The following is a 63,245-nucleotide window of genomic DNA, read 5'->3' on the forward strand; positions in this document are numbered from 1 at the left end:
CAGTGCCCTGTACCCGGGTTCTTGTGTAGAATAGGTCCCAGTACCTTGTACCCGGGTTCTTGTGTAGAATAGGTCCCAGTGCCCTGTACCCGGGTTCTTGTGTAGAATAGGTCCCAGTGCCCTGTACCCGGGTTCTTGTGTAGAATAGGTCCCAGTACCTTGTACCCGGGTTCTTGTGTAGAATAGGTCCCAGTGCCCTGTACCCGGGTTCTTGTGTAGAATAGGTCCCAGTGCCCTGTACCCGGGTTCTTGTGTAGAATAGGTCCCAGTTCCCTGTACCCGGGTTCTTGTGTAGAATAGGTCCCAGTACCTTGTACCCGGGTTCTTGTGTAGAATAGGTTCCAGTGCCCTGTACCCGGGTTCTTGTGTAGAATAGGTCCCAGTGCCCTGTACCTGGGTTCTTGTGTAGAATAGGTCCTACTGCGCCGTGCACGATAAGCACGTTGTATTTGTATTTACATGCTACCATACACACCCAGTATGACATTTAATATAAATTACCTTATCTTCAGTCAGTACGCCTTGCTCTAATCATGTCAGGCTTACGTGACAATGGCGGCCCGTTAATATCAAGTGTACGAACTCTTGGGAAGGTGAGTAAATATGTTAGTGTCGCTTTAGCAGTAGTTGATTTCTTGTAGGATGTGTTGTTCATGTGGAAGGAAAGATCGAAGTGACCAAGGTCGTTCACGTATACCACTTCGGTGAATCCTACTAGCACATGTATGGTGTTAACAAACAAACGACCATAGTCGGGGTAAATATGGGATTCGATCCAACGATCAGCGGTTCCTGGCACAACTAAGGGAGGCAACTCTATACAGCAACGTGTAGGCTTTTGACCGCAGGATAGCAGTTTCATCGCTGTTAGGAAGGTTGCCTGGTGTCACATGTATGGTTTCCGGTCAAGAATAGGTGCCAGTGACCCTATGTGCCGGTTCCGTTCTAGGGTAGGTCCCCGTGCCCTGTGCATGGGGTTCCCCGGAGAAACAAGTGTTTGACCTAGGTGCACCGATTGTTTGATCCAGGTCACCCGAGTGTTTGATCTAGGTGCACCGAGTGTTTGATCCAGGTGCACCAAGTGCTTGATCCAGTAGTACCGAGTGTTTGATCCAGGTGCACCGATTGTTTGATCCAGGTCCACCGAGTGTTTGATCTAGGTGCATCAAGTGTTTGATCCAGGTGCACCGAGTGTTTGATCCAGGTTCACCGAGTGTTTGATCTAGGTGCATCAAGTGTTTGATCCAGGTGCACCGAGTGTTTGATCCAGGTTCACCGATTGTTTGATCTAGGTGCATCAAGTGTTTGATCCAGGTGCACCGAGTGTTTGATCCAGGTTCACCGATTGTTTGAACCAGGTGCACCGATTGTTTGATCTAGGTGCACCAAGTATTTGATCCAGGTGCACCGAGTGTTTGATCCAGGTGCACCGAGTGTTTGAACCAGGTGCACCGGTTGTTTGATCCAGGTTCACCGCGTGTTTGATCCAGGTACACCGGTTGTTTGATCCAGGTGCACCCAGTGTTTGATCCAGGTGCATCAAGTGTTTGATCCAGGTGGAGAGTTGCGTCGCCTGGACTCGCCACAGATCGTTGGCTCGAATTCCGGCTATCCCGACTATATACCTAGGTTCGTCATAACAATATCCGTGCTCGTGTATTTCACAAAAGTAGTAAACGTGTAAGACATGTGTGACAGTGCACAATGATAAAATAAATAAAATGATAAAAATGATAAAATATTTCACATTTTTATATTAATTTGTATGTTTATATTTTGCACATATTTGCAATGATATATTTCATCATGTCAAGGCCAAGCTGACCTAGCAAAACTAATTAACATCAACCATATGCTATCGCCAGTGTCTACTTGAAAATCCAATCAATAGATCAATCAATAGATTGGAGTTTTAGGGAGACACTGGCGATAGCATATGGTTGATGTTAATTAGTTTTGCTTGGTCAGCTTGGCCTTGTTATGATGGGTAATGAAAGTGACATTTCAATGTTACATGAAATATATGGCATATATGTGCAAAATATATACATACAAATAAAGTATAGAAATAATTACATGAAATATATGGCAAATATGTGCAAAATATATACATACAAATAAAGTATAGAAATAATTACATGAAATATATGGCAAATATGTGCAAAATGTAAACATTCAAACAAAGTATAGAAATAATTACATGAAATATATGGCAAATATGTGCAAAATATAAACACACAAATTAATATAAAAATGTGAAATATTTTATCATAAATTGTGCACTGTCACAATAAGTGACAGTGCACACATGTATCGCTTCAGGCTTTCCTTCAACACTGAGCTGTCACGCTTTGATATAACTTATTTACTGTTCGAACCCGCGTTAAATCCAACTCACTCGCTCACTCACTCAATGCTCTCGGTGTGTAAAGGAAGCCTTAAATAATAAGCAATCATTATTGTTCACTGTCATTGCTCAATAACATGGGTTAATTATATGGAATTTGTGCTTCTCTTATCAATACGATGAACTGTATCGTATACTGACTGATGACCTAAAACAGAACAAAACGTGATTCATTTGATTTAACCTGTTTACACACACATATCTACTATGTACATATTTATCGGCGAGGTCAATGTAGACTTTGATATTGCAATAGATCTTCAGTCCAATCGATAATTTTACCCGTGTGCATAGCAATACCACCCGTGTTAGAGATTGCAAGCCGTCAACTTCCTAGTAGGTTGTCTGGCTGCATTGTAACGTACATATCGAGGTTTGACATGGCTGCCTGTGCGGTAAGTTTTAAGTTCGTAATGTTTAGTGAAACATTCTTAAAACTGAATACAAGTGTTACTTTGGTTATATCAATTGCTGACAACTATAACTTATACACACATTTATCCTGAATAGGGAGTGTGAGTCAGTATGGTTTTACGCCGCTTTTAACAATATTCTAGCAATATCACGGCGGGGGACACCAGAAATGGGCTCCACACATTGTACCCATGTCGGGAATCGAACCCGGGTCTTCGGAGTGGCGTGCGAACGCTTTATCCAACAGGCAACCCGACCGCCCCCCTGAATAATTAGTGCTTGTATGTGTATTGTTTTACGCCGATGCCGATAATATTCAAGCTGTATCATGGTGACCTTCAAATAATCTACCTGTTGTTGATCTATGAGCTATTTCCTACGCCGTCAGGTACGACACGTTATCATATAAAATCGTAGAGGCCTTTGGTGATGTCACATTATTGTTCGTGAAGTTTCATCAGAATGTTGGAAAACAAAACCAACGCATGGTGTTGATCAAGGAAAGCCGTAAGAACATGCAAACAATCTTATATGAAACACGCACCCAATGAAATGTGTTTCTGTACATCCATGTCAATCACTTTACTGTTATTGATTGACGTTGATAATAACGACCAGCAGCTGCTGAAACATCTGGCTGGATTCAGCAGTGGACTACTCGGGGTTATCAGCGTAGTTGCCCCCGAAGTAGTCATGCTGTGCCTTCTTAAGCATTATAAACTCGCTATTCAAGTGATCCCAAGTTTCTATTGAAACATTAGATTGCTTTATTGTGTCCATACGTACTGTAAAATGACATTGTCCTTTCCTTCTAGCCAATTCTAGTTATTTTGTATTTGACTCCTTACATATTCCGTTTTAATGTCCTTTATAGATGAGGGAGGATACATTGCAAAAATACAACGTTTTAGGTAAGTATGTATTAACTGGCCAGTCACTTCAGATAGCAACCTACTTAAGCCTCGTACAGTCTTGTTGCTGCGGTGGCCTTGGGGGAATGATTGGTCTTCGTACCGTCAACTCTGCCCGGAAAGTGGAAGGTAGGTGGTTCGATCTCCGGCCGCCTCATGCCAAGAGACGTTAAAATGTGGTAACTGTTGTTACCCTGAATGGCGTGCGGTATTTAATGGATACAAACAAGGACTGGTGGCTTGGAGACAGTATGTTGTGTCTGGGAGGGATATCCATGTTAAACTGCGGCATGGTGTCTCAATGGTCTCGCACTTAGACACCGACAATACCCTGGACTGGTACGAGTGCGTCGCTGTGTAAATGCAAGGATCTTGAAGCGACGTCAAACTAATTCACCTTACCTTACCGTCAACCCCCTACCCCTATATGTGTGTGTGTGTGTGTGTGTGTGTGTGTGTGTGTGTGTGTGTGTGTGTGTGTGTGTGTGTGTGTGTGTGTGTGTTACTCTCTCCTATTTCTGTTTCTGTTTACGCTTCTTTAAAAAATCAGACAACAGAGAGCATTACGATTTGCATCTTCAAATGATAGTGAGTGAGTGAGTATGGTTTTACGCCGCTTTTAGCACTACCCCAGAAATATCACGACAGGGTACACCAGATATGGGCGTCACATATTGTGTCCATCTGAGAAATCGAACCCGGACCCAAGGCGTTACGAGCGAACGCTTTAACAACAAAGCTACCCCACCGCTCCCTCCAAAAGTTAATGACAAGGGAAACGAGACTTGTATTCAAAATTAACTTATTTTAAACTTACTTGCAAATTAGCTTCTTAATCCTAAGCAGGCTACGTAGCCTTCCTTACTAATCAGTACATAAAATTACTGATAAAATACTGATTAAAAATTTCATTTCCAAGAGAGACTGGACTTCTTGCTCTGGCATCCAATTCCAGCCTTTGTCTAGAATAAGTACATTGTGTAAAACTGAAACCAGGGTACCATTAACCACTAGACTGATATTACCATTGGAAGGGGCACCGGGAACTGTACTTCTCAAACAATTGCACAAAGTATCTCTTTTAGTTCTTCGTATTCTCATACGCCCTAACTTGCTTTGTGGCGATCTTTCCTTGTTTCATTCTACCAAAGTTCGCCTTCCACACGTGTTCTATGAAGACAGATAAGTTCCACCATTGTGAGGGTCTGTTATCTAGGGCCTGAGCACTCAGAGTTTTCTGTGTATAATAGATATCGTCTACTAGTGTGAGGGTCTCTTATCTGGAGCCCGGGCGCTGTTTGTTTCTGTGTACATTGTGTAACATGTATTTTAATTAAAAGTGTGAGGGTCTGTTATCTGGAGGTTGAGTGCTGGGTGTTTTCTGTGTATAACACATATTTTCTACCAGAGTGAAGGTCTGCCTTCTGTGTATAACAGATATTGTCTGCCAGTGTGAGGGTCTGTTAGCCTGAGTGTTCGGTGTTTTCTGTGTATAACACATATTTTCTACCAGAGTGAAGGTCTGCCTTCTGTGTATAACAGATATTGTCTACCAGTGTGAGGGTCGTTTATCTGTAGCCAGTGTTTCTCAGTGTTTTCTGCTTTTTCGAAATGCGAAAAGGGGGCATAATAAACAGACATCACAGTTAGTTGCTTGCTTTAAAACAAAAGTGACGGGTGTAGGGGGCCAGGAGAAAACAAGCATCATATTTATGCCTTTGTGGTGCATTGAAAGATAAAAGCACAGCCTGCAACTGGCGAACCGAGCTGGACACTGCACAGACACCGAGTGTACCCTTGCACGCTGAACTAGGGCATAGCCGACTGTAAAGCCGGTTCCAGTCCTGCCCGGACGGGATTCAAACCAGGAACCTTTGCGCCGCTAGGTACAAACTGTTTTTTGTAATTAAGTAAGTAAGTACGTAAGTAAGTTTTTAAGTTAGTAAGTGAGGTGAAGAGGGGTTTGACGCCGCCTTTAAGAAGATTCACTTATATAGCGACGAGCATGCACATGTCTGTGTGTTGCTGCCGGTTTTTGTGCCAAGGCACCGAGATACCATGCCGAAGTTTACCATGGATACCCCGCTCAGACAGAGTGTACTGACTCCGAGCCGAATGTTTTTACCTGGGCAGAGTTAAACATTCCATCCTTTAACGTATTTTGGCATGACGTGACTGGGGAACTAACCACCGACCTTCCGCTCTCCGGGTAGACTCTTTATTAACCTTATTCCAAAGAGAGTTCCACAACTGTTTTACCTCCTCGCACCCTGTCACCTTCCCTCCGTGAAGAGACGTCTAGTCTCTTTTCTGAATGTAAACACATCCTGCCTTCCTCGATCTTTTCATCTTGAAACAGGTTAATTTTCGAACCTTCAAGCCTCAAAAACAAGTAAAATGATATGCTATCATGGTTTCCCTTCTTTATCTTCCAAATACGCGTTGTGAACAATGCAAACAAACACTCACAACATTTAATTCTGACGTGTTGAATTTGTGTGCGCGCTATTTCAAATGTACTGACAGTAAAGCTTATTTCCCTATATTTTTCACTATTCCCATATTCGTTACCATCAGTATCAAGCCTAATGCATACCTCCACCAGAAGAGCAAGACATGTCTACCCTTTTCGCGAATACTTGCTTTCATCACTGATTTGCCACTTGTCCATTAATATAATGTTCATCAAAAGTTTGTTTTTTACGCCCAATGGTTTCGTCAGATAATCGAAATGATTATTCTCTGGAGTTGACGTTTTGAATTTCAGTTTCTTCAATTTGCACGTTGGCTTTGGTCGTGTAGGGGCGCGTTGCAAGCCACGAATCGCTTAGAGAAAGCGAATTAATCGCTCATCCCGGAGTCTGCAACAGATCGAAGCGCTTGCGCACTCTTCCAAAATGGCGGCGCAACTACCGCTTGGTTGCCTTGATGTAATAAAGAACGTAATAGAAGGTACTACTTTGAAGATGTGGAGCAGACTGAGGATGATGGGGTGTTAACTGCCTTTGTTCATTTCCTCGTTGATCCAGTCAAGAATTTCTTTATCCGGTGTCAAAGTCAGCCGCATTTTTGGTTTGAGAACGAAGCTACCTCAGCCAGCGATTGTTTCGCTTGCAAGCGGCTGAAAGGTAGCGCACCGTTGTTAGGCAAATCGCTGTACATCGCCTGCAAGCGATTGGGGCTTTGCAACGCACCCTCGGTTTCCAAGTAGGTCTTGCAATGATTGAATGGTTTCTGATGGTGTTCATTTCAGTAGCATAATATTGAGAATTTTATGTAACCATTGTATTGTCAAAATGAACGTGTTTGATGATAAGTCTAATTGTACAGGATCGCATTTAGGCGTGTTGTCATCAAGCTTAGATCAAGAAGCACAATGTTTTTTTCTGATTATGTATGCGTGTACATTCAAACGATTGTTAGTGGCTGTAAACCTGAGATGTGGATTGAAATGAATGAATATTGTGTCGGTGCAGATGAAACTGTCAGGGTGCAAAGATTATCAGAGTTGTAGTAATGTATGGATACTGATCTATAATCGCAACATGCAAACTCTCAAACAGACCTGAAACATTTCGCCGTGGCGACATCGTATTTTTCACTTCACTTCAGCAGTTCAATATTCTGGTGAAATTCACGGAAAGCACAGAGTACATAGACATGGATTACAGAGACTGGAAACGACAGTTTAGAAATATTTAATATAGTGTTAGCCCACTGAGATACCATGCCGCAGTTTAACATGAATACCCCACTCAGACACAGTATACTGACTCCGAGCGCCAGGCAGGGTAACAACAAGTACCATGTTTTAACGTCTTTTGCTATGACGCGACCGGGGATCGAACCCCGGACCTTCCGCTCTCCGTGCGGACGCTCTACCACTAGACCACGGAGGCGGTCCTCTCACATAGTTTTACTGCCTACAACCTAGTACAGGGGTCCTGACCCCCTGGTCCTCCATCTGGATCTGCCTATGAGCTGCAATACTGTTTAAAATGCCCATCTCATTCACTCGCTCTCAGGGATTGCTTCTTCAACATGCTCGGTCCCGCTTGTCCCCTGTTTTTAGAATCCGTAGGTGCAGACGCAAGCATTTATGAAGAACGTTATCATAATATAGCATACACTTTCCAGGTTGAATTAAGCTGGTATAGCCCATGTTCTGATGAACTGAGGAATCATAGAGACAATCTGGTAATAACGCCCTGAACTGGAATGTTACCTCAGTGTATGTAGGGGGCACAGGTAGCCCAGTCGTCTAAGGCGCCGCTATTGTCTGTGCAGAGTTGCGTCCCTTGGGCACATCAGAAACCTGTGATTGTGGGTTCGAATCCTGGTTCACCCTGATTATGTTTCTAGGTTCGTGCTCGTGGGTTTCTCCTAAGTGGTAAACGTCTGAGACCTGCATCACTTCGGGCTTTCCTCCCACATTAAGCTGATACGCCGCGATATAACTGAAATATTGTTAAAAGCGGCGTTAAACCCAACTCACTCACTCACTGTGTCTGTTAACCTAATCAGGAAGTCAGAACAGGTGAAAGTCTTTACCGACCATTACTTTACTAACCATTATCAGTTCCTTCTTCATTTTGTTCCTGATACATATCCAGTGTGAACCACATTCAGATTATGTTCTCGCACAGAAGGGCCCCAGACTGTGACAGACTGAGGCGGGCCATGGCGAGTCCAAAACGCAGGGCTCCCCCTACAACAATGGAGATTATACTTCCTCCTCCTGATGAAAGGTACGTTCTATGTACATATAGGATTAACCACTGTGTTCGGTTGTTACCGACAGATCTACACACGAGTGATTAATATGTCACGATTAGAACGAGGCTTTGCCGAGTGAAGAATCTGTCACGGTTTGTAGATTTTTCGGTAACAACCGAACACAGTGGTTAATCCTTTTTCTCCCATTACAAAAAGCCATAAAATGTCGAGCTCGTAGTTGAAGATTTCCCGTGTTTAGTAACCACTCGGGGTTCCCCCCAGCCTCGTTTTCGAGTATGCTCATTGAGACAACTGCACCATAAACAGGTAAAAAGGATCTAGCGAAGACAACTCACACGACTTTTACGTGACCGGCAAGCCACTTGTTAGCATTCATGTTATGTTTTTTGTTAACAATTAAAAGCTGATGGGAGTAACGTTTTGAAAATTAGTGATGTGATTTGATATTTGTTAATGGTTTTGGATTACTCGACCCACCTTTTAAGTGTATGTAAATACGTTATTCGATTATTTGTTCGCTAGAAACAAATGTTATTAACCCAATTAAGAGGAAATTAAATATTGTCTTAAATATTGTGAAATATTGTTAACGAAAAACATGGACCCAAGGAACTGTCAGCAGGACTGATCAAGCAAGATACTATAAATACCAACTCAGGCAACTGATCAGCTGATTCAATCTTCTCAAATCCATCAATGGTTTGTAATATTTTTGGACGAATTTTCCTATTTAAAACCAATTTTACAGTTAATAATTTAATATGTAAAATGATGATTATTTCATGTCATCTTTTTTTTTTTTTTTTTTTGTTCCTGAACATGGTGAGCACATGTGTTATTATTAAAAATTTAAAAATTAAAACTTATTCAATGGACATTTTTTCTTTTGAACATATCATGACACCAAAAATATTACTAAATGAGTCATCTAATTTCCCCATATTTGTGAATGACAAGAAACAATGTGAATTTGACAAGCACAATAATTTATTGTGTGTGAAACATAAATACATAGTATATATGTAAACAATAAATTATCATTTCAGTAGTTCTACAAATATTTGCATTTTAATACCCTTGTAATTTTACATTGTTATTTTACTGCAACAGTTACCTCCAAACTTTATTCTTTTGTTATTTCATAAGATTAGAAGTTAAGACTTACTGATAATAGGTAATTTAAAATTAACATTTTCTTCTTTAATCTTCATGAAAACAAGACATAATAATAAATATGTATTTTAGTGACCTGTTCGCATATGATTGTTTTGTAAGAAATATTAAAATTAAAATTAGACATTGCTAATGTAAAGAAATGAGGTTTATGGTAAAATTGCATAAGAGGACCTATTGTTGGTCATTTCTTCATCACCCATAAATTTGAGTTTTTCTTTATTTACCATGTTCTGAAAATTTACGCATTAGAAGAATTTAAGGTCTATGATTAAAATAACGACACAGCTTTCCACTCCCAGGCAGCCAATTAGATTATGTGATAAACCAATAAACCACTGTAAACCTTGTAATGGGAGAATAATAAATAAAAATGTCTTATTTTGTCATATGCCCAGTTTATCAGCCCAGGAAATGCTAAATAATTATCATTAAAACTAAGCTAGCTGTACATATTGGGGCTCTTTATCTGCTATGATAATATAACAATTGCATTATTAAAGAAGTGGGTTTTTTTCAGTAAACATGGTAAATAATACATCTTTGGTTTAAAGAATATACTTGAGACAAACCTAGTTCTACATGTCTTAATACTCTGTATTGTCTGTTAATTCTGAAAATAATGAACTGTGATATTGAGTTTCTACCTGAAACTAATAATGTGAAATTAATTTTTAGATTTATTATCTAAAATACAAAATATATTTTAAAATGCATAAATGTATATCATTGTTGAAAAAAAAATGTTTTTGAAAAAAAATACCTAATAAGATTGATTAGTGCCCACTATCTTTATCTTCATCATTTTGTCTGCTCCCTATAATAAATCAAAATAGTTAAACAATATAGTTTGTTTCACTTTTTCATCGGTATTTTTACATGAATTAATTAACTGTTTCATTAGCTTTGTTATTGGCCTTGAAAACGCCCAGTAAAGAATGTACCGGAGTGGTTCACCTGGTCCCGTAATATCGATGCGGTACCTCGCTTCGGTTACCGTCTTCTCATTCTGCAACTGAATCTGGTACATTGGGAAGCCAAAATTCTCTGATATATCTCCACATATCACACCCCTTCTTCCCCCACACATTTTCTCTCGGTCACCAACTTTCGGAGATGGAAACATCGTCACTACGGTAATGTTTTGCCAGCTGGGGATTTCCTGTACAAGACGACCTCGGGTATCCCCGATCCGAAAATAGTGCCGTCAATTATTTTTAGCCAGCCAATCAAAACGCGATGACACAACTCTCCACTCTCAGCCAGCCAATCAGATTGGGTGAAAGAAAATAAACCACTGCGAATAAACCACTGCTGGCGATTCAAGATCAAGCCTTTTTATGGGAGAAAACTTGATAAACGATTGTCCACAGATCACATCCAAATCATTTCAGTGAAAGTTATAGAATGAAAAGTGTGAAAACGATGAAGGTTTTGCCTGCTTGCATTGGTCAAAAGTACTTCTATGTATTTGTTAAATGATTATGAAAGTGTGAATATTGTGACAGATTCTTCAACATCAGGCTGTGAGTTATTTGTGTGTCTTCATCTATCGTTTGCAGTGTTCAAATGAACAATGACTGGAATGATCAAACAGATGGAGAAGCGAGCGAATTTGAAGAGTAAGTGATCTTTTAAGTAAATGCTTCATATAGCTTTAGATTCAAACCTCTTATTGTCATATAGTATCGTAATATTAATAATACCGACACAATGAAACCACAATCATAAGAAATCTCTGCTAATTGAATAATTTCGACTACACCTTTTTGCCCCACCAGTGACACTCGTCTCTAAACTGCGGAACGGTATCCCATTGGGCACTATAAACTCAGCATTCGCCCGGACTGATACAAGCACAAGTAGAAGCAGACACACACACCACTAAAAAATGGCAATAATCTCCATTTTACCACACCTCACATGTCTAGCATAAAACATTTTGAGGTCTTGTTTTTTGTCAATCGGAGCTGAAATATCGATTCATATGCACATTTAAACAAATCAGCAAGGAGGGGATGATATGTCCGATCCGAAAATATTGCGATGTCATTGTGCTTTCATGAGCTCAGATACCTTTAATTATTGTACATAGTGCATGTCGTTCCTGATAAACAATTTCAATGTCGTCATGTTTCTCTTGTTTACTAAAATGTGAAATGCCACGTATCCTCTAGGTCTGTGTCGAGCCTTTACTCAGAAGAGAGCACGAGTGACGGGTTTGTGGAGGAGGAGGTTGATGAGGAGATGGAGACGAACAGTGAGGAGGAACTGAGAATCAGAGAGGGTGACAGAATAGAAGACCGCAGTCCTCTCGAAGCTACATGTATCTCTCTCACAACTGCAGATTGCGAAGCAGAAGAAGAAGAAGAAGCAGACGAAGAAGCAGAAGAAGAAGCCATTTTACATCAGTATAGGTAATGCATGGAATGCAAGGACTTTCTATCATTCCATCTATCCTCATTCAGGGTACTGAGCAGGCAATATCCCCAGTATTCCGAAACGTGTAGAAGTTATAAACAGATACGTTGACATAAGACTGGCACAGTGTTTCTCGTGTCCATGCCATGAAAAATGAACAAACGTTTCAGGTTACTGTCAAGTCTCATCGAGAAGAATTTATGAATATGGGGATGACGTTTACTGGTGCTAGCATGCTGTGGACAAACCGATGCCACTCAAAACTTGCAGATACTGTTCTTTCTCAGAATCCTTCATGTCTAATTCTTTCCTTTATATTGTTAACCACATATATATTTCCCAAGAGAGACCTATTCGAAACATCTATCACATAGAGTATTTATTGATATATATGAATGGGTTAGAGCTCTGCAAGTACACAAAGCAATGATAAGCTTGTGTAAAATGGCCTTGTGTGCCTATTGTTTTGCATCACGATATTACCGTTGCCACAAGTCTGAAAGAGCTGCACAGCACTTGTTTCCCAGTTTTAATGCCTTTACTGATCACAAAGATACGTCGCGTTGTAGTATTTCTCAGTTATCTGACATCGAACTGCTTCCGTGGTCTTGTGGTAGAGCGTCTACCCGGCGACCGAAAGGTCCGGGGATCGATTCCCGGCCGCGTGATACCAAAAGACGTTGAAAGATGATACTTTTTATTGTCCTGCCTAGCGTTTGGCTAAAATGAGGACTTTTCGGCTCGAAGTCAGTATACTGTCGCTAACTACAATGTTTATTCCTAATACGGGATATTTACAATCCCAAAAGACACTCGCTTGATAACCTCTATTTACTATCAGTAAAACTACAACGGAAAAGAATCGTCGACCGCTACCAAAACAAATGTCATTCGATTTTACTAGCAGCAAACTTCATATCAAATGAATCCAGCGACCGAATTGTGTCCCACACATCAACGAAGTAATACGATTATCGAAAATCATGTTTGTGATTTTCAAGATCAACTTTCGTCAGGAGAACACCGAGTTTTTCACTTGAATAAGTACAATTTCGTTCTTTGCATAAAACTGTCCTCACGTGACCTTATTTGGACAGCCTTATATAGCTGAGCAGTGACAGCCGTCATGTGTCTATTGGGACATAGGCACGTAAGTCAAGTTGTAATATCATTAAAAAATCGACGTTTTATTTCGGATTGTGATGTAATTACTGTTTTTACTGTTCTATGATATGGAATTTTGTTTCACTGAAGTTTCCCTGAATGAATCACGAAAACAGAATATAGGTTCTAGCAGTGGGAATGATTTTGAAAATGTGCCATATTCGTTGGATCACATGCTTGTTGTATGACGATGCAGTGGATGTTCTCTTTTCACAAAGAAGGTTCGCGCTTAGCATGTACATGAACATGAATATGCTTATCGCGAACCTTCTGTGTGAAAAGAGAACATCTATTGCACACTCAGACTTCGGTCATTATCTAAACCGATGTTTTGTTTTATCCTTTGCTGGACGCGAGAAATGCCATCTTGGATTGATTGTTTATATTATACCAATGTCCAGATCTACTTTTCAAAATTGTTTGTAATCATAAACATGATAAAATATGAATGCAAAAAACAATGCATGAGATTCAAATCTAATTTAACCTTAAGAATGAATACATGTTCAATATTAAAAGGAGTGTGTTTTGTGTCACTGGGTTTAACTCTGGTCATGGTCATGGGTGATTGTTTTTGTGACTGCTTGTAGATTTACAAACGAACAAAAAGTAGATTCAGCCAATCAAATTAGGTAATTAATTATTGAGCCAATCATAATTACCAAATAGTTAATTCCCATCCCTCTCCAGATTTGGGTAATAATTGAATATATCTCCAAGCCACCATAGATAATTACATTAGGTGTGCTCGAGGTCAACACCTGAACATATTTCACATGTGTACACACAAAAATAACACCACATGGCTCATGGCTCCTTTTGCTTCAGGGATCAAGATTTGGGGAAGGGAATAGTTCTCAAAGTACCTACAGGGGCGTCTGACATCGACTGCCATGTTGAGCCTGTATGTGCGGAAGATAGGACACTGATGCTTGATGAGTTTTCCCGGACAGATAATGACATGATGGTCAGTGATCTGTACAGGGTCGTTGGGAATGGTTTCCCTCAGGTAAACAATACACCATACAAACTCCAGCTACCCCTGCACCTGCCATCCACAAAGCTAGACAAAAGAGATCTGTTGCAATTTATGGTCTTCAAAAAGTGGGAAGCGTGGACGTCTGATGAAGCTAATTATGAGGTAAAATAATAAGAAATACGACATAAATCACATAATAATAATTGCAGAGTTATCCACTAAACATATTGCAGTATGATATAACAACACAGAAGAAATCGTCATCAAATTTCGTTGTTACACCTATTCTATGTCTGGACAAATACACACACAATCATGTTACACTTCACTGTTTTGCATGGTCTTTGCCCACAGGATGATCTTGCATGCTTTCACGTAGAGAATTTACACTACTTCGTGGTGTATGCCAGGCAGCGTGGAGAGGTTATCAATATCACACCAAGAGGATACACATTCGTTTCAAGCAAAGATCAAAGGATTCGAGTCGAAGTACCAGATGGAGCCGTGGACACGGAAATGACTATTTCCATCCAGGTATAGACAACATTAGTGGCCAATTATATGAAACTTATATTATGATATAGCATCTAGCCTATTGAGCATGAACAAGTATAAACTGCCATATTGAAAGGAATAAATAAATGCGAATAGTGAAATTGATCATGAAGAAGGGAATATTAAGTGCGCTTCTTTCTCGGGCATTTGAGTCTGTGGATGTTTCTTCAGATTCAGCCGACCAGCATGAACAGACTGGAATGGTACAGAGCTTATGACCCGGGCGTTTGTGAGGGAATATATGCTCTATCTGACATACTATCTGTACGATATGCAGTTGGAAGAGCTTTCAATAAACCCGCGGAGGTGGAACTGCCAATTGAAGATACTGGATCGGACGAGGTGGAGGTAAACTGGTTGAATGTCGAAAATGGGGTTTACAGTGTGTCTTCGGGTGACAATGGAATAAGCAATGGATCTGTGAGAATGTCACACGACACTACCGGTACAAACAGGTATGCATTAAGGCAAAACCGTTAAGGTACATCATACTTTTAACTGTATAATGTATTTTCATTGTGAAAATCTGATTAAAGTTTGACTATTTGGGATTTCAATTTTTGTTTATATTCGAAATGGAAATAAAATACGAAAATACCACGAATTTAAGTTGGATTATTCATCTGTCAAGAAACATCCTGAAGTCTTCATTCACAAACTATCAATATACTAGTAACTGTCTGAAAATAGATTATGCTCTATATTGTATAACATGGAGCATATTTATGTATATTTTGCAGTTGCCAAGCTACACTTGTACGCCATTTTACCACACTTCACATGTCTAGCATAAAACATTTTGAGGTTGAGACCTGCATCACTTCGGGTTTTCCTCCCACATTAAACTGATACGCCGCGATATAACTGAAATATTGTTAAAAGCGGCGTTAAACCCAACTCAATCACTCACTGTGTCTGTTAACCTAATCAGGAAGTCAGAACAGTTGAAAGTTTTTACCGACCATTACTTTACTAACCATTATCAGTTCCTTCTTCATTTTGTTCCTGATACATATCCAGTGTGAACCACATTCAGATTATGTTCTCGCACTGAAGGGCCCCAGAATGTAACAGACTGAGGCGGACCATGGCGAGTATAAAACGCAGGGTTCCCCCTACAACAATGGGGATTATACTTCCTCCTCCCGATGAAAGGTACGTTCTATGTACATATAGGATTAACCACTGTGTTCGGTTGTTACCGAAAGATCTACACACGAGTGATTAATCTGTGACGATTAGAACGATGCTTTGCCGAGTTCCAATTATGGCAGATGAATCACGAGTGTGTAGATCTTTCGGTAACAACCGAACACAGTGGTTAATCCTTTTTCTCCCATTACAATACGCCTTAAAAAGTTGAGCTCGTCGTTAAAGATTTCCCGTGTTTAGTAACCACTCGGGATTACCCCAAGCCGAGTATGCTCAGTAAGACTGCACCATAAACAGGTAAAAAGGTAAACTCACACGAGTTTTACGTGACAGGCAAGCCACTCGTTAGCATTCATGTTATGTTTTTTGTTAACTATTAAAAGCTGATGGGAGTAACGTTTTGAAAATTAGTAATGTGATTTGATATTTGTTAATTGTTTTGGATTACTCGACCCACCTTTTAAGTGTATGTAAATACGTTATTCGATTATTTGTTCGCTAGAAACAAATGTTATTAACCCAATTAAGAGGAAATTAAATATTGTCTTAAATATTGTGAAATATTGTAAACGAAAAACATGGGCCCAAGGAACTGTCAGCAGGACTGATCAAGCGAGATGCTATAAATGCCAACTCAGGCAACTGATCAGCTGATTCAATCTTCTCAAATCCATTAATGGATTTTAATATTTTTGGACGATATTTTTTTTAATATGTAAAATGATGATTATTTCATGTCATCTTTTTTTCTTTTCTTTTTTTTGTTGTTCCTGAACATGGTGAGCACGTGTGTTTTTATTAAAAATATAAAAATAAAAACTTAATCAATGGACATTTTTTCTTTTGAACATAATATTTAACATCATGACACCAAAAATATTACTAAATGAGTCATTTGTGAATGACAAGAAACAATGTGAATTTGACAAGCACAATAATAGGTTATATGTAAACAATAAATTATCATTTGCAGTAGTTCTACAAATAATTGCATTTTAATACCCTTATAATTTTACATTGTTATTTTTCTGCAACAGTTACCTCCAAAATTTATTATTTTGTTATTTCATCAGATTAGAAGTTAAGACTTACTGATAATAGGCAATTTAACATTAACATTTTCTTCTTTTATCTTCATGAAAACAAGACATAATAATAAATATGTATTTTAGTGACCTGTTCGCATATGATTGTTTTGTAAGAAATATTAAAATTAAAATTAGACATTGCTAATGTAAAGAAATGAGGTTTATGGTAAAATGTTATAAGAGGACCTATTGTTGGTCATTTCTTCATCACCCATAAATTTGAGTTTTTCTTTATTTACCATGTTCTGAAAATTTAAGGTCTATGATTAAAATAACGACACAGCTTTCCACTCCCAGGCAGCCAATTAGATTATGTGATAAACCAATAAACCACTGTAAACCTTGTAATGGGAGAATAATAAATAAAAATGTCTTATTTTGTCATATGCCCAGTTTATCAGCCCAAGAAATGCTAAATAATTATCATTAAAACTAAGCTAGCTGTACATATTGGGGCTCTTTATCTGCTATGATAATATAACAATTGCATTATTAAAGAAGTGTTTTTTTAGTAAACATGTTTAATTATAAATCTTTGGTTTAAAGAATATACTTGAGACAAACATAATTCTACATGTCTTAATACTCTGAGTGTCTGTTAATTCTGAAAATAATTAACTGTGATATTGAATTTCTACCTGAAACTTATAATGTGAAATTATTTTTTAGATTTATTATCTAAAATACAAAATATATTTTAAGATGCAAAAATGTATATCATTGTTGAAAAAAAAAATGTTTTTGAAAAAAAATACCTAATGAGCTTGATTGGTGCCCACCATCTTTATCTTCATCATTTTGTCTGCTCCCTATAAGAAATCAAAATAGTTAAGAAAAAATATAAATACATATATTGCTTTCTTGAGTTTACATAGATTTAGGTATGACTTAAAACATTCAAGTTTAAAAGTGTTGTTTTTTCATAATGAGTTTCTTAATTGTCCTGAGATAGAATGTTTAAATAATTGAAGTCTTCATGTTTAAAAAACACCAACTAATTATAGGCCAAAATACATTAATTATATTGATCTGGATAAGCTCCTCCAGCTGAAAGGGAAAGAACTACTGTTGTTGCAAAACATCTTGGTCGTGAGATGTACGGTCCGTCCGGCAAAGATTGATCGTTTCCTGCATTAAAACTGAGTTTTGCTTTAGATCCAAATTATTTGAGTGTGAATTTTTTTTAAATAAAAAATTTAACTCTCGATTATTTGAATATAACCATGAAATATGTTTTTGATCGATCGGCTCTAGATCAACACTTCGTTATAACGTGACATTTCTTATGTGGTTGATAGTTATTTTTTTAAACAATACCAAATACAATATAGTTTGTTTCACTTTTTCATCGGTATTTTTACATGAATTAATTAACTGTTTCAGTAGCCTTGTTATTAGCCTTGAAAACGCCCAGTAAAGAATGTACCGGAGTGGTTCACCTGGTCCCGTAATATCGATGCGGTATCTCGCTTCGGTTACCGTCTTCTCATTCTGGTACATTGGGAAGCCAAAATTCTCTGATATATCTCCATATATCACACCCCTTCTTCCCCCACAAATTTTCTCTCAGTCACCAACTTTCGGAGATGGAAACATCGTCACTGCGGTAATGTTTTGCAAGCTGGGGATTTCCTGTACAAGACGACCTCGGGGATCCCCGATCCGAAAATAGTGCCGTCAATTATTTTTAGCCAGCCAATCAAAACGCCATGACACAACTCTTCACTCTGCACCAGCCAATCAGATTGGGTGAAAAAAATAAACCACTGCGAATAAACCACTGCTGGCGATTCAAGATCAAGATCTGATATGGGTGAAAACTTGATAAACGATTGTCCACAGATCACATCCAAATCATTTCAGTGAAAGTTATAGAATGAAAAGTGTGAAAACGATGAAGGTTTTGCCTGCTTGCATTGGTCAAAAGTACTTCTATGTATTTGTTTAATGATTATGAAAGTGTGAATAATGTGACATATTCTTCAACATCCTGCTGTGAGTTATTTGTGTTACTTCATCTATCGTTTGCAGTGTTCAAATGAACAATGACTGGAATGATCAAACAGATGGAGAAGCGAGCGAATTTGAAGAGTAAATGATCTTTTAAGTAAATGCTTCATATAGCTTTAGATTCAAGCCTCGTATTGTCATATAGTATCGTAATATTAATAATACCGACACAATGAAACCACAATCATAAGAAATCTCAGCTAATTGAATAATTTCGACTACACCTTTTTGCCCCACCAGTGACAATCGTCTCTAAACTGCGGAACGGTATCCCATTTGGCACTATAAACTCAGCATTCGGACTGATACAAGCACTAGTAGAAGCAGACACACACACCACTAAAAATGGCAATAATCTCCATTTTACCACACCTCACATGTCTAGCATAAAACATTTTGAGGTCTTGTTTTTTGTCATTCGGAGCTGAAATATCGATTCATATGCACATTTAAACAAATCAGCAAGGAGGGGATGATATGTCCGATCCGAAAATACTGCGATGTCATTGTGCTTTCATGAGCTCAGATACCTTTAAATATTGTAGCTATTGCATGTCGTTCCTGATAAACAATTTCAATGTCGACATGTTTCTCTTGTTTACTAAAATGTGAAATGCCACGTATCCTCTAGGTCTGTGTCCAGCCTTTACTCAGAAGAGAGCAAGAGTGACGGGTTTGTGGAGGAGGAGGTTGATGAGGAGATGGAGACGAACAGTGAGGAGGAACTGAGAATCAGAGAGGGTGACAGAATAGAAGACCGCAGTCCTCTCGAAGCTACATGTGTCTCTCTCACAACTGCAGATTGTGAAGCAGAAGAAGAAGAAGAGGAAGAAGAAGCAGACGAAGAAGAAGAAGCAGAAGAAGAAGCCATTTTACATCATTACAGGTAATGCATGGAATGCAAGGACTTTCTATCATTCCATCTATCCTCATTCAGGGTACTGAGCAGGCAATATCCCCAGTATTCCGAAACTTGTAGAAGTTATAAACAGATACGTTGACATAAGACTGGCACAGTGTTTCTCGTGTCCATGCCATGAAAAATGAATTAACGTTTCAGGTTACTGTCAAATCTCATCGAGAAGAATTTATGAATATGGGGATGACGTTTACTGGTGCTAGCATGCTGTGGACAAACCGATGTCACTCAAAACTTGCAGATACTGTTCTTTCTCAGAATCCTTCATGTCTAATTCTTTCCTATATATTGTTAACCACATATATATTTCCCAAGAGAAACCTTTTCGAAACATCTATCACATAGAGTATTTATTGATATATATGAATGGGTTAGAGCTCTGCAAGTACACAAAGCAATGATAAGCTTGTGTAAAATGGCCTTGTGTGCCTATTGTTTTGCATCACGATATTACCGTTGCCACAAGTCTGAAAGAGCTGCAAAGCACATCATTCCCAGTTATTATGCCTTTACTGATCACAAAGATACGTCGCGTTGTAGTATTTCTCAGTTATTTGACATCGAACTGCTTCCGTGGTCTTGTGGTAGAGCGTCCACCCGGCGACCGAAAGGTCCGGGGTTCGATTCCCGGCCGCGTGATACCAAAAGACGTTGAAAGATGAAACTTTTTGTTGTCCTGCCTAGCGTTTGGCTAAAATGAGGACTTTTCGGCTCGACGTCAGTATACTGTCGCTAACTACAATGTTTATTCCTAATACGGGATATTTATAATCCCAAAACACACTCGCGTGATAATATCTATTTACTATCAGTAAAACTACAACTGATAAGAATCGTCGACCGCTATCAAAACAAAAGTCATTCGATTTGGACTTGGAGCATATTACTAGCAGCAAACTTCATATCAAATCAGAAGAATCTGACGACCGAATTGTGTCCCAACATCAACAAAGTAATACGATTATCGAAAATCATGTTTGTGATTTTCAAGATCAACTTTCGTCAGGAGAATACCGAGTTTTTAACTTGCATAAGTACAATTTCGTTCATTAAACTGTCCTGACGTGACCTTATTTGCACTGCCTTATAGCTGAGCAGTGACATCCGTCATGTTTCTATTGGGACATAGGCACATAAGCCAAGTTGTAACATCATTCAAAAATCGACGTTTCATTTCGGATTGTGATGTAATTACTGTTTTTACTGTTCTATGATATGGAATTTTGTTTCACAAAAGTTTCCCTGAATGAATCACGAAAACAGAATATAGGTTCTAGCAGTGGGAATGATTTTGAAAATAAGCCATATTCGTTGGATCACATGCTTGTTGTATGACCGTGCAATGGATGTTCTCCTTTCACAAAGAAGGTTCGCGCTTAGCATGTACATGTTCACGGATATGCTTATCGCGAACCTTCTGCGTGAAAAGAGAACATCCATTGCACAGTCAGACTTCGGTCATTATCTGAACCGATGTTTTGTTTTATCCTTTGCTGGACGCGAGAAATGCCATCTTGGATTGATTGTTTATATTCTACCAATGTCCAGATCTACATTTTAAAATTGTTTGTTATCATAAACATGATAAAATATGAATGCAAAATACGATGCATGAGATTCATATCTAATCTTACCTTAAGAAAGAATACATGTTCAATAACAAAAGGGGTGTGTTTTGTGTCACTGGGTTTAAGTCTATTCAGGGTCATGGGTGATCGTTTTTGTGACTGCTTGTAGATTTACAAACGAACAAAAAGTAGTTTCAGCCAATCAAATTACGTAATTAATTATTGAGCCAATCATAATTACCAAATAGTTAATTCACGATCCCTCTCCAGATTTGGGTAATAATTGAATCTATCCCCCAGCCACCATAGATAATTACATTAGGTGTGCTCGAGGTCAACACCTGAACATATTTCACATGTGTACACACAAAAATAACACCACATGGCTCATAGCTCCTTTTGCTTCAGGGATCAAGATTTGGGGAAGGGAATACTTCTCAAAGTACCTACAGGGGCGTCTGACATCGACTGCCATGTTGAGCCTGTATGTGCTGAAGATAGGACACTGATGCTTGATGAGTTTTCCCGGACAGATAATGACATGATGGTCAGTGATCTGTACAGGGTCGTTGGGAATGGTTTCCCTCAGGTAAACAATACACCATACAAACTCCAGCTACCCCTGCACCTGCCATCCACAAAGCTAGACAAAAGAGATCTGTTGCAATTCATGGTCTTCAAAAAGTGGGAAGCGTGGACGTCTGATGAAGCTAACTATGAGGTAAAATAATAAGAAATACGACATAAATCATCTAATAATAATTGCAGAGTTATCCACTAAACATATTGCAGTATGATATAACAACACAGAAGAAATCGTCATCAAATTTCGTTGTTACACCTATTCTATGTCTGGACAAATACACACACAATCATGTCACACTTCACCGTTTTGCATGGTCTTTGCCCAAAGGATGATCTTGCATGCTTTCAAGTAGAGAATTTACACTACTTCGTGGTGTATGCCAGGCAGCGTGGAGAGGTTATCAATATCACACCAAGAGGATACACGTTCGTTTCAAGCAAAGATCAAAGGATTCGAGTCGAAGTACCAGATGGAGCCGTGGACACGGAAATGACTATTTCCATCCAGGTATAGACAACATTAGTGGCCAATTATATGAAACTTATATTATAATATAGCACCTAGCCTATTGAGCATGAACAAGTTTAAACTGCCATATTAAAAGGAATAAATAAATGCGAATAGTGAAATTGATCATGAAAAAGGGAATATTAAGTGCGCTTCTTTCTCGGGCATTTGAGTCTGTGGATGTTTCTTCAGATTCAGCCGACCAGCCTAAGCAAACTGGAATGGTACAGAGCTTATGACCCGGGCGTTTGTGAGGGAATATATGCTCTATCTGACATACTATCTGTACGATATGCAGTTGATAGAGCTTTCAATAAACCCACGGAGGTGGAACTGCCAATTGAAGATACTGGATCGGACGAGGTGGAGGTAAAATGGTTGAATGTCGAAAATGGGGTTTACAGTGTGTCTTCCGGTGACCATGGAATAAGCAATGGATCTGTGAGAATGTCACACGGCACTACCGGTACAAACAGGTATGCATTAAGGCAAAACCGTTAAGGTACATCATACGTTTAACTGTATATTGTATTTTCATTGTGAAAATATGATTAAAGTTTGACTATTTGGGATTTCAATTTTTGTTTATATTCGAAATGGAAATAAAATACGAAAATACCACGAATTTAAGTTGGATTATTCATCTGTCAAGAAACATCCTGAAGTCTTCATTCACAAACTATCAATATACTAGTAACTGTCTGAAAATAGATTATGCTCTATATTGTATAACATGGAGCATATTTATGTATATTTTGCAGTTGCCAAGCTACACTTGTACGCCATTTTACCACACTTCACATGTCTAGCATAAAACATTTTGAGGTTGAGACCTGCATCACTTCGGGTTTTCCTCCCACATTAAGCTGATACGCCGCGATATAACTGAAATATTGTTAAAAGCGGCGTTAAACCCAACTCACTCACTCACTGTGTCTGTTAACCTAATCAGGAAGGCAGAACAGGTGAAAGTTTTTACCGACCATTACTTTACTAACCATTATCAGTTCCTTCTTCACTTTGTTCCTGATACATATCCAGTGTGAACCACATTCAGATTATGTTCTCGCACTGAAGGGCCCCAGACTGTAACAGACTGGGGCGGACCATGGCGAGTCTAAAACGCAGGGTTCCCCCTACAACAATGGAGATTATACTTCCTCCTCCTGATGAAAGGTACGTTCTATGTACATAGAGGATTAACCACTGTGTTCGGTTGTTACCGAAAGATCTACACACGAGAGATTAATCTGTGACGATTAGAACGAGGCTTTGCCGAGTTCCAATTGTGGCAGATGAATCACGAGTGTGTAGATTTTTCGGTAACAACCGAACACAGTGGTTAATCCTTTTTCTCCCATTACAATACCCCGTAAAAAGTTGAGCTCGTCGTTGAAGATTTCCCGTGTTTAGTAACCACTCGGGATTCCCCCAAGCCGAGTATGCTCAGTAAGACTGCACCATAAACAGGTAAAAAGGTAAACTCACACGAGTTTTACGTTACAGGCAAGCCATTTTATGTTTTTTGTTAACTATTAAAAGCTGATGGGAGTAACGTTTTGAAAATTAGTAATGTGATTTGATATTTGTTAATTGTTTTGGATTACTCTGCCCACCTTTTAAGTGTATGTAAATACGTTATTCGATTATTTGTTCGCTAGAAACAAATGTTATTAACCCAATTAAGAGGAAATTAAATATTGTCTTAAATATTGTGAAATATTCTTAACGAAAAACATGGGCCCAAGGAACTGTCAGCAGGACTGATCAAGCGAGATACTATAAATGCCAACTCAGGCAACTGATCAGCTGATTCAATCTTCTCAAATCCATTAATGGATTTTAATATTTTTGGACGATATTTTTTTTAATATGTAAAATGATGATTATTTCATGTCATCTTTTTTTTTTTCTTTTTCTTGTTGTTCCTGAACATGGTGAGCACGTGTGTTTTTATTAAAAATATAAAAATAAAAACTTAATCAATGGACATTTTTTCTTTTGAACATAATATTTAACATCATGACACCAAAAATATTACTAAATGAGTCATTTGTAAATGACAAGAAACAATGTGAATTTGACAAGCACAATAATAGGTTATATGTAAACAATAAATTATCATTTCAGTAGTTCTACAAATATTTGCATTTTAATACCCTTATAATTTTACATTGTTATTTTTCTGCAACAGTTACCTCCAAAATTTATTATTTTGTTATTTCATCAGATTAGAAGTTAAGACTTACTGATAATAGGCAATTTAACATTAACATTTTCTTCTTTTATCTTCATGAAAACAAGACATAATAATAAATATGTATTTTAGTGACCTGTTCGCATATGATTGTTTTGTAAGAAATATTAAAATTAAAATTAGACATTGCTAATGTAAAGAAATTAGGTTTATGGTAAAATGGCATAAGAGGACCTATTGTTGGTCATTTCTTCATCACCCATAAATTTGAGTTTTTCTTTATTTACCATGTTCTGAAAATTTACGCATTAGAATAATTTAAGGTCCCTGATTAAAATAACGACACAGCTTTCCACTCCCAGGCAGCCAATTAGATTATGTGATAAACCAATAAACCACTGTAAACCTTGTAATGGGAGAATAATAAATAAAAATGTCTTATTTTGACATATGCCCAGTTTATCATCCCAAGAAATGCTAAATAATTATCATTAAAATTAAGCTAGCTGTACATATTGGGGCTCTTTATCTGCAATGATAATATAACAATTGCATTATTAAAGAAGTGGGTTTTTTTCAGTAAACATGGTAAATAATAAATCTTTGGTTTAAAGAATATACTTGAGACAAACATAATTCTACATGTTTTAATACTCTGTACCATTGTCTGTTAATTCTGAAAATAATGAACTGTGATATTGAGTTTCTACCTGGAACTAATAATGTGAAATTAATTTTTTAGATTTATTATCTGGTGCCCACCATCTTTATCTTCATCATTTTGTCTGCTCCCTATAAGAAATCAAAATAGTTAAGAAAAAAATGAATACATATATTGCTTTCTTGAGTTTACATAGATTTAGGTATGACTTAATACAATCAAGTTTAAAAGTGTTGTTTTTTCATAATGAGTTTCTTAATTGTCCTGAGATAGTATGTTTAAATAATTGAAGTCTTCATGTTTAAAAAACACCAACTAATAATAGGCCAAAATACTTTAATTATATTGATCTCCAGCTGAAAGGGAAACAACTACTGTGTTTGCAAAACATCTTGGTCGTGAGATGTACTGTCCGTCCGGCAAAGATTGATCGTTTCCTGCATTAAAACTGAGTATTGCTTTAGATCCAAATTATTTGAGTGTGAATTGTTTTAAAATTTGAAATTTAAGTCTCGATTATTTTAATATAACTATGAAATATGTTTTTGATCGATCGGCTCTAGATCAACACTTCGTTATAACGTGACATTTCTTATGTGGTTGATAGTTATTTTTTCAAACAATACCAAAAACAATATAGTTTGTTTCACTTTTTCATCGGTATTTTTACATGAAATAATTAACTGTTTCATTAGCTTTGTTATTGGCCTTGAAAACGCCCAGTAAAGAATGTACCGGAGTGGCTCACCTGGTCCCGTAATATCGATGCGGTATCTCGCTTCGGTTACCGTCTTTTCATTCTGCAACTGAGTCTGGTACATTGGGAAGCCAAAATTCTCTGATATATCTCCACATATCACACCCCTTCTTCCCCTACAAATTTTCTCTGGGTCACCAACTTTCGGAGATGGAAACAGCGTCACTACGGTAATGTTTTGCCAGCTGGAGATTTCCTGTACTAGACGACCTCGGGTATCCCCGATCCGAAAAAAGTGCCGTCAATTATTTTTAGCCAGCCAATCAAAACGCGATGACACAACTCTCCACTCTCAGCCAGCCAATCAGATTGGGTGAAAAAAATAAACCACTGCAAATAAACCACTGCTGGCGATTCAAGATCAAGCCCTGTTATGGGAGAAAACTTGATAAACGATTGTCCACAGATCACATCCAAATCATTTCAGTGAAAGTTATAGAATGAGAAGTGTGAAAACGATGAAGGTTTTGCCTGCTTGCATTAGTCAAAAGTACTTCTATGTAATTGTTTAATGATTATGAAAGTGTGAACATTGTGACAGACTCTTCCATATCCGGCTGTGAGTTATTTGTGTTACTTCATCTATCGTTTGCAGAGTTCAAATGAACAATGACTGGAATGATCAAACAGATGGAGAAGCGAGCGAATTTGAAGAGTAAGTGATCTTTTAAGTAAATGCTTCATATAGCTTTAGATTCAAACCTCTTATTGTCATATAGTATCGTAATATTAATAATACCGACACAATGAAACCACAATCATAAGAAATCTCTGCTAATTAAATAATTTCGACTACACCTTTTTGCCCAACCAGTGACACTCGTCTCTAAACTGCGGAACGGTATCCCATTGGGCACTATAAACTCAGCATTCGGACTGATACAAGCACAAGTAGAAGCAGACACACACACCACTAAAAAATGGCAATAATCTCCATTTTACCACACCTCACATGTCTAGCATAAAACATTTTCAGATCTTGTTTTTTGTCAATCGGAGCTGAAATATCGATTCATGTGCACATTTAAACAAATCAGCAAGGAGGGGATCATATGTCCGATCTGAAAATACTGCGATGTCATTGTGCTTTCATGAGCTCAGATACCTTTAAATATTGTACCTATTGCATGTCGTTCCTGATAAACAATTTTCAATGTCGTCATGGTTCTCTTGTTTACTAAAATGTGAAATGCCACGTATCTTATAGGTCTGTGTCTAGCCTTTACTCAGAAGAGAGCACGAGTGACGGCTTTGTGGAGGAGGAGGTTGATGAGGAGATGGAGACAAACAGTGAGGAGGAACTGAGAATCAGAGAGGGTGACAGAATAGAAGACCGCAGTCCTCTCGAAGCTACATGTATCTCTCTCACAACTGCAGATTGTGAAGCAGAAGAAGAAGAAGCAGACGAAGAAGAAGCAGAAGAAGAAGCCATTTTACATCATTACAGGTAATGCATGGAATGCAAGGACTTTCTATCATTCCATCTATCCTCATTCAGGGTACTGAGCAGGCAATATCCCCAGTATTCCGAAACTTGTAGAAGTTATAAACAGATACGTTGACATAAGACTGGCACAGTGTTTCTCGTGTCCATGCCATGAAAAATGAATTAACGTTTCAGGTTACTGTCAAATCTCATCGAGAAGAATTTATGAATATGGGGATGGCGTTTACTGGTGCTAGCATGCTGTGGACAAACCGATGTCACTCAAAACTTGCAGATACTGTTCTTTCTCAGAATCCTTCATGTCTAATTCTTTCCTATATATTGTTAACCACATATATATTTCCCAAGAGAGACCTTTTCGAAACATCTATCACATAGAGTATTTATTGATATATATGAATGGGTTAGAGCTCTGCAAGTACACAAAGCAATGATAAGCTTGTGTAAAATGGCCTTGTGTGCCTATTGTTTTGCATCACGATATTACCGTTGCCACAAGTCTGAAAGAGCTGCAAAGCACTTCATTCCCAGTTATTATGCCTTTACTGATCACAAAGATACGTCGCGTTGTAGTATTTCTCAGTTATTTGACATGGAACTGCTTCCGTGGTCTTGTGGTAGAGCGTCCACCCGGCGACCGAAAGGTCCGGTGTTCGATTCCCGGCCGCGTGATACCAAAAGACGTTGAAAGATGAAACTTTTTGTTGTCCTGCCTAGCGTTTGGCTAAAATGAGGACTTTTCGGCTCGACGTCAGTATACTGTCGCTAACTACAATGTTTATTCCTAATACGGGATATTTATAATCCCAAAACACACTCGCGTGATAATATCTATTTACTATCAGTAAAACTACAACTGAAAAGAATCGTCGACCGCTATCAAAACAAAAGTCATTCGATTTGGACTTGGAGCATATTACTAGCAGCAAACTTCATATCAAATCAGAAGAATCTGACGACCGAATTGTGTCCCAACATCAACAAAGTAATACGATTATCGAAAATCATGTTTGTGATTTTCAAGATCAACTTTCGTCAGGAGAATACCGAGTTTTTCACTTGCATAAGTACAATTTCGTTCATTACACTGTCCTGACGTGACCTTATTTGGACTGCCTTATAGCTGAGCAGTGACATCCGTCATGTTTCTATTGGGACATCGGCACGTAAGCCAAGTTGTAACATCATTTAAAAATCGACGTTTCATTTCGGATTGTGATGTAATTACTGTTTTTACTGTTCTATGATATGGAATTTTGTTTCACAAAAGTTTCCCCGAATGAATCACGAAAACAGAATATAGGTTCTAGCAGTGGGAATGATTTTGAAAATATGCCATATTCGTTGGATCACATGCTTGTTGTATGACCGTGCAATGGATGTTCTCTTTTCACAAAGAAGGTTCGCGCTTAGCATGTACATGTTCATGAATATGCTTATCGCGAACCTTCTGCGTGAAAAGAGAACATCCATTGCACAGTCAGACTTCGGTCATTATCTGAACCGATGTTTTGTTTTATCCTTTGCTGGACGCGAGAAATGCCATCTTGGATTGATTGTTTATATTCTACCAATGTCCAGATCTCGATTTAAAATTGTTTGTTATCATAAACATGATAAAATATGAATGCAAAATACGATGCATGAGATTCATATCTAATCTTACCTTAAGAAAGAATACATAAAAGGGGTGTGTTTTGTGTCACTGGGTTTAACTCTATTCAGGGTCATGGGTGATCGTTTTTGTGACTGCTTTTAGATTTACAAACGAACAAAAAGTAGTTTCAGCCAATCAAATTACGTAATTAATTATTGAGCCAATCATAATTACCAAATAGTTAATTCACGATCCCTCTCCAGATTTGGGTAATAATTGAATCTATCCCCCAGCCACCATAGATAATTACATTAGGTGTGCTCGAGGTCAACACCTGAACATATTTCACATGTGTACACACAAAAATAACACCACATGGCTCATAGCTCCTTTTGCTTCAGGGATCAAGATTTGGGGAAGGGAATACTTCTCAAAGTACCTACAGGGGCGTCTGACATCGACTGCCATGTTGAGCCTGTATGTGCTGAAGATAGGACACTGATTCTGGATGAGTTTTCCCGGACAGATAATGACATGATGGTCAGTGATCTGTACAGGGTCGTTGGGAATGGTTTCCCTCAGGTAAACAATACACCATACAAACTCCAGCTACCCCTGCACCTGCCATCCACAAAGCTAGACAAAAGAGATCTGTTGCAATTCATGGTCTTCAAAAAGTGGGAAGCGTGGACGTCTGATGAAGCTAATTATGAGGTAAAATAATAAGAAATACGACATAAATCACCTAATAATAATTGCAGAGTTATCCACTAAACATATTGCAGTATGATATAACAACACAGAAGAAATCGTCATCAAATTTCGTTGTTACACCTATTCTATGTCTGGACAAATACACACACAATCATGTTACACTTCACTGTTTTGCATGGTCTTTGCCCACAGGATGATCTTGCATGCTTTCAAGTAGAGAATTTACACTACTTCGTGGTGTATGCCAGGCAGCGTGGAGAGGTTATCAATATCACACCAAGAGGATACACATTCGTTTCAAGCAAAGATCAAAGGATTCGAGTCGAAGTACCAGATGGAGCCGTGGACACGGAAATGACTATTTCCATCCAGGTATAGACAACATTTGTGGCTAATTATATGAAGCTAATATTATGATATAGCATCTAGCCTATTGAGCATGAACAAGTATAAACTGCCATATTAAAAGGAATAAATAAATGCGAATAGTGAAATTGATCATGAAAAAGGGAATATTAAGTGCGCTTCTTTCTCGGGCATTTGAGTCTGTGGATGTTTCTTCAGATTCAGCCGACCAGCATGAACAGACTGGAATGGTACAGAGCTTATGACCCGGGCGTTTGTGAGGGAATATATGCTCTATCTGACATACTATCTGTACGATATGCAGTTGATAGAGCTTTCAATAAACCCGCGGAGGTGGAACTGCCAATTGAAGATACTGGATCGGACGAGGTGGAGGTAAAATGGTTGAATGTCGAAAATGGGGTTTACAGTGTGTCTTCGGGTGACCATGGAATAAGCAATGGATCTGTGAGAATGTCACACGGCACTACCGGTACAAACAGGTATGCATTAAGGCAAAACCGTTAAGGTACATCATACGTTGAATTGTATAATGTATTTTCATTGTGAAAATCTGATTAAAGTTTGACTATTTGGGATTTCATTTTTGTTTATATTTGAAATGGAAATAAAATACGAAAATACCACGAATTTAAGTTGGAGTATTCATCTGTCAAGAAAACGTCCTGAAGTCTTCATTCACAAACTATCAATATACTAGTAACTGTCTGAAAATAGATTATGCTCTATATTGTATAACATGGAGCATATTTATGTATATTTTGCAGTTGCCAAGCTACACTTGTACGCCCAGGGGTGAGCGATGACAGATTAATAGAATGTGCCATGTTGCAGAGAAATGAGCTCAGCAAATGCAAGATTTTAACATTTCTATCGAGAGCTGCAGGAATTAACTGTAAGTGTATTACTATTGAAGTGGTGGAATCCCCAAATGCTGGAAGCAGGGTCAGGTATAGACAGGAAAAAGGATTCCACGAAATCAAACAAAGCAGATCGCCAGATATTGACGTTTTACGGGATGAACGGATCAGGATATCCTTTTCTGGTAATATACAACTGGTGGATAAAAGAGAAATGAAAAATCTTACTTTTCAGTACACATCAACATCGGAAGAAAACTTTGTGGACATGAGAATAAAGAGAGTGGGTTTTATGCGTAGGGTGTCATATGGCATAGTGACAATTAAGATTGGGTCAGATAAGTGGCATGAGATTCACTTTTATGTAGATTACCCATTGGATAAAACACTAAACCTCAATAAACAGACTCAAAGCAAAGACAGAGATCATATCAAGGAAGCTGCTAACAACTATATCAACCCTGGTAATGCTCAAATTCCAAACAATCAAGTAGTACTGAATGCCAGATATGATATTAATTATCCCACTGTACAGACAGACGCTGCAAGGGAAGCTACTGTATGTGGTGGGCATCTTAGTGACATAACAACTATATACACTACAGCAGTCAGCACGCCACATATGAGTGCATCAATGCGGGGACATACTGTTGGCTCTGTGAGAAAACATTCTCTTAGTGAAGCGTCAACTAAACAACGGAAAATCAGTCATACGTTATCTGTGACACCGAGTCCCGCTACGTGCATTAAAAGCCATGGTCATTTAGCCAAAGATTTTGACAGTCTGACAGCGTTCAATGATTCAACGTCTGGGATTTTCACAGAGGAACTTACCATCTCCCCTATGTCCAACAACAGAGAAGATGCTAGTGCCTGCACACCTCTGAAACAGAAACCTAACAGAAACGTACAGAAACGCAATATGGTAGGTACACCAACATTACCTCTCCCTAAAATTCTAAATCCCAGGACATCAGTCAATGAGCATCACCCATTACAGCCAAAGGTATTTTCACGAAACCACACAACTCTTACAAAAAGCAACATGCCAGAAAGACAACTCCATACACCACATTTGGGAAGCAATATTCCGGGAGTGGCTGGTGATAAAATGCCTCGGAGAATTCTAACAAGAGATGAAACAAGCTTTTCAATCAACCCTAGACATGCCTTTGAATTGCAATGTTCGACCAAGGATAAAAATAGCTGTAGGAGGAAGTCGACACTCGCTGACACCCTCACAACGCCAGACACTGAACACAACCATGGCATCCAAAGAGGACACAAGAAACCTAGTGCCAAGTTACCTCCTATAGCAGTCAAAGAACCAAGAGGACCTACCAAAGCCTCATCCTTTGGAACTCTTGGTGAGCTTTATTCATATTTAAAATGTTTTCAGTATGCTTTGTTGTTGTGGAGCCTAAATTATCTATGTTGAGATTCCGATTATTTTAAGAGCATGTGTTTTTGATTCATTATCACATAGTTATGATAACAGGTGTTCGTGGAGGTTAACCATTAACAAATATATTTTGATATGTGAAAGTGCATCGATATCTTTTACATACTTTCTTAATGTATATATGTTTTAGATATGTTTTTGACTGTTCTAGGCAATCCACTCCTGAGTGAGAGCAGTCTGCTGGGACTTAGTCATGCCCTCACGACTCCAGAATGGCAACAGGTCATGGTAGATTTAGGAATGGGATCTGACAACATTACAGTCATTGTTGAAAGAGCAATGAGAGAAAACTGGGACCCTCGCTTCAAGCTTTTAATGGCATGGTATCAAAAACACTCGGGTAAAGCAAATCTAATGAGAAATATGGAGGAGTCAATGAGACACATTGGTCGGGTTGATATAGCAGAGAAGATAAGACGTGCGCGTCGAGATAGAAGACCATTCAAAAAGGACACTTTTACTTCTCACTAACGCGTTGGGATCTAATTGAAACAACATTTGTATTGAAACATACTCCGAAATAGTACATCAACAAGTGTCTTCAGTCGAGATCTTCCTACAGCTTTGCATCATATGGCATTAAAGCCGGAACTCTCTGAGTAATGATAGCATTACTAAGTGATTGCAAGAATTGGTATGTAGTTACCATACGTGAATGTAAGACTTCTACTACAGATAGGCTTTTTCAAAGCTCTTAGGACTGAAACTGGTTCACTGTAATCAAATCTGAACTTGAGACAAAAGGAAAAGTGAAATTCCATTTTCATTCTTGAAGAAATATTAGACATGACCCTTTCAATTTCTTCAAAACTGAATATATGCTAACCTTTTAGCTTATGTACGTCATGCGTCCAGATCCTGCGAGAATCGCATTGGTGGTAACAATATTTTCGAAATTATATTTTGTGGATGGAAGTTGTCCGCGTTGCGAAAGAAAAACAAAGTCTACATATTATTTTTACTGATAAAGTGTCACAAAGCAACGTCTTTGATATCAATTACCTTTCACATTTATTTGTATGACTTCATTTCTTGGGAATCTGATAAGCAATCTTTACGTGCAAGCCATGGCGTTTTCAGGGGTTTAACAGGGAAGTTTATGACACATGTTGTTTCTAAAATCATTCAAACGAGGTGAATTTTGAAATAAGTGACAAATCCGGTTTCCTTCTTCAAAGGAGGTAAAGCGGGTGCATGTGTATCGGCAACAGACAAGAAGTCGACAGATTCGATGGAGAAAGTGTCATGATGTGGGGAACCGTCTTTCATGGACTAGTAACAGATCTTGTTCATGTCTACGGCAACAGAGCAAGTGTGCGTCACGTTGTCCCGACTCTGCAAGCACCAGGTGCAACTTGTCGCAGGCGCACCAGGCGCAGCTTGATAATTCCCGTCCCCACACAGTTTCAAGAGGGCTTAGAACAATAATGTACTACCGTGGTAGTCAAGCTAACAAGATCTTAACCCAATTGAGCATCTGTGGGATGAGCTTGACAGACGTTTACGTCAACGTCAACCAGGACCACAGAATTTGCGGCATTACGCCAAGCTGTGCTGGAAGGATAGGGGCGGTGGCGTAGCCTAGCGGTTTAAGCGTGAATATTGCTAAAAGTGGCGTAAAACCATACTCACTCACTCACTGTGGAAGAACAGACTGTCATTCCACAGGTTTCTTGGTTCCATGGTCAGGCATCTTCCCGAGGCAAGAGAGTTAACTGACTATACAGTTTCCACCCATGACGAACTAGGCTGGTATAATGGAGTTACATTTTAGCTGGACTAACGAGTCTATGCATAATCCAATTAAAATCGCGCAATGAAATCATAATCCGGTTCGTAAACTATATTGCAGATTTCGGTCGATTGCAGGATTTCCAAAGCATGTGCACCACCAACTTGTTGTCAACAGATATTTTCCAAATCTGTTCATGTTTTTAATGAAGATGCATGCGAGAATTGATGCACTTCGCGATGTAAGACCCTTTTTATTACAATATAGATCTTGATTATCGATCAGATCGTCTTGACTGGGCGCCGCCATTTTGTTTGAAACAAAACAACACTTGATGCAAGTGATGAGAGAAGGTGGAATATGACTGGTCCATATGAGAGGCTTAGAAGGGACATAACTCGTAATAATCACTGGTGGCGCTACGATCGAGTCCAGGAATTCGAGCCTTGGCCGGCGAGGGTAGAAACTGGACTTCAGAAATCAGTTAACTCTCTTGCCTCGGGAAGATGATGGTCAGAAGGCGACGTGTCGTCATCCAGGCCAATGGTGGACGCAGTTAGCGTTTGAGGAAATTTTCCACGTCCCATTGCGTTTAAAGGCTGAGTCACATAATGACTGTCTTGAAAACCACATATGCGTTTCTTTTTGGGGTAGTATATAACAATTATCGTTGTATGTAATAGTGACGTGAATACATTACGTATTGAAAACGTTATCAAATGCAATGTTTTATACATTTGTCAGTGAATCTGATTATATGTTTATGTTCAGTTTCCTTGTTTGTTTTATTCCCTTTTTAAGCTTCACAAATCAGTTTTCCGGTAGTACAAAGATTTTTGGTTTTATCTAACCATCGCAGAATGCCATGGGAGTTTTGTGAAGAACACAACGTTGATGATACCCTTGTGTCACTGATGCGTCAAATTTTAGTAGTGTCCTCTACATCGGGTAGCCTAGTGGTTAGGGCGTTCGCTCGTCACGATGAAGACCCGGGTTAGAATCCCGACATGGGTACAATGCGTGAATCCCATTTCTGGTGTCCCCCGCCGTGATATTGCTGGAAAATTGCTAAAAGCGGCGTGAAATCATACTCACTCACTCCAAACTAGACACACACTTTTTACTTATATCCCATAAGTTACATAGGATGTCACAGTGTTGTGTGAGTGAGTGAGTTTGGTTTTACGTCACTTTTTGCAATATCTCTGCAATAACCCCACGGGCGACATCAGAATAGACTCACACACTTTACCCATGTGGAGAATCGAACCCGGCCTTTGGCGTAACGAGCGAACGCTTCAACCACTAGGCTACCCCATCGCACCTAAAGTGGTCGAAGGTCATGAGGGGCATCAACACGATATTTGGTATATTTTGCAGTTACTCTGAGCTACAGGGGGCACGGGTGACCCAGTCGTCTAAGGCGCCGCGATTCGCTGTGCAGAGTTGCGTCCCTTGGGCACGCCACGAACCTATGATTGTGGGTTCGAATCACGGTTCGCCCCGATTATGTTACTAGGTTTGTCAGCACCATACCCGTGCTCGTGGGTTTCACCGAAGTGGTAAACGTCTGAGACCTGCATCACTTCGGGCTTTCCTCCCACATTAAGCTGACACGCCGCGATATAACTGGAATACTGTTAAAAGCGGCGTTGAACCAAACTCACTCACTCAATTGAAAGCTTTAATAAGGCATTCGATCTTGTAACCCTGATCAAAAAGACAGTCGTATGACGCTCTTTGAAATCTTTGTTGGAAAGGCATGCTCGATTGAACTTCAAAGGTTGTGAAAAGTAGACAGCAAAGGGTGTAGCTGCTGGAACATTGCTCTACATAAAAGAAAGAGGATGATTGGCAAGTTGAAGTCATCCTCAGGGATGATGCAGTTATTCATGAATATTAGAACGAACCTAACATGAAGTGGAGTTTTATTGTTTATTTGTTTGCTTGTTGTTTAACGCGGCACTCAGCAATATTCCAGCTATATGACTGCGGTCTGAATATAATCGAGTCTGGACCTGATCATGTGCATCGATCTACGCAGTTGAGTAAGTGTGTCTGGCCACCGATCCCGTTAGTCACCTCTTATAACAAGCATAGTCGCCTCTTACGGCATGGGTTAGACCTATTCTAACCCGGATCTTCACAGGTCTGTAGTGGGATTAAGATTTAGTGGGGAACGCATGCAAAACAAAGGACAAGGTGTGATTTAAATACTATCGGAGGTAGCAATACTTTATTTGTTGTAACGTAAACATCATATATTAGGAATACAAATTGTAATTATGGGAGCCTAATGTATGATATTTACGATACGAAACACGCGAGGGTACTTATCTCTTTGTCAGGTAATATCATTCTGAAAGTAATTGAAGTTTAAGCGATTTTTTCATTCATGAAAGTAGCTTTAGAAACCGCGTAAGAATACAAAGCCTGTAATACTATGTCTGTAATATAGTGTTCAATGATTTGCAGCCATGTTTGTTTACAGAAACACTCACACATCGGGAAACCTCTAAACAAGTTGGGAAGTCGGGAACGTAAGGCAATGTTTTTCATGCAAGTAGGAATCGCATATTGTGTATGGAGCTCATCCAAAGAAGTTCCTAACACCTGACCTCATTTGCATATTTTTCGGATCGTGCTATCACGTTTAGCGGATTGGTTTATCGATAACCCTTTTTATTATATGATAAATTCATTCTTGACCTGTATTTCTTAATATTAAGCATTTCTTTTAACCAATGATGGAAATAAGTAACTAACAACTTTATTACCATCTGTTGTTTCAACGAATAGACCGCAACAAGGAACAAAACACGATTTACAGGAGAGAAAAGAAAGCCAAATTTAGAGCCTGACATATTGCTCAAGTCCAAAGGAACAGTATTGAAACAAGTCATAACAATGTGTAAATTAGACGATGGAAAGACGAAACCAAGTTTGACATTTAGTTAAAATGCCATTGAGTAAACGAGATATTAATCAGAATGAAAACGTTATTTTGTGCTAATAAAGAAAATATAATGTTGTTATCATTGCATGAGTTTACCCTCCTACTATATTTTGTGTATCATATGATGTGTATTTTGAGGTAATCAACCTGTCATCACGTGTATTTTTACACAAGTTAAGAGTTATGAAATAAGAGCGTTACACAATGCGCTTCATTTGGTGACTGTGACCTGTCACAATCTCATTAAATAAGATCTTAGTCCTCGTTCCCACTAAACAAAGATCTGAGGACATCCCATTACAATTCACGTCAGAGCGACCTTTCGGGAAACTTTGATCGGTCAATTGAATGATTAACCAGAAGTCGACATTAGCCAATCAGAAAGCAGCTTTTTCGAGCTATATGACACTAGTTTCAAACTAGCGACTTCCATTCCGGACTATGCTTGAAAAATATGTTGACAAAGTTCTCGATTACAAATTTCAAAATAGAACAAATGAACATTCTGGGATGTCTAATGTATGGTCGGGAGTGTGTGGAAGTGCTTCCCACGAGCTATGCAACGTCTCTTCTGTTCAAATGTTTATCCCTTTATAAGTGAGAGATAGACGATGATTTTGACTGAATCAGTCGTACAACCTGTAACTGTCGTCAACACTCGCCCCTTTCCGTAACCTGCAAGAAGACTCGTCCCCCTATCGATGAATGTTATGGGCGAAAATACGACAAACCAATCAGAATGCGCGTATGATTTCAAGTTCTTCGTCAAAGAATCCCTCAGAAATATTTTTTTATTTTACATGTCTTGCATCTAAAAATATACCAAAGACACAGTTTAATGTATTCAATCATACTGTATAATTCCGTACGTCCCGATGTGCTTTAAATTGCATCTGGAATATAAATAATATATGTGGAAAATGCGTGAACCATTACGCAACGAGTTGACAATTGTTTTAGGTATGCACGTTTGTGCTAAGACGCAACCCGGTCGCAAAAATGGCCACGAGAGGGGCACGAGTCGCTATTCGCCTTGTCCCGGAAAACACGAGTTGGGCACGAATGAACCTGTAACTGTCGTTCGGAATATCCCGTGTTAACATTTTCGAGGTTGCATGATAAGACAACACATGCCGACTGTCACTTTCCTGATCTGATTAGATGGATGAAAGGTCGTCCTTACGTGAGCCGTAATGGGATGTCCTCAGATCTGTGTTTAGCGGTAACGCGAACTATGATCTGATTTCAATGCGATTGTGACCTGTCACAACAGAGTATGATCTGGTTCATGACCCTGGGTCGCTTAATTTTTCATAGATGAGTGAATGCCTCTGACCCAAAGAAGGTTGTGATTTTGATATATGCCACTAACCATTGTCTTTCTTTAAAAGGTAAAGTAAAGGCCAAAAGTCAATGTATTTATATTTCCAACAGTACCCTAGGACCTTTTCTGGCACATAAGAACTACTAAATTTCCATCTAGAGAAAAGAATTGTTTTTTTCAAATGTCATACAGTCAATCGACTGGCAGCTGGCAATTTTCTTTTAAACAATTTTCAGGTTTTGGTATCATACAAACATTCAAATCAAGGAGCATTTTTCTATGAGTAAGTGTAACCAAGCTATACGCTAAAACACTGCATTCATTTGTGAACATTTCATATTTTGGCCACTGATATGCAGTTGTCGTTTCTCCAGAACATTGGTGATAAGTCTGTATTTAATGTTGAAGAAAGTCGAATATGTAAAAGTGAGTCGAATAATATTCCACGAAAATATACAATTTGTCTTTCATTTGAACACTGTTTTTTCAAAGGTTTCCACTCCTTTAAATATATATATTCTAATATGCACGAAAGGAGCCCTTAATATACACCGTCCTTTCTTTAATAGGCATCTTCATAAATGACAAAGAATGTTTACTGCCCTCTACGACAGCATCTGAAAAAGATGAAACGTTTTTCGCTGACATAAAGGGAAAATTAGATGCACCATGAAACTCCAGCTATAAGAAGCAGGGCAGCATAATCAAGAGTCAGCCAGAGTATGTTCATTGCGTGTTGCCAAACACCTTACAATTCTGCAGGGATTGTAAGTATATAGTAAGATGTGTAATGTCTAAATTGTATACATTGCTGAAAGGTTATTTAGTGTTTCACAAAAAGAGATGTTATAGTCTCGAGGAGACGTCATCATGCATAAATACATATAGCATACATACAAAATATTCAAAACGTAGACTGCACAGGGACAGCATCGAATCCTAATGCAATTTGTATTTCTCGATGGAGTGCTTATGTCAATTCCTAATGGAAACTGGCAGAGTGTTTCAGGAAAAAGAGATGGTTATGAAATTCAAACTGCAGTCATAATGAAATAAGCATTCCCAGGGGTGACATCGCCCGTCAGTAAAATAATTAGGTTTGTGTAGAGGGATAGTTAATAAATGAAATTGATCATGAATTACGTCTAAATCAATTACATACGTGTAGCTGATAAAACCAAATACACAAAGCACTATTTGGCTTACTATCTGAATAAGAGATATATACATAATTCTCACTGTCAAACACATCGTATAAATGAGTATAATTTACAGACAATCTGTCAAGTACTAGTATCTAATTCAAATGAGAATTCATGTGACTTCAAGTGAAATGCTCAGTAATTTGGTCTGAGCACTAGATTGTAACTTACAAGTTGTGTACTCTCTTTAAGGTCTGTTGAAATAATTTGTGTTTAGAAATTTAGAAGTAGACAAATTCTAAATAAAGACAGGTGCTTTACATGTGATAAACATGTTTATTGTACATTCATTCTTTTCTCCAGAACATTGGTAATAACTCTGTACTTAATGTTGCAGTGAGGCGAATATTTAAAAGTGAGTCTAATAATATTCAACGAAAATATACAATGTGTCTTTCATTTGAACATTGTTTTTTTAAAGACATCCCCTCCTTTAAATGTATTTATTCTAATATGCACGAAAGGAGCCCTTAATATACCTCGTTCTTTCTTTAACAGGCATCTTCATAAATGACAGAGAATATTTACTTCCCTTTACGACAGCCATCTGAAAATTGAAACGCTCTTCGCTGACATAAAGAATTTGTATTTCTCGACAGAGTGCTTATTTCAATTCCTAATGGATACTGGCAGAGTGTTGCAGGAAAAAGACATGGTTATTATTTTAAATTGAAGTCAAAATGAAATAAGCATTCCCAGAGGTGACACCGGCCGTCGATAACTAAATTCTAAATTCTAAATAAAGAACAAGGACTGTACACGTGATAAACATGTTTTTGTACATTCAAACAAAATAATATTATCAGTTACAAAAAGTACAATCATAAAACATTGCAAATAGCAGCGTGTAGAATAAAGAAAACTGATATCACCAAACTAGAAATTCGGACTTGACCATTCGAACTGGAACTCTGCTCCAAATACGGCAAAATATTAACGCGCTAATGTGGCTTGTATGCATAATGCTCCTGGAAATAATCATCACATACATGGCTGAACTTGGAGTAGGTAACATAAAAGCTCTTGATGAGCTTTTCCTCGAATGTCTTTTTTCTAGCCATAATGAAGTTGGCAGTAAGAGTATTACACGATGAAGGTTTCACTTGAAGAAGAAAATTCCTACTGACAATTATCCAACACAGATATTCGTCTTCTCTCCCTTGGGTGACGGTTATTATTGATTTTAAACTTCCAATGAACGTTAAAGAACCCAGACATGTGTACTTCGTTGGGCTGAGGACCGAACCATTACGGGTTTTTGCTAGAACTAATTCTCTAGGAGAGGCAAAGGACCCGTGGATAAGACAGGACGTAATACCATAGTCGTCGTAGACTGTCAAAGCCCTTGGCAGGGTCCGTGGTAGGTTGCAAGCAACTGCTCGAGGATCAGGCGTAAGTCTGACTAAGCTCTTATAAGGTCGGTAATAGGGGGTCCTGATGCTGCGTAAGCTGGGGTAGGTCATAAAATTCTTGTCATCACAAATTGATTTATCCGATAATTTTGTAGGCCACGTATCTAAATTGCCCAATCGGAACCGCATCACAGATGGAGAGGGGGAGTTGTAGTGCATGCACATGAACCTAGGATAACAACCGTTTGAAAATCGACGCAGTATCACTCTCCTTAAAGGCCTCACAAAGTCCTGGAAGGTGACGCATTCATAGGCTCCAGACTTGGGAAGCTTAATAGCAGTTTGGGATATTTCCACATGCTTGTTTTCATTTCTTTCCGAATGCAGCCAGGTTCCCTGGACTCTTTCAGGGAAGTGACAAGGGGTAGCCTTGTGGCTTGCATTACAACCTCCACAGGTTCTTGCGCAAAGGTCGGACAAAACCGTGCATAGCTCATTCATCACCTCACACCCATAATATTCGTCTGTACACATATGGGACACCTTTCGCTTCTCCAATTTCTCCAGCTCGATATACCGTTGGGTCAACGTGAAGTTCAGAGTGTGATCACATATCAAATCCAGAAATATTATTAATTTAGAAACCTCATTTCCTTGTCCAAATTTCACTCTAACACACCAGAAATATCTGTCGGAATCCTTACAAAGAATTCCAAAGTGTTCCTTCCCTTCAGACCAGGACGCAATGCATTTGGTATTCTGTGTCATATCAAAGTTGCCTTCGTTGTGGAGACAGGCAGAATTTCGAAACTGAAACGTCATCCCTTCACCCTGCTCACAGTCACTTTCTACTCGCACGGGAGGGATAGCACTGGTACATTTCGTCTGTATCTTCTTCCTGCTGTGATCACTGAACTTGAACAGATCAAAGTTGTAACCACCAATAAATGGGCATGAGGTGGAAGTGGTTGAAAAATGTTCTTCAGATATCCATGGCCATGGGTCCAGGTCCAGATCCTCAAAGTTACAGAGATACTTACCAACATGTCCGGTCTGGGTATGCGATATCTTTATCTGAATGACGCTGATGCTTCTTTGGATGAACTGGATACACAGGAACTTGTTCTTGAAGTCTGATTCGAGATGTTTGGCAAGGACTCTGTTGTGGCTGAAGCGGTTCCAGCACACCCGGCTATACTGGGAACACTCCGTGTTGTCCTTGCGGCAGTCGTAGCCGGTGAGAACACCTCCCGATACATTATAAGTGACGACTGTGTGGCTGTGGTTCAACAGCCAGGATTTAGTTGGTGGAGTCTGAAGGAAGTCTTGAAAATCACATCTTGCCTTCTCGCCTAGGGCTCCATCGCTTCCATGGCGTGTTACAAAGAGGATGGCAGTCAGGAAGATTGCGTGATGAACCTTCATTCTGTGTCAGACTGAGCCCATCTGTAACATAAGGACGATGTGAGTTTGGTTGATCTTTGTTTATTCTTTTCACAGTGTTTCAGTTATATCACTTCATCACTTCGGGCTTTCCTCCCACATTAAGCTGACACGCCGTGATATAACTGGAATACTGTTAAAAGCGGCGTTAAACCCAACTCACTCACTCACTCACTCACAGTTATATCACGGCGTACCAGAAAAGAAAGACAAAAGCAGGGTAATTCGAGGATAAAGAGTAATTACTCCTTCACGTGTTAAGTTATTGCGTAAAAGTCACTTGCGGGTTAATGCCGTACGCAGTAAAACTATCTGTTCAATTGAATTAGGCCTAGCAATAATGATGTCGTTATCAATTGTAGTATTCATTAAATATTTTCATCTTCCATATCCTTCTTCAGTCACCGTCCTCGTCATCTTTTCACCATTTCATGCTTTGTGTGCATATTATTATTTGTTTCTGTTTTGTACTAAAATATGTTAGCGTTACAGTTAATGTTGATTGTACTATAATATCCTGTATCTTGAATCGTAACTCATTCGGGCTTCGTCAACATGTGGCCATTCATCTTTAATATATCGTTCCTTAGGAGGCACTGTGTAAATCGATCACTTGCTTTGCTTTTGTATAGTGCACGGGTTACTTGTCCACTCTGACAAGGCATTGCCACATAGGCAGTTATATCATGGCGTTGGTTCGATAATGGTCCTAGGTTTGTCAGAACCAAAGTGGTAAACGTCGAAGACCTGCATCACTTCGGGTTTTCCTCCCACATTAAGATGTGATATACCTAAAAACTGTTAAAAGGGGCGTTGGACCCATCTCACTCATTATATCACGGCGTGTGAGCTTAATGTTGGAGGAAAACTCAAAGTGATGCATTTCTGAGATTCAAGCCCACGGTCCTATTATGGTTCTATTATGGACCCTTATGGATCTATTATGGTCCTATTATGGACCTATTACGGATCTATTATAGGCCTATTATGGACCTATTGCGGTCTTATAATGGACCTATTATGGTCCTATTATGACCTATTATGATCATATTATTGAGCTATTAAGGGACAGTGACCTATGGTTTACGGTGACATTTGCATAGTTTGAATGAGAGGTACACGAAAACAGTCTTCCTGCATCATGGAGAACGAACATCTCAGGAGCATCCATTCACTCCGGATACAAAATATCTGACAGACTAAACAATAAGAAGAAGAAGTGCATTTATAATTCGCCAGATTCCATTCACCAAGTGGATGCTCATAGCGCTGCACTATTATTACCCCGGTCAATGGATCAGTGGGTACTCGATTTTCACCTATAAGTAGGTGTCCTGTCCGAGGGGGATATGGCGGAACAATCTGAGGCTGTGGTCTGAAACTACCTACCACAACCAGGAACACCAGGAAACCGAAACAATCCAATGCATATAAGTTCACATTAACATAAATACATACACTGGGCAATGTTTGGTGCCATGTCATTTTATTTGGGTGTCATTTCAGATCACCACCAGTGCACGTCACATGACCAGAGATCACCACCAGTGCACGTCACATGACCAGGGATCACCACAGTTCACGTCACATGACCAGAGATCACCACCAGTACACCTCACATGACCAGAGATCACAGCAGTGCACCTCACATGACCAGAGATCACCACCAGTACACCTCACATGACCAGAGATCACCACCAGTGCTCCTCACATGACCAGAGATCACCACAGTGCACGTCACATAACCAGAGATCACCATCAATGCACATCACATGACCCAAAAATCGTGGCAATAGCTTAGTTAAATCTTTTGTACAGCGCATTTACCTATCATATATGGAGCTAGTATTTATTTCCCAATATTTAGAAATTGTGACAGATTGAAGAAAAATTAAGTGGCAAGTATTTTTGAAATGTAGCTCGAACTACTCATACAGTCAATGATTTACGAAAAACAACCTTACAACAATACAACCAGAATGTTATACTGAAGAAACTCCTTTTCTGGATCTTGAAATGCGTGTTTATTGTGTAGTCATGCTGTGTTCACGCTTGACCAGAGGGACAAATGGGTCAAAGGAGAGAGTCCACGTGATAGCAATATGAAAAGTTGATGACAGATACAAGAAACCAAATCAGACATTTATTTAACATAATAATGACTGGTTGATTAACAACCATGACGTTGTTTGAATTCCGATCACATAAGAGAGACAAGGAGGAAAAGTTGTTCCATATGATGATAGATACATATATTTATGTGGCTGTTTTCAACCATATTTACATGCTTATGTACTTCAGGCAGGAGGTCCTGATACTGAATAGAATCTTGATCTTGAAACGATTATTTATTTGTAGTCATGCTCCTATATGACTGCTTGGTTGACATCTGAATATTATTGCGAGCGGCAATCTGTAATTGTTTCTTATCATGATATGACCGCCTCCGTGGTCTAGTGGTAGAGCGTCCGCCCAGAGAGCGGAAGGTCCGGGGTTCGATCCCCGGCCGCGTCATACCAAAAGACGTTAAAAGATGGTACTTGTTATTACCCTGTCTGGCGCTCGGCATTAATGGGATAAAACAAGAACTGGTCGGCTCGGCGTCAGTATACTGTGTCTGAGTGGGGTATTTATGTTAAACTGAGGCATGGTATCTCAGTGAGCTAGCACTATAAATCGGCATCAGTCCGGACTAGTACAAGCAGCCACACATACACGTGCATGCACGTCGCTATATAAGTGCAATAATCTTGCAATAACCCCATTTCACCTCACCTTCTTGTGATGATATACATAGCGACTAGCTACTCTGGAATGTATATCGACACACACGTCAAGAACACAACCTTGTGTCTAAAGTCCAAAGGCTAATAACAATGTTCCCAAGACATCACATTAATTTAAAGATGCTGATCCCATCTTTGTCAATCCCCTTTGTATTGTACATTCAGACACCCTAAATGAGCGATACAACAATGTCACACCTCATTAATTACTGTTGTGGGGTGAACATTATTTTATAAACCAAGGTACAGAGACTTAGAAAAAGGAAGAGTTCACCCTTAACCTTTACTAAGATTAGGCGAGGTGCTCCGAGGCAACAGCAATACACTCCTATCATTATAAAATGATTCGGAACAATGTACGTCGATATACCTGCATGTATAGTAAATATCTGTATAAACCGCAAACTAGCGACTTGATGCTGCTATTTCCTACCGAGTACCGTTAGTGACTGAGTGACTATTATTTTAACCCGCTTTTAGCAACATTCAAGCAAATATGCCCCGCTTGCATATATGCGACTAATCCTAATCAATGTCTTACGTGTTTTTAACCCATGCCTCACGGTACGTTGGTAATAGCTTATATTATAGAATGTCTATATCTGTATGCATTCAGGGGCGGTCGGGTAGCCTTGTGGTTAAAGCGTTCGCTCGTCACACCGAAGACCCGGGTTTGATTCCTGACATGGGTACAATGTGTGAAGCCCATTTCTGGTGCCCCCCGCCCTGATATTGCTGGAATATTGCTAAAAGCGGCGTAGAACCATACTCAATCACTGTATGCATTCACCTTTCTCTGAATCTGGTCTGTTGTTTAATATTGTTATCTGCAACTGCATGGATCTGCAAGTCTATCTGATAAGGTGCCTCAGAACGTAATTATTACACTGTTGTGTAGACATCATTGCTAAATCAAAGACTTGTCTCATTCACTCACTCACTCACTCACTCACTCACTCACTCACTCACTCACTCACAATATCAAAAATTCCATGAGGAGGGGTACTAAACAAATTTGGCACTCACTCATTCACTCATTCATTCACAATATTAAAACTTCCATGAGGAGGAGTACTAAACAAATTTTGCAAATGAAATGCTTCTCAATTACTTTGATAGTTTACCTCATTATCCTTGGCTGTTTCCACGTGTAATGCTTTCTTTACAATCGGATGGTATTGTCATGAAAAACACAGTTGCAGTCGTGACTCAACAATCAATAAGGGACGTCCATTTGTAGTGGTACCCAAATATGTGAATTGCTGGATTTCCTGACTGCCAATATCTTTGTCAAATTTCTTTTAGGGTATAGAACATTGAGATAAGTAATGGGTATCCCCGTTGGTACTAACTGTTCCCATCTCCTAGCCGCTATGTTTCCCAGTTGTTGTTTTTTATGTTCATAATATGTCTATATGTTTTTATATATTTTTTCATCATACTTTTTTCTTTTTACGCCCCAGTTATGTTTTGGCAGTTATTCGTGACGAATTATTCTTTCGGGGTTTATGTTTTGAATAGAACCTTTCTGAAACAGTTCAGTTTGCATACATTTTACGATCCCTTTTCTAATGAACGAACGCTCATTTATAGTATATTTTTACCTTAAATCCTTGAGATATCATATCAAATTCGATCATTTTTATATAACATTCAGACATACAAGCGATATCACCGAAAAGATTCCCCTATGTCAAATATTTGATTATTCGTGATATAGTTCAATGATAACAATATTACCTTAAGATAAATGTGATTCTTCCATAAGTTGGAAATACCAAGAAGGCGAGAATTCATAGTTTGTAGTCATTCGTTGACATACATCCTAAAGGTCGTGTTATCAAGCATATCTGCATCAGTTGCTTGTCATCCTCAGTGGATGATTACATGGCCCGTGATAGAACCGCACGTGCCTGCTACCTCATCTAGAGAGTGATAACGAGAGTATATTGCACCCAGTAAGGGTTCAAATCTGTGACACTGATCACAGAAGAGCATTAGCTGTGTATCGGACGTCAAACAACGAGCAGCACAGCAAACTGTATCATTTTGGACCAGGGCATCTTTAAGTATATATAGAATATCAAAGATGACCAAGATTGGATCCCTTTCGTGGTTGCTGTTTTCTACTTACCTAATCTCTTTATGTACCAGCCATGACAGTATTGTGCCTGTCATACAGAGATTGGACGAGTTCGATAGGAAACTGCATGATACCAAGGTGGATATGAACACTATAGAAGGAAATGTACTGAATATCATTGATGTCGCAAAACTGTCACTGAGGGCTGAGTTAAAGGAAAATATACGGGATCAAGTGAGAGAAGCCATGGCCGAGATTCTACAAGGAGAGTCTCTTCAAGACATGGTGAAAAGTCAGGTTGTCTCTGAATTGCGGCATCTGAAACAGGACTACCACCAGATGAAGAGGCAGTTGCGTCATGTCTCAAGATCATTCAAAGACCTCCAAGACAAGATGGGTGTATTCCACGAATCTATCATTAAGAAGGCAGATATTTGGACTCTAGAGAACTCCAGTGATATATGTGTCAGAGATAAACACAGACTTGAAATAGAACTACGTAAATGCGATGTTTATGCCGCTGATCTCAAGAGTGACATCGAACGGTGGATGGTTTTAAACGAGACGTGTCAGTCCCAAGTCTCACAACTGAAAACATCTCTCGCTGTGCTTTCTTCTTCCCAAGCAACTCAACGTGTTAACTCTACACCCAGGTCCCCTGTGGTGACAACGTCAGTGAATACACCCAGGCCAAAAGAGGAGAAAAGTACGATCCTGATTGTCCCTCTCTGGTCTTCCAGCAAGCATCAGTTCCGACAACTCAACATTCACAGTAACTCTCTTAGTGTCTATCCGCTTTACCCCATGAAGTATGTTGCTTGCGTCACCTATATAGCAAAGACAAAGAAACTTATGATTGGAGTAAATAATCCCAATACGATATTAGCCTCCAACCTGGATACACGTCACGTCACGATTGTAAGAGAAGATGTAGGGGCATTATGCATGACAGTGGATGAAGAGCGGGACATTGTGTTCATATCGGCTGAAACCCCTCGATACTCAATCAGCCGCATGTCTACACAGGGGAAAGACTTTACTGCCATCATTGACTTATCCACGTACGGAAACGTTCCAAGGCAACTTACTCTTGACACAAGGAGAAAGAGGATATATGGGTGTAATGGCGAGAAAATATTCATGGTCACATATGATGGTCAAGGTCTGGCAATATTAGCCACAGGAAGTGGCATGTATGCTGTAACCCTAGATCAGACAGCTGGTGTGTTGTATTATAACAATGAGAAGAAACTGATGAAGATGACCGTTTCCAATAATGTGAGTACAGAGGTGACCACCTTGAACGCTGTAGCCGTAAGCATGATACTGAACAGAGGCACCATCTACTACGGTGGCTATGGTTCCACTATTGTTGGTGAAGTTGATGTGACATATAACACTGTCGCATATACTCTCAAGTCCATAAGCATGTCGAGTGTTAGTTATTTGTATCTGTGTTTGATACCCTGAATTATCTTTGTTTCAAAACACGAATATTTAATGTTTCGTTGTTATGTTCTCCATACGTCTACAAACTATTTGACTCTTTTCGTTTGAGTTTGGAAACAAAGTTATTATAAAGTGATTGTTTATCTGCATCCTCATCAACATACATCACCACTTGTGTAGAACAGTCCTATTTTCATTCCAAAGAAATATTTATCGTGTCACTATTAAGATCTTGAATTATGTATATTATATACATATTCAAGATCTTAAAATATTCTCAATGAGGGTTTGTCATTTTCTGAACTGAATGCCATAAGGCTGTCGTACAATGGTTACATAATTATTTCATGTCATTGGGTGAGTGATAATCTTTCTCTTCCACAATGCATGGTTGATGAACAAAGTTATGCAATGCATTATTGTTACTTGTTGACAATAGTAACTTGTTTTTTGATGGACATTCAGAGAATTGGAAAATAACGCGTCCGTAGCTCTTTGCAGTAATCACATATACGCATGACACCCAGGCCAGATGAGGAGAAAAGTAGGGTCCTAAATGCTGGTCATGATCAAGTGTCCATCACCAGTTCCGTCAACTCAACATTCACAGTAACTCCCTTAGTGTCTATCAGTATCACACCATGAAGCAGGAGTGAGTGAGTGAGTTGGGGTTAACGCCGCTTTTAACAGTATTCCAGTTATATCACGGCGTGTCAGCTTAATGTGAGAGGAAAGCCCGAAGTGATGATGGTCACAGACGTTAACCACTTCTGTGAAACCCACGAGCATGGGTATGGTGCTGACAAACCTAGAAACACAATCGGGGCGAACCGGGATTCGAACCCACAATCATAGGTTTCTGGCGTGACCAAGGGACGCAACTCTGCACATACAGGTTGGTCAAGTCATCTATATATATATTGAGAGTTATCTTGCATATTGAAAGCACACATTTCTAAAAACTTCGTTTAAGTAATCACAAACTAAAAATTGAAACTGGTAGATATACATAAAACACCAACCCCATTGGAACAACGTATCTGTGAAGCATATGGTGTCTTAGAAGATGAACAACATTATGCACTGTCTTGTATAAAATACAAACAAGAAAGAGAATCACAAATAATTCTCAATCATGATAAAGAATTTGGTAAACTCTGTTGAATGGAACAATTCTCAATACTTTTTAACAACAGTTATCCAGACACAATTTCCAAGCTATGTTATCATGCCTACAATCATAAACAAATTCCTTGTATGTACAACATAACCATGCCATTGCTCAATTCTCACATTGTTTCCATATCATTATAATACACTTCTTTTAAAATGATATTGTTATAATGTACCTCCTCTGTCTGTTGGATGTACCTGTGTGTTCTGCACTTATTGTGCATATATTTTGTAGTTTGTGATATTGCTACTTTTTCTTCATGGAATGTTACGCAATACATTTTTCATCCAAAACATCTTTGTTGTATGGTAGTTTGTTACAGTTGTGAACGGGGTCACGGTTGGCCCAAACGCCTAAGCCGCTGCAATTCGCTATGCAAAGTTGTGTCCCTTGGGCATGCAAGAAACCTATGACAGTGTGTTCGAATCCCGGTTCACTATACCCGTGCTCTTGGGTTTCACCAACCACTTCGGGATTTCCTCCTACATCAAGATGACACGCCGTGATATAAGTGGAATACTATTCAAAGCGGCCTTAAACCCAACTCACTCACTCACTCATTACTCTTGTGTACGGTTCCGTTTGGTTAACTGGGTTTGTGTTGTTACTTCCGGTTTAGATTTGAAGTATGTTTAGAAGAATGTTACTATGTTCAACCTAAACATAGTGAATATATCATGCAACCGTATTACTATTTAGGGAAATAATTGCAAACTACAGAGCAACCTGTTGATTGCCTAAGTATGATTCCAGAAGCAAATATATACGGGTGTTTAATCTCTGCCGGGAGTTAAGATAACCTGTTCAAACAATAAACTATGCAGAACCGTAAATCGCGAACTACTTAAAACAATATTGCTGTGTTCAACTATGCACATTAAACACCATACATGCGATTATGAAGACAATTGATTAAAACCCGTTGCTTTACATGTGTTTTTTTTTTATCAAAGTCATACTTTATAGAAGCTTGGTATTCTCAAGATGTAGTCGGAATCGTACAATCGAATCAGATTTCTTATGAATATGGAAAGGGTTTTTTCGCTTTTATTTAAAATGTGTATCCATATAAATATATTTTACAGGAAGAGACTTTGTCAGCTATCAAAGCAGGAATCTTAATAAATATCAGTTGTTGTATCCCATGTCAACATGGAAATATGTAATTATCTGTATGGATTCCACACACAATGTATTTTATTGGTGATATCAAAATACATGATTAATGCTGCGTTACAGTCTTTTTGCACTAAACTCAAGGCGAACAGGCAGGCATTGCAACAATAATTCCAGTTTATGTAAAACCAGGTCAGTATGAAACTTAGCTGGTTCTTTGAACGACGTCAACTTGCACAAGCAAGGAGCCGGTTTTGGCAGTTCAGCTCGTTTTGTGACGTCACATCCGGCTTATGACAGCTTGACTCGTGCTCAGACTGACGCCGCGCTGACAGATGCGGGAACCAGCTCGGCCATAGCAAATGTACGTTACACACTTGGCAAATCATCTTCTAAAAAGATATGATTACATTGTAACTAATTTTCCATTACAGTAAACTACGGTTATAACGAACTTAAATGGACCACTAATTTTAGTTCGTTATAACAGTAGTTCGTTAAAAGCATATATACAACATCTATACATTCGTAATATCCGTCAGTTCGTTATAAGCGTGTTCGTTATAAACGTATTTTACTGCCTTGTCGTTACCTATAAACTGATTCCTGGTGGGCAGATGAGAAATTGCTAAGATGTTATATTGTTCTAAAAGTTGGAAATGTGATGTAATTAGGCATACATTGGTTGACACACATCCTCCAGGGCCCATTTGTACAAAGCGATCTGAGCTCTTAGCCTATGTTAAAGAATGAGCTGAGCGCTGAGATTGCTTTGTGCAAGTGGGCCCAGGTCGTGTTATCAACGATATCTGCATCACATGGTTGTTCAGTGATAACTGAATGTATATTGTACACAATAGTGGTACAAATCTCTGACACTGATCACAGACAAGCTTTACTTGTGTACCCGACGTCAACAGCAAACAGCACGAGAACTCGTTTCATTATGAACAAGGGCGTCCTGAAGTATATTTGAATTACCAAAGATGATCAAGATTGGATCCCTTTCGTGGTTGCTGTTTTCTACTTACCTAATCTCTTTATGTACCAGCCATGAAAGTATTGTGCCTGTCATACAGAGATTGGACGAGTTCGATAGGAAACTGCATGATACCCAGGTAGATATGAACACTATAGAAGGAAATGTACTGAACATCATTGATGGCGCAAAACTGTCACTGAGGGCTGAGTTAAAGGAAAACATACGGGTTCAAGTGAGAGAAGCCATGGCCGAGATTCTACAAGGAGAGTCTCTTCAAGACATGGTGAAAAGTCAGGTTGTCTCTGAAATGCGACACCTAAAACAGGGCTACCATCAGATGAAGAGGCAATTGCATCATGTCTCAAGATCATTTAAAGACTTCCAAGACGAGACGACCGTATTTCACGAATCTATTGTGAAGAAGGCAGATGTGCGGAAACACGAGAACTCAAGTGACGTCTGTGTCAGAAATATACATAGACTGGAGAAAGAACTACATAAGTGTGATGTTTATGCTGCTGAACTCAAGGCTGATAATTTGCGGTTAGAATTAAACAAAACATGTCAGTTTCAAATATCTCAACTGAAAACAACTCTGGCTTTGCCTGATTCCTCCCAAGCAACTCAACATGATATCTTTCCTTCCAAGTCCCCTGTGGTGACAACGTCAGTGACGACTACCAGGCCACCTGTGTCGACAACGTCAGTGACGACACCTAGGCCAGAGGAGGAGAAACGTAGGATCCTGATCGCTCCACTCTGGTCACTAACGGGACATCAGTTCCGTCAACTCAACATTCACAGCAACTCACTTAGTGTTTATCAGTATCACACCATGAAGAAGGTATCTTGCTTTGTCTATATAGCAAAGACAAGGCAACTTGTACTAGGATCTTACCTCCCTGATAAGATAGTGTCATCTATACTGGACACAGGCCACGTGACGTTACTAAGAGAAGGTGTACGCACATATGGCATGGCAGTGGATGAAGAACGGGACATTGTGTTTATGACAACAGATGCCCCACGATATTCCATCAGCCGCATGTCTACACAGGGGAAAGACTTTACTGCCATCATTGACTTATCCAAGTATGGAAGTTGGTTAAGCGGAATTACACTTGACAATAAGCGAAAGAAGATATATGCCAGTAATGGCGTGAAACTGTTCACAGTGACATATGATGGTCAAGGTCTGGCAACATTAGCCACAGGAAGTTACATGCATGCTGTAACCCTAGATCAGACAGCTGGTGTGTTGTATTATAACAATGAGAAGAAACTGATGAAGATGACCGTGTCCAATAATGTGAGTACAGAGGTGACCACACTGACCACTAGACCCTGGAACATGAGACTGTACAGAGGCACCATCTACTACAGTAGTTTCAGCCTTAACAAAGTTGACTCTGGTTCGGTGGGTGCAGTTGATCTGACATTCAACACTGTGACATACCTTCTAAAGTCAATAAGCATGACGAAGATTCGCGGTTTACACATTCAGTTGATTCCCTGAATCCTAGGATGCCTTATTTGCATGACAGGCAAATTAAGGTCATATGCCCTGCATAAATGATTAATTGTTTCGTCAATAGGGTTCACATAAATGTTCTCGCAGATTCCGGACAGACATTAACACGACAGATTTACGTGTGTACATTGTTTCCTGTATTGCTTGTGATTCCAATAAATACTGAATTATATCATTCCAATATGAATTAAGTATTTGATATTATAAATTTGACATGAAATTCCATTTTGGTTGCAAAAGGCAAGGATACGTTCTGTAAGATATTATCAGCACATATTTTTCCGAATATTATTTTTAAAGTACCATTTACGTCTCATATTTGAAACACGTTAAAAAAATGTGTACAAAATAAGTCATCCATGTCATGTATTCTATTCTCATACAACAATATGTTCAATTAGGGACGTCAAAATGCATGTGCCCTGTTTGTATTCCATCGTCTTGCTTTCTTGTCAACTATATTTTGTTTGCAAAAACTCCACTTCGCGCACACCTGGTGTATATTTCACTGGAGCTGATGAATTGGTACAATCTGTCGTGAATGGGATTCAGCAATAACATACAGTTGGCCGCCTACATCAGGATGGTGTGCAAATAGTTGATTTGCCATGTGATTGACATCATGAGCATAGATCAACGCAACTGGGATACGATGACATACTTCAGCCAAGTCACGTTTTTTTGCCTCTTACGGCATGCACGGGTTACTGAAGACCAATTCTAACCTGGAACTTTACGGGTCAAAGGACAACAACAAACATATGACAGAAATCGACATGAATAAGCCAAACACCAACATACATGTGACATAAATTGATATACATTTCAATCAGCTACATGCATCTGCATGTCCAAAGGGTAAAGGAAAATTAAGCCACAAGCAATATGCTTTTACCTGATTATAACGGATATTAACCAGGATAAGAGATGAATTCAACAAGCCTTTCTCGTGAATCAACATGCACGCCACATAAATAAATTCTGATAATAAGCCAGGCCACGAAGAACGTGGGTTTTTCTACACCGTGTATTTATTGGTGGAGTATCATATCGCTATTGTCAGTAGGGACTGGAACAATCCCCGGACCCAATCAAAGCCAGTGAACATGCTCTTATACCTTCTATGTAAGGTTCTACTTTAGAAAACTCAGCCTAGTTGGTGTTTGTTGTCGCCTGTGTCTGTGGCTCTGATTGCATCCCGTCGGTTACGTATGACTAGTATGACTAGTATGACTAGTATGACAAGTGTACAGCTTGCTCCGACACAATGAAACATGGATGGAAATCAAAGAAGATGATGATAAGTAAAGCAAAAAAACTACTTTAATGGCTTATCACAATATATACCAACACGAAAATTAACCGGGGCGATTTCGATTTGTCACTAGAGTGTAATAACCATAGTGTTATGAAATCTTTTTGTATATACTATACGTAATTAATAAATAATATTCTGGTTAAATAATGATCATGACAATATATACAAACATACTTATGTTAATCATTACAGTTATTTTCGCTTGATGGTTGAACATATTGTACATTGTTTTGCTTTTACCATACTGAACTGAGCATTCTGAACATTATACGTCTTTGTTGAAACAGTATGTCATGCAGCGTTTTCCTTGTCATTGAAAATATACGCCGTGTTAAGAAATATTCAAGTAATATAACGAGTATGTGCACCAAATTATAGGTTCACGTTGGTTTCATGCCCATATTTGTACAATCTTGATAAGATAATGATAAACTGCCAGGCTAGCCTACCACCCAACTCTTTCTCGAAGCATTACTTGCATTAATTGCATGTGCTGTTTATTATCTAGAGAAACGCAACGGTTATTTATCTGACCATTTGTGTAAGGCTTCATGGGTTATTCGTGAAATATGTCACGTGATCCGAAAGCCCTAGTATAGTATATGATTCAACATACCAGTATACAATGTACAGGGAAAGCTTCATCTCCAAAGCACAGTTCATGTCGCCATGGTATTATGATGACACGCATTTTATTATTTTCCTATTTGGTTTCAAGTTATTTCACGTTCAGTTTAACCCTGTCCAGAGTTGTGCAAGTGTAAAGACTCTATGGGCTAAAATGCAGGTATACAGGTATGTGTTGACACATGTGACCAAACAGATAGCTTGAGGGATATATCAAGGTGTTGGGATATATCAAGGATGAGCATTTGATGTACACAACACAATAATTGTCGCGGGAATATGTTACAAACGGGGTTTTATTTATCAAAGATTACCTCCAATTGATTAACATTGTATATTTAGACCTTGGGCTGATTTACTTTCAGAGTACAGTCATGTATGATTGATTTCATATGGCATGTGGTCACCGTTAGGTTAAAAACGGCACATTAGAAAGTAGAAATTACTGTCAACTTAATGATAAAATAATTACACGACAGATCCCAACACGTACCTTTGCACTACTCTGGAACACACATGTGACTGTTTTTAAATCCTGCATGTGACAGTACACACGAGGTGTCAAAGAAACGGCCCACAGTATGAACTTAGACAGCCCTATTTACTGAAAGCTTAACAGTGTAACATTTGAGCGTAGAGATATAAATGTGTTATTACTTGATAGTACACTGGTACACGAACCCTTCCTTGTACCTTTCACGCGCGGATATGATTATTGCCTCGAGTATATTATAGTGTACTCTCGTGGATGCTTGTTTTACTGCCACCAATTACTCCCAGCGTGTCACAGAAACGCCTTTTTGTGACAGCGTACGCGTTATATCAATAAAGTTCCATTAGGAGATACTGAATTTAGAATATCGTACCGTTAGTTGATATAAATATACATAATATATGGATTTTACGAAACGACGAGTATCCAATCGTAGACAGCCTGAGCCCTCTTATTCATTTATTACATCGCAAGAAACGCAATGCTGTGTACATACGAGTGACGTTCACGGCCGTCTGACGCGTCATTAGTTAGATCCGTTGATCCAGTTGGGGAGCCGACGACCATGGACATGATGCAGACTGACCAGGGGATGTAGTTGGAATGAACCTAGGACTCGAGCCAAAGACCAGAGGGTCCTGACACCGTCCATTATTAACAGAAGATGTTTTATCGTCGAAAGGAGCTCATGTGCCCTCAGCATGTTCAATAAACACCCATTGCATACGGGGTATGTCTTCAGCAACTCATGCTTGCCGTAAAAGGCGACTATGCTTCTCATAAGAGGCGACTAACGGGATCGGGTGGTCAGGCCCGCTTACTTTGTTTGATGCATGTTATAGTATCCCAATTGATGGGGATCGCATGATCGATGCTCATAATGTCAATCACTGGATTGTCTGGTCCAGACTCGATTATTTACAGACCGCCGTCATATAGCTGGAATATTGCTGAGTGGGGTGTTAAACAAACAAAGCATTATGTTGTATCACCCCATAGCCATACATGCAATTTGTCACACACCTTAAAACAACATAAGACGGGCACAACCCGGGTCGTAGTATCTGTTTGGGAAAGACTATCAATGGGCATGGAGCTGTTTGGGGAGGGACAACTTATCGTTTGAAGTATTTCAGTTGCAATGTGTTCTTAAGACATTATTTCTGTTATCTGCTATTAACCTCTATATTGTCAAACTTTGTTGTTTCACTTACATTTCTTGATTAATCCCATTACTAAGAATATGAATAAATACACTGCTATATTAATCTATCTACATCTCAAGCTTCCCTACCCGAACACCCCTATGCCCATTGATAGTCTGTCCCAAACAGATTACGGATTACACTGAGCCATGGAGAAACCACTCATGCATGGTCAGACAACCCAGGCACAGTGAAGCTCTGAAAATTCGACCACCCGGGTTGTAACCCATAAGACAGGGCTGACTCCACAACTTATCCCCTTCCCGTTAGAATAGAATGATTGCGGCAGAACAACACAAGTAGAGTAAACACTAACTTGTGAAGTTCATATTTATACGTGTACTAATTGTTTTTTACCTTTATATTATCTTAAATATTGACATACAGGGACATAAAACATTCTTGTACACCATGTGTTCTACTATTCAACATTAAATAATATTACATTATCTCAAATAGTAATCAATAGTTACATACAACATTTTTCAGCAGATGATCAATAACATCCTGGTACTGCATTGGTGTCTTTGTCCCCAGTTGAAGGTCGTTTAGCCGTTTAATGCGTTTTTCCTCTTCTCCCTGTCTAAACTGTGACTCAAGCTGTCAGCACCGACTCCTAATGAGAAGTAAATTGGATTACTCCATAACAACAGTTGGTATATATGGTCTCCCTTGATCACCATATCCTCTGTGTGGCTACTGGCACTGGGTAACTATGGGAGGGAAGCCATTATGCAGAGATAACATAATTTTGTTCTGACATATTTCATTATCATATTTGTCTTTATGTTTTTACAAATGAACACGATTCTCCTATAGGATATTTAGTGCACTTTCAAAGCCCTAACGAGAGTGAGCGGTAGCAACACGAGAGGAGCAAGGAAGCACTACATCAATGTCATCGCCAACAGATCACCTCCTATCACAGCAGCACACTCGACACGTTCTCCAACACCTCCACAACAATGTGGGGGCGATGAAAGAAATCATCAACGATAAATAACGTCACAACTGCGCAGCCAGATTAGAGGGGATTACAGCTATTTATAGCCCAACAGGAAGCGGACTGTCAGTGTGTGAAAATGGAGGTGTAAAAATAAATATTATCAGAATTGTACCGTACAGACAGGTCAGGCTTCCCATTTGACTAGTGTTCGTCGATGATGGTCACTGAACATTTAACCTGTGTAAGACAATTGATTCCCAAGGTGTGCCATGTTTAATGTTTTTCAGTAAAATACGATTTACATTGTAATGAGTGACAACATAAAACCTGTAAATCAGAAAAAAATAAAATATGCGACATGTGTGAATGTTTAAGTTGCCAGCTGTACCTGGATATCAAAAGGATGCTGTTCTATCTCATGCATGTATAGTATAAAACACATTCCTGTGATATATGATTTCGTGCTCTGTTTTTTGTTTTGTTTCAAATAGCTGTGTATAGGAGAAATAGCTTTGTCCATGATCCGCTCATTCACAGTGTACGTGACTTCATAGAACAAATGTAGCTCTTTAAATGCAGGATGTCTAGGTATAGGCATATACATATACAGAAGACAGCACGAATAATAATACAAAGGACATGAGACCCTTGAATATCCGGGTTAGAATAAAGTCTGTGATAGGCATTTTAAAGTTGGGAGAACGTGAACACATGACACTATTTTATTGATTACGACGTTTCAGGTTCCTTCTTGCGTCGTACAAAGAATAAAATAAGTTACTGTAGATAAAAAAGTGTTAGTAAAGGTCTTCAGCAAACCAGGCTTGCTGCAAGGGACGACTATACTTGTAATTAAGAGGCTAATAAGAGGATTGGGTGGTCATGCTCGCTGACTTGGTTGATGCAGGTCAACGTATCCCGATTGCGTGGATCGATGCTCATGAAACCAATCACTGGACGGTTAGGTCCAGACACGATTATTTACAGACCGCCGCCATATAGTTGGATTATTGATAAGTGCGACGCTAAGCAACAAATAAACAAAACAAACACTAAAGGGACATGACCTCTGTGTATATTTTTAAGCAGCATTTTTAGACGGCGGCTTGTAAATAATCGAATCTGGGAAAGACACACATTGGTTGATATGATCAGCAAAGACGTCGAGGTACGATGTGGCAGTCGAGGAAGTCATCAAGCCTGACCTTCAATCCATTTAGTCAAATCAAGCCAGAATTCAGCATAAAGAGATTTGAAACGTGATGTGTCCTCAGTAAACTTAGCTGTATGAATATGTATATGATATGCGTATGCAATGTGTACTAGGTAACATGTACCTACAACAGACAAGTTCAACGAAATGATTTCGCTGGCGTCTTGATCGAATAAACTTGCATTCTGAAATGTTTGTTTGCGTGATAAAGGGCCCCGACTATGACGCGATGCAAGCATTTGTTTCGGGCGCCATGATGGATTGGGGATTGTGTCGTACTTGTACAGGCAGGGCAGCACTTCCAACGGTGCCGTTGCCAATGTTCATTCCACTGCATTGTTTTTATTCCTATCCACTATATTATCTAAAGGAACATTTGTATTTACAACTCGTTGTCGCGTCTGTACTCACTAGAAAGGAAAGTTCTTTTCTTGTTTTGCTATTTTTTTGTTTTTATCTTAACTTAAATATCTCACATAATTTGTTCACAGGATATATATTACTTATGTCGTCATTTTATGCAATGTATGCGAATTTGTTACTACATTGATGACTGGCAAATTGGCGTTTACTTTCTGCTCAACACATAATTTTTTTATAATGCATCTTTTATAACATTCTTCACCTACGAAATCTATCGGTAGCTAGAGATTGCCATAAGTACTGGACGCTGGAAGCCTTTGATAACTATCATTTTCTTTTTTATTTGCTTGACGCACACAAACGATTTCGAGACGGGAACCGGCACCATTGAATGTATCATGTTAATCTTTTTGTCTAAGCCGTAATGCAATATTAATGATTGCAGGTGTGCCCTAAGATCTTCCCAATAGCAGACAGAGGTATGTTTGTCGCTTAACAGGCTGTTGCAACTAATATGTTTGTTAACGTGAATAACAACATACAACACTGAACGTAAACTGTTTACTTTAGCGGATTTCATCAGAATTAGAACATTACGCCTGTGCAGAGATTCTTGTGCTAATGGTTATGACTTAAACTACAAGAAACATCGTTAGGTGGAGAAGTTGCCCAAACTCTGGACAATAAATGCATATACCAGTCGTCACTAGTTAGAGTTGATATATCATTGTATTACATGTATATTAAGCTGGCCTTCTGCTGATCGCAAACTAATTATCCCTTTGACGTATCTAAAGTGATGAGTTTCCCCATGTACATGTACTTCAGATATGTGGCCTACTAGTCCTGCATGGCTACAATTGTGTGTCCTTGTGACACCTGTCGTATATTGCACATCGCCCCGTTGTCGCGATCACATTTGGCTGAATACTTTCATGTTTTCTGTATTTGTCAGTCGTATTGCGGCAAACGAGTTATATATTGTTTGATGTGTGTGTATGGTTCTCCGACACGTTCAGCAATATTCAAGGCATATCAAAGCGGCCTGTAAATATTTAACTCTTGGCCATACAAACCAGAATGGCAGGCTTTCGGTCAATGTCTTGACATCCCCCGCGACTGGTTGGATAACTACCCGCAAATTTGCCACCGGGTTTATCTGATCCAGACTCAAGTAAGTACATGACTCTTTCCTACTTCAAAACCATAATAGACCGCCTCCATGGTCTAGAGGTAGAGCGTCCGCCCGGATAGCGGAAGGTCCGGGGTTCGATCCCCGGACGCGTCATACCAAAAGACGTTAAAAGATGGTACTTGTTGTTACCCTGTCTGGCGCTCGTCATTAAGGGGCTAAAACAAGGACTGGTCGGCTCAGAGTCAGTATACTGTGTCTGAGTGGGGTATTCATGTTAAACAGCGGCATGGTATCTCAGTGAGCTAGCACTATAAATCGGCATCAGTCCGGACCAGTACAAGCAGCCACACACACACACTCGTGCATGAACGTCGCCATATAAGTGCAATAATCTTGGACGCGACGTTAAACCCAATTTCACCTCATCACCTCAAAACCATAATGTCTTCTTTCAATCTATACACTTCATATCTTAACCATGCTTTCATAGAATTACAAGTGATGTAACGTTCGTTATAGTTAATACTTACTTCAGTTGGTAATGATATCAGGAACAGTGCAACTCTTGTTACACTCATCATCGGAAACGATTTATGTTTGAGGCAAACACATGGATCTCTTTGTAGACATTATGCGATAGTTGATGGGTGAGTGGATGAATGGGAACAGTATTTCAGCTGTATCGTTGTGTGTAGACGGCATATCGGAGGAGAGTCCAAAGGGACGAAGATCTACCACTTTCTTGAAAACCACAGACACGGCCATGAAGCTGACAGAATTAAGACGATAAGACAGACTTTTACACAGAGACAAATAGTTTGGAGTTTTTTGCACACTTGTTGATGTTATTTGGACATGGAAGAAACGTCCATATCTTATACCTCATGGCGCGATAGTGCAACTCAGTGTATACTTTTCAACCATCCGCTTCTCTAAATCCTCATACTTCACAATCACACATCAATAACGTTATAATTGTATAAATATATATTTTAAAAGCATCTTTTGTGGTATCGTGTAAGGAAAGTGTGTTCAGTTTAGCACGTCCTTAAACAGTATTTCAGTTAAATCACGGCTTACGTGGCAGCTTGATGCAGGAGGAAATCCAAAAGAGTTGTATATCTTTGATGTGTACCACTCTGGTGAAACCCACGAACACAGACATAGGTCTGACTGAACCAAAGTAACATCAGTGAAAATCTGGGTTTCGAACCAACGATGAGTGTCAAGGTAGCGCGACTCTGCACAGCGAATTGCGGTGCCTAAGACCACTGGGCCATAAGTTACACAGAATTGTACTGTGTCACACTGAGGTATGTCTAAAGGTACGGAAATTGTATACAGTGGGCGGTGGGGGAAGCCTACTTGTTAAAGCGTTCGATGGTCACGCCAGGTTCGATTCCCCTGATTGATACAATGTGTGAAGCCCGTTTCTAGTGTCCCCCGTCGTGATATTGCTGGACTACTGCTAAAAGCAGCGTAAAACTATATTCACTCACTCTCGTACACAGTATCGCAGTAACACATTGATAACAAAATGTTGGTTTAAAAGATAGATCAACTCGAATATCTGATATACCGTTCCCGGTGACTGAAAAAACATATAATTCACTCCCTTATGACATTAACTTTCTGATAACAGAGAAGTCGGGTAGAATGGTAGGCTTTCGGTCAATGTCTTGCCATCCCCGCGACGGGTTGGATAACTACCCGCAAATTTACCACCGGGTTTATCTGATCCAGACTCAAGTAAGTACATGACTCTTTCCTACTTCAAAACCATAATAGACCGCTTCCATGGTCTAGAGGTAGAGCGTCCGCCCGGAGAGCGGAAGGTCCGGGGTTCGATTCCCGGACGCGTCATACCAAAAGACGTTAAAAGATGGCACTTGTTGTTACCCTGTCTGGCGCTCGGCATTAAGGAGCTAAAACAAGGACTGGTCGGCTCAGTGTCAGTATACTGTGTCTGAGTGGAGTATTCATGTTAAACTGCGGCATGGTATCTCAGTGAGCTAGCACTATAAATCGGCATCAGTCCGGACCAGTACAAGCAGCCACACACACACACTCGTGCATGCACGTCGCCATATAAGTGCAATAATCTTTGACCCGACGTTAAACCAAATTTCACCTCATCACCTCAAAACCATAATGTCTTCTTTC

The 63,245-nt window shown here is 39.2% G+C and overlaps 3 protein-coding genes across 5 annotated transcripts; 2 read left to right on the plus strand and 1 right to left on the minus strand.

Annotated features, from left to right (window-relative positions):
* The first annotated feature begins 468 nt into the window (after positions 1 to 468).
* On the plus strand, positions 469 to 27,666 carry LOC124138713. Of its 3 annotated transcripts, none has more exons than XM_048396190.1 (16): positions 469 to 593; positions 3,696 to 3,732; positions 8,379 to 8,480; positions 11,205 to 11,264; positions 11,820 to 12,059; positions 14,056 to 14,368; positions 14,561 to 14,740; positions 14,933 to 15,216; positions 15,818 to 15,916; positions 19,643 to 19,897; positions 21,907 to 22,219; positions 22,412 to 22,591; positions 22,784 to 23,067; positions 23,669 to 23,767; positions 26,802 to 26,861; positions 27,414 to 27,666. In XM_048396190.1, the coding sequence occupies exons 3-16, from the start codon at positions 8,413 to 8,415 to the stop codon at positions 27,655 to 27,657; spliced, it is 2,679 nt and encodes an 892-aa protein (XP_048252147.1). In that variant the 5' UTR covers positions 469 to 593; positions 3,696 to 3,732; positions 8,379 to 8,412; the 3' UTR covers positions 27,658 to 27,666. The 3 variants fall into 3 exon arrangements, with proteins under 3 accessions (XP_048252147.1, XP_048252149.1, XP_048252148.1); XM_048396191.1 differs by lacking the exon at positions 469 to 593 and adding an exon at positions 2,699 to 2,802; XM_048396192.1 differs by lacking the exon at positions 11,205 to 11,264.
* Positions 27,667 to 29,625: 1,959 nt separating this feature from the next.
* On the plus strand, positions 29,626 to 34,460 carry LOC125380027. The gene is made up of 5 exons (XM_048395999.1): positions 29,626 to 29,964; positions 30,157 to 30,336; positions 30,529 to 30,812; positions 31,098 to 32,557; positions 32,804 to 34,460. Exons 1-5 carry the CDS (start codon positions 29,626 to 29,628, stop codon positions 33,121 to 33,123), a joined length of 2,583 nt encoding a protein of 860 aa, XP_048251956.1. The 3' UTR covers positions 33,124 to 34,460.
* Positions 34,461 to 40,743: 6,283 nt separating this feature from the next.
* LOC125380028 lies at positions 40,744 to 42,657 on the minus strand. Its single transcript, XM_048396000.1, has one exon. It carries the CDS (start codon positions 42,641 to 42,643, stop codon positions 40,808 to 40,810), a length of 1,836 nt encoding a protein of 611 aa, XP_048251957.1. The 5' UTR covers positions 42,644 to 42,657; the 3' UTR covers positions 40,744 to 40,807.
* Between the last annotated feature and the right edge of the window lie 20,588 nt (positions 42,658 to 63,245).

This window comes from Haliotis rufescens, unplaced genomic scaffold (genome assembly GCF_023055435.1).
Source record: "Haliotis rufescens isolate VD_foot unplaced genomic scaffold, xgHalRufe1.0.p SCAF_15, whole genome shotgun sequence".
NCBI classification, from domain to species: domain Eukaryota; kingdom Metazoa; phylum Mollusca; class Gastropoda; order Lepetellida; family Haliotidae; genus Haliotis; species Haliotis rufescens.

What these genes read in the sequence shown, in the direction of transcription:
- LOC125380027 (XM_048395999.1), top strand. Translation starts at nt 29,626, where the DNA reads ATGGCTCATAGCTCCTTTTGCTTCAGGGATCAAGATTTGGGGAAGGGA. An exon ending in AAATGACTATTTCCATCCAG is followed by an intron (nt 30,337 to 30,528) that starts GTATAGACAACA and finishes ATGTTTCTTCAG; the next exon opens with ATTCAGCCGACCAGCATGAA. An exon ending in GGCACTACCGGTACAAACAG is followed by an intron (nt 30,813 to 31,097) that starts GTATGCATTAAG and finishes TATATTTTGCAG; the next exon opens with TTGCCAAGCTACACTTGTAC.
- LOC124138713 (XM_048396190.1), top strand. Translation starts at nt 8,413, where the DNA reads ATGGCGAGTCCAAAACGCAGGGCTCCCCCTACAACAATGGAGATTATA. An exon ending in AAATGACTATTTCCATCCAG is followed by an intron (nt 22,592 to 22,783) that starts GTATAGACAACA and finishes ATGTTTCTTCAG; the next exon opens with ATTCAGCCGACCAGCCTAAG. An exon ending in GAAGCGAGCGAATTTGAAGA is followed by an intron (nt 26,862 to 27,413) that starts GTAAGTGATCTT and finishes CGTATCTTATAG; the next exon opens with GTCTGTGTCTAGCCTTTACT.
- LOC125380028 (XM_048396000.1), bottom strand. Translation starts at nt 42,643, where the DNA reads ATGAAGGTTCATCACGCAATCTTCCTGACTGCCATCCTCTTTGTAACA.